This window comes from Rattus norvegicus, chromosome 5, assembly GCF_021556685.1.
Source record: "Rattus norvegicus strain SHRSP/BbbUtx chromosome 5, alternate assembly SHRSP_T2T, whole genome shotgun sequence".
Taxonomy (NCBI): Eukaryota; Metazoa; Chordata; class Mammalia; order Rodentia; family Muridae; genus Rattus; species Rattus norvegicus.
The window spans coordinates 164,841,308-164,912,602 of record NC_141538.1 but is presented as its reverse complement, the minus strand read 5'-3'; the positions used below and the strand labels follow the sequence as shown (position 1 = coordinate 164,912,602).

Sequence of the window (71,295 nt, the reverse complement as noted above, 5' to 3'; positions counted from 1 at the left end):
TCTTTACTGCCATGGATGAAGAAGGGTTTAAAGCCTGAGACCTTGTACCAACCTGGTGGCTTCATTTCCACTTTGTAAATGTGGCCACGAAGCTTCTGCGGGCTCTGCACTTGCTGGAGGCTGGTAGGGCATGTGGCATGAAGGGAAGGGAAGTGGCTGACCAGTGTTTTATGAGGGGCTTTGAAAATGGTCTTCCTTTCCAAATCAGAGAGGGAGTGACACAGATACAGACACAGACACACACGCACACACACACACACACACACACACACACACACACACACAGACACACAGACACACAGAGAAAGAGAGAGAGACAGAAAGGGAGAAAGAGACACACAGAGAGACAGAGCGAGACAGACACACACACAGTGACAGAGAGACAGACACACAGTCACAGAGAGACAGAGACACAGAGAGACAGACAGAGGGAGACAGACAGATACACAATGACAGAGAGACAGACAGACAGAGACAGGGAGAGACAGAGTGAGACAGACACACAGAGTGACAAGGAGACAGAGACAGTCACAGAGAGACAGAGAGACAGAGACAGGAAGGAAGAGACACACAGAGACACAGACAGACAGAGCAAGACAGACAAACAGTGACAGAGACAGACACACACAGAGAGAGACAGGGAGAGAGACAGAGACAGAGAAACAGAGACAGAAAGGGAGAAAGAGACACAGACAGAGAGAGATAGACAAAGTGAGACAGACACACACACAGAGTGACAGGGAGACAGAGACAGTCACAGAGAGACAGAGAGAGACAGAGATAGGAAAGGAGAGACAAGACACAGACAGACAGCAACAGACACACACACACACACACACACACACACACACACACACAGAGAGAGAGAGAGAGAGAGAGAGAGAGAGAGAGAGAGAGAGAGAGAGAGTTTAAATACCATCTATGAAGTCTTTCTCCAAAAACCTGTCCTGAGTATGGTGGTACATGCTTATGATCAAAAGCTCACTGTGAGTTCGAAGACAACCCAGGCTTCATAGTGAGCTCCTGTTGTAAAAAACAACACAACAAACCAAGCACCAGAGGTATGATAAATGCAGAACAGGCGAACTTGTGGCATATGCATCACCATCTACCATGCTGCAGCCTTGGCAGACATCCCTAATCAATCACAGAGCTCCTTCCTGTTGCGCTCAGATGCAGCCTCAGGGTTCTGGAGAGCCTGCATGCGCTTGGTTTTATAAGAGGAAACATTTGTTCACTCAGCTGCAGGAGCAAGTGGTCGTGGGGTCCCCCTCCCAGCTAGTGGAACCGGCAACAAGCTGGTCTCTGTACCTGTGGTGGCACTCGTTCTGTTTGCTTTACAGACTGGATGGGCCTCTAGCCTACAAATGGTGATCAGCGTAGCCTCAGAGGTGCTGCTCGAAGCCTGACCTTCGTGTGGCTGACACCCCACCATCTTGCAATTGAATAGAGTATCTGGGTGGATTTGTTCTGGCTGCCAGATGAGGGTCACATTGGGACACGCAAGAGCACTGTGTGCTTAATGAGCTGAGTTGGGAAGGATTACCTAAGGGAAGTCAACTCTTCATCTTGGTTCCAAGGTCCAGCAGGTCAGATATGCAAGCCCCACTCCCACCCCGGGGTAGGGGAGGTATGAGGTGGTGGTGGTCAGGGTCTGGGGACCCAGAGGATAATCAACAGGGGTCTGGCAGTGAGGAATAAGGACAGGGAGCCGGTGAGAAGCAGGAGAGAGGGACAGAATAGGACCACTAAGTATCAGAGATATAATCCCAGGAGGCCCTCATCCCTTTTCTGTAACGATCATGGAGCCTGGGGCTCCTGGGACTCTGGCGGATGTGGTTGAGTCACATCCATGTCTGCCTGTGCTTTGTTTTGCCGTAGGAGGACAGAGACACAGACCTGGGTTCACAGCCTTAGCCCTGCTCCCTTGCCTTGGTCTCTTTTATCTGCTAATTCAGCCTCCTGTTTTCTTACTGACTGGACTGCCTGCCTAGACTTCTGCCCTCCCCACCCCATCAGCTGGCCTGTGTGAAGTGCTCCCTGATGTAAACATGGCTGCCAGTGGGGATTCCTGGTCTCTCTGTGCTTTGGATCTGACTCCATATAGAAGAATGGGGATGTGTCCTTAGGGCTTCCCCACCTTAGGGGTAGGGGAGATCTCGCCTGGGTTGTGATTGGTGGAGCAGGGGACCCAGTGTCTACTGTGTGTGGATCACCTAGCCTTGGTTGATCCACACCAGACTCTGTGCACGAAAAGACCCAAAAGAGGTGATAACCAGATTCATTTTACCTCATGGGCCCTTCCTTCTAGGCTTTTCCATTGTGGCAAGGGTTGGGGCAGGATGGGGAAGGTGTGAGATCAGCCTTCTGCCTTTTTGGAAGAGCAGGCCTGCCCTTGGGGCCCAGGAGTCTTGATGAAGAGCAGGAAGGAGTCTAGTAGCCTCTGCCCCCTTCCTCTAAGGGAGCCTGGAGGAGGCCCAGAGAGTCTTCGACTCTGCTCTCTACCAACAGGAAGGGGTAACCTTGGCTCAAAGCTCTCTGTAGAGGGGCAGTAAACACAGTTAGGCAAGAAAGGTTACCTCCCATGCTGTCAGAGTTGATTGAGGAAGCACTGTGTGTGTCAGGCACGGAGCTGAAGAAAGTTGGCTTTGTCTGAGGTACCAGGCACTAACTTTTTCTTTTTTCCTCTGTTCTTTCCTTCTTCTCACTCTTCCTCCTCCTCCCCCTCTTCCCATTCTGTCTTCTTCCGGGACCCTATGTACCTCAGGCCTTTTATACTCATTTTGAAACCAAGAGCAACCTTGAGCTTGGAATCCCCCTGCCTCCTGAGTGGTGCCGGGGATTGAACTCGGGGCCATGAGCCGCACTGGCAACTTCCTGTCACCTCTGAGTCAAGGTCTCACAATGTAGCTCGGGCCCATCTTCAACCCTCAATCCTCCTGCCTCCACCTCCCCGGTGCTAGGGGCTTTCTGTGAATAGGTGCTCCGTGTAAGAATCAGTGGGTGCAGTCAGTCCCCAGTTCTTTAGAGAAACCCTTGGGGCCAACTGCATTTCAGGTGTTGGTTTTTTTTTTTTTCCTTCAGATTTTAGAACCTTGATGTTTTCTGTATTTATGACTTCCCCCCAGCAGATTCCTATTTCTGTAGCAAAATACACGAGACAAGGCTGACAGCCGTGGTAAATACAAGAGCTTTGAAGGTCAGTTTAGCGATGAGTTTGTTGCCAAGTGAGTTTTTAGATGATGTTTCATTTGTTTGTTTTCAAAGCTTTGGGGACATTGAAACTATGATAAAGGGACAAGAGGCTGCCCACTCTGAGGTACAAGGGACTGCTCACTTCAGGGGCATGAGGTGTTGGGGTAGAAGTCTCCCCTCGAGTCCCGACAAAACACAACAGGCCAACATGCTTCCACGTGGAAAGGTTTAATGAGAGAAGAAGAGTAGAAGAGGAGAGGAATAGAGCCGGCCATGAGCACGTGGAGGAAGCGGGGAGGGGAATGGGGAGAGAAGGGACAAAGAGGAAGAGGGCAAGAGCAAGAGGCAAGAGAGCAAGAGAAGAGAGAATGAGGAGGGGGCAAGCAGCCCCTCTTATAGTGAGTCGGGCATACCTGGCTGTTGCCAGGTAATTGTGGGGCGGAGCATGCCTGGCTGTAGGCAGGTAACTGTGGGGGTAGAGCTTAGACAGAATGCCAACACGAGGGACTGCCACTTTCAGGCAGGCATCTGGCCATGCACTTTCACCGTATTAATACATGTGGTTCTTGTTGTAAGATCAGTTTTGATCTTATTTCAACTTTCTAGAGGAAAAAACACAGACGCGGAGAGGTTCAATAACCTCGCCCAAGGGCGCGCAGCCAGGAAGTTACACAGCTTGAATAGAAGGGACTTCAGTGCAAAGCCTGTCACTGTTAAAGTTTACAGCTTAGTGAACGCGTGGGAGAGAGGTGAGGCAAGAAGATCCTTAAGTCAAGGCGGAGTGGAACGGAACTGCAGCGTCGAGGTCTCCAAAGCCCAGAGGAATGGTTTATCCCAGCTTAGGGAGTTGAAGGAAACACCAGGGGAGGTGACGTCTACACAGACACTGTAGGGCAAGTGGGCACCAGCTGGGCACCAGTTAGGCAGGGAGAAGTTTTAAGAAAAGGAACCGCAGCAGCAGTAGCAGTAGCAGTAGCAGCAGCAGCAGCAGCAGCAGCAGCAGCAGCAGCAGCAGCAGCAGCAGCAGCAGCGCACAGGCTGGAGGGGAGGAAGAGTCTGTGCAGAACAGCGAGTAGGGGTGTGTGTGTCAAAGAACTAAGCAAAGGCCAGCTTTGGAGATCCTGGCCCGTCCGATTGGCTCAGGCCACGTCCTCCAATGCAGCACAGTGGTCAGTCCTCCTGTCCGCTGGGATAGTTTTCTACCTTGCTCAGGATTCTGGGGTGTTCATACCGGTCAAGCGCCCTCTTCAAGGATTGGTAGACCTGTCTCAGAAGCACTGGAGAGAACTCAATTCAGAGGGATTGGTGAAACTTGGGGTAACAGCAGGTCATCTGCCGCGGGCAGGACTTAGTGAGGAGTTGGGACTCATGGCCTCCTCCTTCTCTGTTCTGGTGTGGGTGCTCCATCCAACACCAGGTACAGACCCTGAGTGCCAGAACCTTCCAGCTGCCTTTCTCCTGGAGACAAGGCCGGAGCCTGACAGATGAAGTCTTTATTATCACGGTTTTTTATTTGCGGCGTGTGCGTGCGTGCGAGTGCGCATGCGCGCCGTTGCATCTGGGGGCCCAGGCAGCTGCCGAAATCCCCACAAATGTTGCTCATGAATATTCCACGGCAGCGCTGGCCACGCTTTGCAGTCATTGATTATTTATACGTGAAATAACGGAAGCTTCATAAATAACCAAGGAGCCTGCGTGCCAGCTGTGTTGATGCTTCCCCTGCCGCCTGGCGCAGGTGAGGGATGGGCTCTGCAGGAACCCACACTCACAGGGCGGCCTTGACATTCACGGTCCATCCTCCCTGAGGATTCCACTCCGCACAGGATTATGTGTGCTTGGCTCTGGAATGCAAGCACCTGCCCACGCGGATGCCAGCCAGGGATGGGTCCACATACCTGGCTGTGCGGCCCGGGTTGTCTGTACTGGAAACTGGAAGGTGGGCAGAAACACCGTGGGTTTCTCAGGTTGAGAGAACAGCAAGCCTATTTAAGTCAGCTCCAACGTCCCCTGGAAGCTTCACAGGAGGAGTGCACACACCCCTCTGATTCAGGAGCCATAACTTCCTCTTCATGTAACGCCTTTACATGCACAGTGGGTCTTCAAGGGACAGAACCTAGGGTCACCCTCGTCCCTGGTCTTGCGTTGTGAAAACTTTTGAAAGTTTTTAAGTGATGTTTGGGGGTGAGGGGGTGAAGGGGTGGAGGAAGCAGATGTACCCATGTACAGTGGAGGCCGGGATTGAAGGCAGAGACTCAGTGGCCTCTCCTCTCCATTTAGCAAACTACAACGACTTAACTCCAAGAGCCACTTCTGCTTTCTGGCTTCTAATCTCCATCACCTCCAAAATTTAGCAACTACCATTATTTCACTCATTCATCCACTCATCCATCCATCCACCCATCCATCCATTCATTGACACAGGGTGTCTCTCTATCAACCAGTCTGGCCTTGAACTTACCACATAGCCCAAGCTCAACCTCTCCATCCTCCTGCCTCATCCTCCCAAGTGCCGGGAACACAGGTGTGCTCTACCACACCTGGCTCCATTCACCTTTTAAAGATTTATTTCATTTATTTATTATATATAAGTACACTGTAGCTGTCTTCAGATACACCAGAAGAGGGCATTGGATCTCTTTACAGATGGTTGTGAGCCACCATGTGGTTGCTGGGAATCGAACTCATGACCTCTGGAAGAGCAGTCGGGTGCTCTTAACCGCTGAGCCATCTCTCCGGCCCTCCATTCACCTTTTAAAGTGAGCCAAGTGAACATGTTTCTTGCAGACTCTCAGCGAGGTTGGTTAACTGTCCCACGGCTGCAGAGCTAGTCCCTAGGAAAGTCTGGGTCTGTCCTGTTGCTCCTCGGCCATTGCTTCCGGTGGGGGGACTGAATATCTGCTGCCATACCAGCCTGGGCCCAGTGGGAGCATCTGCTAAAACAGTGCGTTATCTCCTCCTCAGCATTGAAAGGAGAAGCTAAAATAAAACATGGGACTCAATCTGCATTGACTGGTGTGTGTGTGTGTGTGTGTGTGTGTGTGTGTGTGTGTGTGTGTGTGTGTGTGATGTCATCCCTGGGGAGCTAGTCACTGAGTGAAGGGTGCAATCACAGACAAACTTATTATCGCAAAATAAAAAAGTTAATTAAAAAATTTTCCCAAAGCACCCCTAAGTGATTCCATTGATTTTGCTAAATTTTTTGCCTTATCTCAAAAAATTCAATGTTGGGGCTGGAGAGCTGGCTCAGTGGGTAAGACTGACTGCTCTTCCGGAGGACACAGGTTCGGTTCTGAGCATGCGCACTGCAGCTCACCGCCATCTGTAATTCCATTTCAAGGGGGACACCATGCTATCTTCTGTACTCTGTGGGCAACTGCACACACAAGGTGCATAGACATCCATGCAGGCAAAACACTCAAACACACGAAGTGAAAATTTAAACAACGACAGAAAGAAAAGCGAAATACGTTTGCAGGGTAAAGGTCTTATGAGGCTTCCAGTATGGAGACCCAAAGACCAGGTTCCTGTGCCTTTATGGGGGAGTTCCTGCCTCTTAGCTGGTTGGAGTTGGAAGGCTGAGGGCATCCCCCCAACAGAACGTCCTTGCTGCCTGTCTCTGTGCAGCCCACACAGCTGATGCGAGGTAGAGGTTGTCGCTCCCTCAGAGCGTGGGCTCTGGCTCAGTCCGAAGATCTTACAAAAAAGAAAGGCAAGTCTTGGCTGAACTAATGAGGTCAGACCACGCAGGGCTTCCTTCCCCCACAGTGGGCACTGGCTCTGCTTATCCAGCTCCCCTGGGATCTCCCCTAGGGAAGACAAGTCAGACCCCCTGTCTGCTTCCAGACCAAGGCTGGAATTATTTAATGTCAGATCAGTAAAGGCATCAGCAGCTTGCAGCCTAACTGCTAAAAGGAATGATTCATGACCCCACACCAGGCACCGAGCCTCTCCTCCCCTGCCCAACCCGCCCTGTGAGGGAAAGGAGATAAATTACTGTCATTGCTTTTTATGGTACACATAATCAGGTGGCAACATGGAACCTCGACTCATCTCAAAGTCATTTACAATGAATTATTCATTTGGCTGAAAACAGTCCTCCACTGGAGGGGGAAATAGCCTCTCTCCTTCTGGGCTACCCTGTCCATGGCTGGAGAGGTAACCAGGGTACCCCTGGGATGTGCTGTTCCTAGAGGGAGGGAGAGAATGGGGGCGGGAAGGGGGGAGGGGCGGATCCCAGCTTCAGGACTCCTTCATCGGCTTCTGAAAGTTTTCCAGGTCCTGATCTATCAGCCTCACCCCTCATCCATCCATCTCAGAGGGTTGCACAGTTCTGGTTCATCCCACCTGGCTCCCTCCTCCTCCTTAAAAATAATCTAAATCTACTTTTAATTTTTATTTTTACGTACAGGAGTGTTTTTGCCTCTATGAATGTCAACCATGTGCATGCAGTGCCTACAACAGCCAGCAGAGGGTATCAGATTCCCTTGGAAATGGGGTTGCAGACCCCTGTGAGCAGCCAAGTGGGGCTGGGGATTGGATCTGGGTCCTCTGGAGGAGTACCCAGTGCTCTTAACTTCTGAGTCATCTCTCCAAGCTCCTCTCTTTAGTTTTTATTGCACATATGTGTGCGCGTGCACACATGAATGTGTATGTATGTGTGGGTGAGTGTCACAGTGCACACACGAGGGCAGAGGATAGCTCGCAGGAGTCCGTTCGTTCCTTCTATCACGTGGGTCTAGAACCTAGGTGGTCAGGTCGGATAAAAAGAACGTTTACCTTCTGAGGCATCTCATCAGCCCTCTGTTTTCATTCCATAACATTTATTAAGTGCCTGTAATATGTGCTGTACCCAGTCAGGGTTATGGGCAGAAACAAATACCCCCGTGATTCTTCTCTCCCGTTCCCTCCCCTCTTTCCCCTTTCCTCTCGTCCCTTCCCCCTTTCCTTTTTCATTCCCTTCCTTTCCTTCCCATTTATTTCCCTTCCTCCTTCCTCTCCCTTCCCTGCTGTGGCTGGAACCCCGGATTCCCTGAATGATCATCACTGTCTCCATGGAAGCCCTCCCCACCCCCCGCCCCGCCCAGCCCCGTAGCTTATTCTCACTGGAGTGACTCACCCCAGGCCCACATCACTCTCCATCTGGAAAGCCTCCCCCATTTCTGTGCATTGCTGTCACACCCATCACGTTGGCAGGGGCCAACGCTGCTTCGTCAAACCCAACTTCAGGTAGGTAGGGAAAGGCCACCACCAACCATGTGCCACGAAGGAGGGCAGCGGGAAGTGTGAACACCCCCTGACAATGGCTCACACCCTGGAAGGGAGCCCATGGGACCTAGACTTCACTCTATGACCTCGAAGTGCAGGAGTCCACAGACCACGGGAATTCAGGGGCTCCTTTGAGACGGAGGTCTTCTGGAGTGCTCGGGGGTGGGGTGGGGGGGTGTCACCAGAATCTGACCTCAGGGGAATCTCAGCCTCAGCCTTTTGATAGCAAACAGGTGAGTCCACGTCTCTGTGTCTTCCCCTTCACTTGCGGTGATTGGAGGCAGTACAGTGACACCCAGTCATGGGTAGCTGTGACGGATGTATGAGGTTATGTCTGTAAGAGCCGTCAGGAGGTGAGGCCCAGCGCGGATTGCTATGAATTCATTGACAGCTTTTATATAACAGGTGAGGTGTTTTTCACAGGGACACACAGTCCCCGAGATGCACCCCACCCTCTGAGCCCTCCTTTCTGGCTTACAGATATGCCTCCCAAATCCTGCCCCTGCCCTAGAAACAGAGAGACCCTGATGGAACTTTCTAAGGTAGGGATGGGGCTGTCTCCTGGTTGGCCACCTGGGGAGAAGGGGAGCCCCTAACCCGTCTTCCTCTGAGCAGGACATGCTTGGACTCGAGGTTTTCTTTGTCCAGCTCCTGCTTCCTGAGTGGCAGCTTGGGCAGGCAGTGTGCTGGGGCTGAGGCTGGGGCTGAGGCTGGGGCTGGGGCTGGGGCTGGGGCTGGGGCTGGGGCTGGGGCTGGGGCTGGGGCTGGGGCTGGGGCTGAGGCTGGGGCTGTGACCAAAGTCCAGCTGTGGCTCAGGGTCCTCCAATCTGCTGCCTTTCACCCTCAGGGAGTGATTATGGTATCCCTACAGTGACTGGGAGAGACAGACAACCCATGGAGAGCCTGGAGAGTTCTGTGAGTCCCCAAGTAGACTCCCCTGGGATATCTGACATCAAAAGGCCACCAGTGCTGAAACATACCCTCACCTGCATGGTGGGTACACCTCCCACACTTCCCCTCACTTCCCCCACATCCTAAGATTCTCGTTCCTTCCCCGAATTCCTCTCCCTACCCTACTCTGGCTGCAGTCTCCTAATGTGAAACTGGAATCCCTTGAGACCTATAAGAAAAGCTACCTGTCCCCTCATCTACCTCATGAGTCTGGGCTCTATTCAGAGCTCCCCAACCATGCCACTGTTCCCTTTGACCCCCAAAGCCCGTGACCTTTCAACCCATGGGGAACCAATCCTTGCCCTCGAAGCACTTGCTGCCAGCTGACTGGGAAGTAAGTCACTTCTATGGTGGACACAGGGGCTGGCCAGATGTCCCCGGGTTCCTTGATCACATCTGTGTCCTTAACGCTCTGATTCTTGTTCCTTGGATCTAATGGCCAGCTGGCTGCATAGGACACTCCCTCTGGAGAAGGACTGTTTAGGTCTTCTGAGTTCCGGAGCCTGTTTGTCCAGAACACGGCCCAGGGGCAGCTCCTCAGCCAATGACTGTGTGTTGGAAGATGAAGGCCTCCTCGCCTGGACTTGGGGATGCCTTCACATGTAATTTATGTTCCAGACCTCCAGCCCCAACCCCAAAGGCTGAGCTCTACTAGAATCTTCTCAGCTTAACTTTGACCCTATTTGTCAAGCTGCCCCTCATCAGTGGCTTTGAGGGGCAGTCCCCTAGGTTGGCAGGTCAGAAATCATTCCCCTCAGGTTCTTAGGAGCCTCCCCCGAGAGACCCGCTCACCCACTTCCTCCTTTGCCAAGTCTTGGTCTGGCCCTGAAGTTCCTACTCCACGTGACTCAGTGTGAACATGGTGGGTCTGTCCCCCATACTCGAATGGCTTTGAATGTAGTCTACAGGGACCAGGTGACTTAGACAAGGCCAGGACTTTTTGGTACCAACGAGACAGGCTCTCACTATGTACATCAAGGTGGTCAAGAACTCACAGAGATCCGTCTGCCTCTGTCTTCTGAGTGCTGGGATTAATCTGTGTCCCCAATTGACACACTGCTGCATGTGATGGCCGGAGCCCTGGCAGCTACCCTGAGGTATTGAACTAGCACATTGGGGACGGCTGACTAGGTCAAAGGTGACGTGGGCAAGACTTAGAATTCACCAGCCAGGGACTGCTCTGCCCCAGACTCTGTTATACAGAATGATAACTCCTCTATTTGGTAAGGGCCGTTTTGAGTCAAGGCTATCATTATACGCAACTCAAAATATCGTGATGGATATGATTTTATTAACGGTGCCAAGTTCTGGGCAAGGCAGATCCCATCCAGGTCTCTCTGATGGCTCCTGTTGGTTTTTTACCTTATACTAGACTGGGAATAAATCACACACTATCACATAGTCATATCATATGGGTCGAATAGCACATTTTATTTGAAAAAGGGAACACTATCAAGTCAGGGTCGATAAGCAGAACAAATTGAAGATAGAGTGCCAGGCCCAGCAGGGAGGGCTCCAAGTCCACAACCCAAGAACACAGCTCACGTGATTTTTCTAGTACCCAACATGTCTTCCAAAACCATCACTTTTCTCCTCAGAGACTTGTTTCCAACTTGTTTCCTTCTTTGCCGCGGCTACCAGGAAGCTCATCGTTGGCTTTGAGTCACTTCTCAGAGTTTATACCCGGCAGTGTGCTGTAGGTTAGGTGTGGGGTTTCCTGTCTGCTCCAGGGCTCAGGCCATTGGAGGAGGCAGGATGCAGGAAGTTGATTGCGCTTATGGGCGCTTACTCTATCCCGCCCACAGGCCGATGTCAGGCTGTGAGAAGCTGTGGGGTACTGCTCCAGGAGCGGGGAAGCGTGAGACATAGCTGGAGCTGTTTCAGGGGTCCCTGGGCCCGTAAGGAGGCTGGAGCTGTCTGGTTCTCAGGCGCTTGGGCATCCAGGCGCTGCTGGGATGCCGCGAAAGAGCTAAGAACAGAGCGGGGGACCTCGGGGCTGGATCTAGCCTGGGGCAGAGGGGGGAGAGAGGGGAGCACTCTGGCTAGTCCTATTGGGGAGAGTCTTTGACTGGATGGTGGTGGTGGTGTTGGTGGTGGTGGTGGTGGTGGTGGTGGTGGTGGTGGTGGTAGTGGTGGTGGTGGTGGTGGTGGTGGTGGTGTGCTTAGTAGCGGGTCCTGCTGGGAGTACAGGGAGCCCTCCTTTGGGAGATTAGATGGTGGCTCCTTAGGCCAAGGCCTTCTCTGTGGCTCCTACAGGGGTTCGATGAAAAGAGGCAGTCCATGGTTTCAAGGAATTTATTGTCATGGTGGAAGGTGGATGAGTAAAACTGTACCCCACTTCTCAGGGTGGGCCTGAGATTAAATACCTTTTTGTCTAGGAAGGAAAGTTCTTTGGCTAAGCCTCCAGGTCTGTAGGTATTCTACATGTGAAGGGGCTTGGAGGGTTGCAGGATAATAACAGGTCTGGTTTCCTGGGAGTCAGGTGAAACGCCTATGCTTGCTCCCTCAGGGTCACCAGGGTTTCATACCTCCTCAGCCGGGAGCCAGGGCGTCTTTCACTGTCCCACAGTGTGCCTCACTCTTGGCTGCTCTTCTCTTATTTCCCCTCGGCTCCAAGCTCCTTGTATTTTGGGTTTTTGTTGTTGCTTTTGTTCCTTAAGCTTTTGGGGCTCCCTATACTCTGTAAGTTCTTTTTTTTCCCCCCTCCCTGTAAGTTCTTTCATGAGAACCAGGCTGTGGCTCCCTTGCTCCGTGGGCCTCCTGAAGTTGCAGTTAGAATTACCCTGAGGGCGGTAGCTGTACAGTGGTTTTATAGAGCCACCCCAGGCATCCGCAGGCCAAGGGAGAGCTGAGAAACGGCTCCTCTTCCTCTGCAGCTCCTCTTGGGTGCCCGTGAGGTCCATTTTAGCTGTGTCCGACACCCTTTGACCTTCCTTCTGCCCCTTCTGGAGACTAAGCAATGGTTCCACCCTTAGTTCCCAAAAGCCCAGCCTTGCTGAGGAAGTGTGCAAAATCCTTTGAAATTCCCAATAAATAAGAACTTTGACGGCTTGTCTCCAAGGAGACCAAAGGCTTGGTTGGTCGTCATGACGACTCATGGGCAGGTTCTCTCTGCCTGAACTCCTCAGCATGGCTGAGAAAAGAGGGCCAAGAGATGGAAAGACAGAAGCACAGGCAGGCCACTGGGAGGGAGCTGGGAGCCGGCAGGTTTCTCTAAGCGGGTCAAGAGCAAGGGCCAGCATCGAGGGGGAGGCAGGGGAGAACTCTGTTTTCTGGAACTTTCTATGCCAGCAAGCTGCTACTCTTTGCTGCAGATTATTCTGAGAGTCTCTTGAGCTTTGATCTCCTGTGCTGGACCCTGCGGGTCAAGAGGGGACCTGAGAGGGCCTCGTCCTTGGCAAAGCTGCCAGGAGATCTCCATGACAACACCCAGACCTCACGTGTGGGATCCTGAGTCCTTGGCTAGGACCTCAGGGAGTTGCCTGGGTAACGGGGTTCCTTTACCCCACTTCCCCACCAACCAAAGCTCCTCGGCCCTGCCCCCTCTTCATGATGGGCCTCTGAATGGATGGATGGGTCACCATGGAGACCCGGCTCCCCTCCAGTTACCCGCTTTCTGAAGCACTTGTACTGAAAGGCAAGAAGCACAAGGGGTCTGCAGGATGAGGGGACAGTGTTTGAGACCCTCTCTCTGGCCAAGCAAGAACATCACGGTTCTTCCAAATGTGTCTTTGGGGGTCTTGTGGGGCCCTAGGGAGGGTCTGGCTTGGGTCCCAACTCCTCCTCCCTACCAGGCTGGTACTGAGTTCAAATCCCAAGGCAGATGTTTCTGCGTTAGATCCTGGGCTGAGGATCAAGCTGGCCGGGTTATGAGTTCAGGAGTCTGATCCTGAGACTTCAACCCCTTACCCTGTCGAACTGTAGAAGCCACAGGGACTGCCAGCAGCATCAGCTGATTTAGCACCTAGAAGGCACAGGTACCCAAGGAGCATCCATTTTCCAAGAAGAGACAGTTGCATGATTAGTTGTTGTTCTATCCTGCTAATGAAAATACATAGAAAACAAAATGGCCAATTAGCAAAGCCATTCATCCCTCTGGACTGGCTGTCTCTTTCTGGCATGAGAAGCCACCCTCTGGGGCGGGCTGGCCTGGCCTCCTCTGGGCTCCCTCCCTCCTCCCTCCTGCCCACTGGCAGGCTACTCAGGCTCCAGTTCCTGGAGTGTCTTGTCTGGAAAGCAGGTAACCCCTGACTCCTGCTTGCCCCACTCCCCATTGGTCTTTCCATCTCCTCCTCTCCAATAAAAGACTCTTTTCTTTTTCTTTTTTGAAAATTTAGACAGGGTCTCTCATAGCCTAGGTTGGCTTCAAACTCATTACATAACTACAGATGACATTGAACTTCTGATCCTAATGTCTTCATCTCCTAAGGTCTGGGCTTACAGGCATGCATCACCGTACCCCATCTATGCAATGCTGAGGACTGAATCCAGGACTTCGTGTATACTGGATGAGTGCTCTACCCACTGGGTGCTATAGCCCCAGCCCTCTTTTTTAGATTTATTTATTATATATACAGTGTTCTGCCTGTGTGTATGCCTGATCCTATTATGTGGTTGCTGGGAATTGAACTCAGGACCTCTGGAAGAGCAGTCAGTGCTCTTAACCACTGAGCCCTCTCTCCAGCCCCTCCAGCCCTCTTTTTAATCTTACTTTTTAAAGATTGTTGCTCATTCTGTGATCCAACCTGACCTGTAACTCACTATGTAGCTCTGGCTGGCTTTGAACTCATGACGCTTCTGCCTTAGCCTTAGAACTAGGCTACAGGTGAGTGGGACCACATCTGGCTAAAACCATCATTTTATTTTCTTTTTAAAATACTTATTTTTTAGCCAGGTGTGGTGGGACTGACCTTTCAGCTCAGCACTCAGGAGGCCCATCTCTGTGAGTTCAAGGCCAGCCTGGTATACATAGTAACTCTGAGGACAGCCAGGGCTGTGTAAAGAAACTTTGTTTCAAAAACATTTTTAAATTAAATTTCTGTGTTAACTTTATGTGAATGTGTCTGTGTGGAGGTGTGCACTTGACCATGGGGTTCAGAAGAGGACTTCAGAACCTCTGGAACTGCCCAATGTGGTGGCTGGGAAACAAACTCAGGACCTCTGGAAGAACAGCAAATGCTCTTAACCGCTAAGCCATCTCTCCAGCCCTGAACTAGTCTTCTCTGATCTAGTCTTCCTCACTGTGCCAAATGCTTCTTCTAAGAGGAATACCCTGTAGTGTCAAGGCCACAGTGAATGTCCCTGCAACCCCCAGGGCACCAGTCTCCAAAGGATCTAGGAAAGCAATCAGAATCTACTCACCCTCAGAGCCTGATAGGTGGAGCCGGGCTCCCGGGCTGACCCCACAGCTGCCTTAGGGCCAAAGCCTGGCATCATTCCCAGAGCTACTCTGCACTGGGCCTCTTCTGTGGCAGGCAAGTATCTCCTACTGAGCACGGAGAGGAAAGACCACTTCCTTCTACACCCAAGGCCCCTGAGTTAAAGGGAGTCCAACCAAGGTAGTCCTGGAAGCCTCTAAAAGAGATCTGCTGCTGTCCTGGGGGATCTTAATGGCTGCGGACCATGTCATTTCATTAGATTCCTGTAGCACAAGGAAGCTACTACAGTCCAGGGTATGTGTGTGGGGTGGGGTGGGGGATGATCTCCAGTGGCAAAAGAAAAACAAACAGAGCCCTGTTGGTGGCACAGATCTGTAATCTCAGCCCTGGGGCTGAGGGAGGAGAATGGGAGACTTCAAGGCAGGCCTCAAATCCAAGCAAAAAGTGGTTGGTTACACTGTAACAGCCATGCCACTATTGCCAAAGTGGGCTACCTGTGTTAAAAAAACAAACCATAATCTTTAAAATTCAGATCTATGGTAGAGCGCTTGCCTAGCAAACACAAGGCCCTGGGTTTGGTCCTCAGCTCCGAAAAACAAACAAACAAAACAAACAAACAAACAAAATTTCAAATCTACTGATCAAAGTTACTTCCCCATCCCACTCCACTCAGACTCACCTGACACACCTCCCTCTCCCTCACTTTCCTTTATTTGAAAAACAAAAACAAAAACAAAAACAAACCTCCAGTTGGAGAGATAGCTCAGTGGTTAAGAGCATTGACTGCTTCCAGAGGTCCTGAGTTCAATTTCCAGCAACCACATGGTGGCTCACGACCATCCGTAATAGGATCCGATGCTCTCTTCTGGTGTGTCTGAAGACAACTATAGTGTATTCATATAAATAAAATAAGTAGTTCTTTAAAACAACAACAAAATCCAGCTAATACTGCCCATATGCACATGGGCATGGGGGCCTCCATGTGATCATTTAGCAAAACAACAGGAGTAGGTTCTCCTCTAGGGGCTGTGACCTCCCAGGTCATGGGCTTTTGACCAGGTTGACAGCACCAGGAACAGATTCCTGCTTGCAGAACAGGCAGGCCTGGGATCCAGGTGAAGAAGTCGCTGGTTACACAGTTGCAGCCCTACCACTGTTGCACCAGTTGGGCCGGTCTTGCGGGGCAGGTTGGTATTGTAGCATTCAGGGGCCAGTTCTGGGTGAGCAAACCATTTACTCCCCAACTGGCCTGCCAGCTGGCAGGGAGGAAGATTCCTGGTTAGTTGCGGGTTTATATTTTTAGCTATGTGTACATGTGTCTGTAAGCTTATGTGCAGTGTGTATACTATGCCCATAGAGTCCAGAAGAGGATGTTGGATCCCCTGGAGGTGGAGTTACTGGTGGTTGTGAGCCACCTGATGTGGGTGCTGGGAACAGAACCCATGTCATCTCCAAAAGCGTCCGAGCCATCTCTCCGGCACCTGAGATCAATTTATTTATGCCCTGCAACCAAAATGTCTGTTGTCTTCAACAATAGGGTCTTGCTGTCTAGTTCTGGTAGTCAGTCGAGAACACTGGCAACAGCTTGTGCTGTTGCTGCTATTTCGGGGTCTCTCTGACAAATACTTGCGGGAAACTACATGCCTGACACTGAGAGTATCACTTAGTAACTGATGTCTTCTGGGAACAGCATCAGGAAGACACAGTCTCCAACCTGGTTGGAAACCACTGGGGCAGGGAGCATCCAGGGAGGCAGAGCCATGGATACACAGGTTCCCAAGGCATAGAGAGCCAGAAGGTAGCCTATGGTCACCCAGCCCCGGATGAGCCTGATGCCATCTGATTTTGGAAGCTAAGTAGTGTCAGGCCTCTTTAGATGTGGATGGGGGAATCAGTTAGAGAATGCCTGTCTCCTCCCAGGGTTAGCATGTAAAGGAAGGCTGTCACCCACATGCATATGCATGCGTGTGTGTGTGTGTGTGTGTGTGTGTGTGTGTCTGTGTGTCTGTGTGTCTGTGTGAGAGTATGCACACATGTGCTTGTGTGGAGGCAGAAGAGGGCACTTGGTGACCTATATAACTCTCCCCGTAGTCCTCTGAGGCAGGATCTCTCCTTTAACTTGAAATTCACGTTGTCTAGATGGGAAAGCAGCAAGCCCCAGTGTTTTTCCTGTTTCTGCCCCACTTGGAGGGAGGGTTATAGGTGTGTGTGTGTGTGTGTGTGTGTGTGTGTGTGTGTGTGTGTGTGTGTGTATGTATGTATGTATGTATGGCACATGTGTTGTTACACAAGGGCCAGATTCAAATTCCTGTCTTCACCGTTGAGCAGCAAATGCTCCTAGTTGCAAAACTATCTCTCTTGCCCCATGCCCACTTTAAGAATGAGCAAACTAAGGCTCAGAGGGTCACTGGCATCCCCTCTGGAGACAGCAAGCCAGAGAAGTTAGGAGTTAAGAATGCAGGGTCGCTGGGCACTCTTCTTGTCCCTTCCTCCACTCTGTCCTCTTTTTGCTTTTTCCCTTCATGCATGCACACAAGTGTGTTAGTGCATTTGCATGGGCGCACACATGTGGAGGGCAGAGCCGGACACCATGAATCTGCCTTCACTGTTTTCCGCCTTATGGCCTTGAGACAGAGCCTTTTCTGAAGCCTATGCCTGCCACTTTCTCTAAGCTGGGAGGTCAGGGAGCTCCTGCGACCTTCATGACTCCACTCCGTGGTGTTGGGGTTACCCAGCCATACTTGGATTTTTATGTGGGGTGTTGGGGACTTGAACTCATGTCCTCTTGCAAGTACTCTTACCTTTTTTTTTTTTTTTTTTGGTTCTTTTTTTTCGGAGCTGGGGACCGAACCCAGGGCCTTGCGCTTCCTAGGCAAGCGCTCTACCACTGAGCTAAATCCCCAACCCCGTACTCTTACCTTTTGAGCCATTTCCCCAGCTCTTCCTTTTGAGACAGGGTCTAATTTAGCCCAGGTTGGCCTTAAACCTTAGTAGTCTTCCTGCCTTTATCTGGATACTGTAATTACCGATAGGAGCCACCAAGCCTGTCTACTACTTCTTCCTCTTCTTTTTGTCTCACACTTAGCAGTAACTACTTAGCTACAGGATGCTGGGCGAATACACAAGAAAGGCTCAGACGGGCACTTCTTACAGCGCCGGAGTTCCACAGCAGTAGCTGTCTGCTTGCTGTCGCACTTCACCTATGTATTGATCAATTTACCCATTGTGCTCTGATTGCCAATACTGAGTACATAGGTAACTGGGGACACAGGCTTTGCAGCAAAGGGCTTGTGAGCTAGCAAAGCAGGACATGTGGTCAAATGGGAAAAGGTGTTAAAAGGGGTGGGTATGGAGTCTGTGATGTGAGACAGGGGAATGTCCAAGGAGGGGATGCTGCTCTCCCTACAGGAAGGTCAAGAAGTGGGGGGAGGGGACCTGTGGGTGCTCTGAGTGGCAAGATCTACCCGAATGGCCTCAGCTTTCCTGTTCTTCCTGACCAGGTGATGCCCGGGGCAGCAGAGTGGCTGGGCAGGTCTGATGGTTGTTGATGGGGCTGACCCACACTTGAGGGCAGTGTAGCTGCTCTGGCTTCGATGAGTGGGCTGCAAGCATCAGCTGTCTTCTAACATCTTCATTTAAGATTGGTGGGGAGAGGCAGGGGTCCCCCAAGCCTGGCCTCTTTATTTCTTCTGCATCCACCCAGGCTTAGAAATGATTTGGTCCGTTGCCATGATCAGGCTCAATTACCCAGAAGCACAGAGCTTGGTGTGTATGAACCCCGCACCAGAGCACATGCTGTGGGGCATGATTTGGCTGTTGGACAGGATATCAGGCTTGTCAGGAAATTGCAAACAGATGGGTAGGGAGTTTGTACCTGTGCGGTGCAGTGGGAAGGACTGAATAGCATAGGTATCCAGTAGTGCACGTACACACCACACACACAGACTCACTCCACACACACCACACACACAGACACACACAGATACACACACACAGACTCACATCACATACACACACACCACACACCATATATAGACATGCAGAGACATGCAGATACATGCAGATACACACCCACCACACATTCATATACATCCACACATCACATATACACACAGAGAGACACATACAGATACACACAGACACACACCACACATTCACACACATATCATGCATATATACATGCCATACACAGACACTACACACACATACACACCACTCCATACACATACCACATATACTTATAGAACACACACACCATACACACATCACATATCACACATACACACATTAAACACATACATATATCACACACACCATACACACACCACACACACATTTACAAACACACACACACACATACACACATATTTTATACAGACACATGTCATACAGACCACACGTACACAGGTACCACACACACACAAGTCACACCCCCACAGCCCCACACCACACACACATACACACACAGACACACACACACAAATACACACATATCTCATACACATGCACAAACACACATAGAAACACAAACATGCACACATGCACACCATACCTCATACACACATGCACACTCACACAAACACACACATCTCAACACATCTCAAAGACACACACAAACACACACACCCTCTGCTCCCAAAGCTGGAACTTCACATTCACTCCTCAGTTTGCAGTTTGCTGGCAGCCCCATTCCCTGTACACAAACATCCACCAAGCTCTCCAACTTCTAAGCCACGGGTTACATACAGAGAACCTGGAAACGAACAGAGCTCAGTTCCTGTTACCATCCCGGACCTCACCCCAGAAAAACCCAGTGCAGCTAGGGAGAGAGAGGACCTAGTCCATAAAGTTCATGCCACAAAAGCACGAAGACCTACATTCTGATAGCATGCGTGTGGAAATCCAGGCACGGTGGTTCATACGTGAAGTCCCTATGCTGGGGAGATAGAGGCAGTTGGATGACTGGCCAGTCAGTCTAGCTTAATCCGTGAACCCCAGGTTCAGTGAGAGGCCTTTTCTCAAAAATAAGAGAGTAATTGAGGAAAGTACCTGATGTGGGCTTCAACATGCACCTGCACCCAATATGTGCACCTGCACATGTCTGTGCACTCACATGTCTGTGCACACCCATGTAAAAACCCTGAAGCGAGGTGCTTTACACAGTACTGGGACACAGCAAGCCCCAGTTAACTTTATTAGGATTAGCTTTGAGAAACAGGGAGGCCAGGAGGGCTTCCTGGAGAAGGCAGTGCCTCAGCTGGGCACTAAGAACTGAAGAGGGAACAGGCTTATCCTCCCAGGGGCTGGATGACCGAGGGGCTTTCAGTCTGGGCTGAGACTGGAGAAGCTGCTCTAAGGTATCCATGGTACCTGGCTGTCTTGGCTGCTGCTCCCTGGTGTGGGCGTCATAGAAATCTGAGAACCTGCAGGAGGTAAGGAGGGGCGGAATGGGAAACCCCAACATTGCAGTGTAAAGTGTGTTTTAGTAGCTAAAAGGGCCTCCCTGGGCATCAGCCTGAGGGGACAAGTCAGGAGAGAGGGTATAGCCACTACCCAGCACCTGCTTTGGTCAGTGAGTGAGTTGGACCCATGTGTCCATTACAAGCAAGTGAGGCTACTCTACTAGTGCTCCTTATTTGAGGTGTCTGTCCCTCGGTGACAGACAGCAGTCCTGCAGCTGCTGGCTGCTTAGCAATCTGAACTGGCTCTGACAGGGTTTCTCCATGTCGCCTTGGTTGTCCAGGAACTTGCTCTGTAGACCAGGCTGGCCTCGAACTCATAGAGATCCACCTGTCTCTGCCTCCCAAGTGCCCAGATTAAAGGCATGCACCACCACCATCCGGTGATTTCTTCTATGTTTATGAAAACATTTCTTTAAGCTCAGCACACAGGAAGTGCTTGGCAAGGGATACTGCCTGCTGAGACATGGGTCTTTGGAGGCTTGCCTTTGGGGCAGTGATGTGGCTCCCTGAAGGAAGTGCTTGATGTGGAAGCCTGGAGCTCTGACCTCAATCTCTGAATCCTACGTAAAGGTGGAGGAAGAGGACTGACTCCTCGGAGTTGTCCTCTGACCTCCACATGTACTCTGTGGCATGCATGCCCTCCCCCCCCGCCCCAACACACACTAAAAGAAAAAATTAAAGAAGTCTGCTCCGGGAGGTGATAATCTCAGTATTCAGGAGGCAGAGGCAGGAGGAACTTTGTGAGTTCGAGGCCTGCCTGGTCTATAGAGAGAGTTTCAGGATAGCCAGGACTGCACAGAGAAACCCTGTCTCAAAACGAAAGAGAGGGGGAGGGAGGGAGGGGAAATGTGGGGGAGGGGGGAGAGGGGAGAGGGGAGAGGGGAGAGGGAAGAGAGGGGAGAGGAGAAGAGAAGAGAAGAGAAGAGAAGAGAAGAGAAGAGAAGAGAAGAGAAAAGAGAGACTGACTGTCAGACTGTCTTTGGCTCTCTCAATTTCTCTAATCCTAACGATTTATGACCCTGTCTTTCTTTACCTCAGGAGGTGGCCATGAGGGAGCCTCCAGGCTTTCTCATCTGGGAGACTGTATGGGACACTCAGTGCCTCCTGTGTGCTGTAGCAGCCCCTTCTCCATGATACCACCCTCACATGGTACCCTGTCCTGTTCTCTGTGACCATTAAAGCTATTGTGAGAAACGTGGCCCAGGGGGCAGAAACCATGTGCCATTACCCGAGTGCATCCAGCTCTCAGAGGGACAGTCGGCTCCCACATGCCTTGGTCTTCCTGTGATTTGTATGCAGTGCAGAAATCACGACTGTCAGCCAGCACGTGGGCTGTGCATCAGGACGGAGAGAGGAATCTAGGCTTCTGCAGACCCAGTGGGACCTGCTTTTCCGATATGTGCAGGGGTGGATAGACGGGAGGGAGGAACAAGGAGAGGAAGTCACGGAAGACAAATGGGGAGAACACACGTTAGTTAACCCGTCAGCCTTCCACCTCAGGCTTAACCCAGACATTGTATGGTGGCCTTGAGGGGACAACACTCTGCCCAATGCAGCAACTTTAAAGCGGCACATTAGAACTCGAATAGGAGGCATCTTCATTTTCCACAGTGAGACAGGTGAGGGCCCCACACCGGCTTTTTACTGTTTCAGCTTCGAATGTACTCAGCCCACTGGCTCTGGTTTTGCCCACAGTGTCTGGAAGATGTTCAGGAGGCTGGCATTTAGGTAACCAGACAACCTGGGAAATGGGAGGAGGGAGTGAAAACGGAGCAGAGAGGTGGTCAAGGGAAGGAGGGGAGGAAGAAGAGGGTGCAGGTGGGCGGGTGTGAGGGCCACTCCCCAGTCCTGAAGCCCGTTAGGCCAGGACTGATTCCCAAGGTCCTTGGCAGCTGCTTGGAGCCATGGCTCCCCTGGGGGCAGTGCTGGCCCCAACCAACTGTCACCTCCGGGATTACATTTCCGAAACTAGTTTTTGAGAGAGACAAGCTGGGCCCAAGAGGGCTGTATCTCTGTGTCCTTGTCCTTGGGAGGCGGAGAAAGGAGAAGAGGAGGAGGCGGGGCAGCCAGGAGGGAACGCCAGGCTTGCAAAAGCAATTAGTGAGCAAAGGGAAATTGCTTTGTGTTGGGTTTCCCTAGGGGCTCAGGCAGGAAAGGACTCTGGTGTAGTCCTAGTGGCTCCTGGTTTGGCTTTATCAGATGGTAACTCCACCCAAGCCTCTTCAGAACCGCCACACAAGCAGATGAGTGGGGGGCCCCTTAACAACGTTTAGAGATGTAACCCAAGAGGCACCGAAATAGCATAGGTGGCTAACACTAAGTCAGTTAATTTGTATTCTCCCCTGAGGAGCCTGTACCCACAATTGGGTGCGTCTTACCTTCCTGTACTCTGCTATTTGAGGCACATACCCTCTCCCAGGTGTGCCTTTCTTTCTGAACGCCTTTCTTTCTCATAACCTTCATGCTCAAGCCTATATGAAAATCGCCTTTAATAAAATTTCCAGCTGGGCTGGAGAGATGGCTCAGCGGTTAAGGGCACTGACTGCTCTTCCAGAGGACCTGAGTTCCATTCCCAGCAACCACGTGGTGGCTCACAACCATCTGTGGTGGGATCTGGTGCCCTCTTCTGGGTCTGAAGACAGCTACAGTGTACTCGTATAAATAAAATAAAATAAATAAATCTTTAAAATAACACCTCCAGCTCTGCTTCACTACACCAACCAGCCCAGGACCTCTTTTCAAGCATGGAAGTCGGGGACCTCCGGCTGGTCCGAGTCAAGGTCTGTGAAAGTCTAGGTGACCTCTTGAGGCTAGTGAGGGTGGCCATGAGGAGCCGTGTCTCTGATCAACTCTGGCACTCTCCCCAGGACACTCTGTGGCACGGATGGAGAGTGGTTAGGGACAGGTGTTGTCAGCCAAAAGAATGGGAGTGGGGAGGGACAGACAGCCAGAGAACGAACCATAATAGGTACCATTGAAATGATCTTGCTCTGGTCATAGGAATGGATTCTAAGGAACTCGCTGTGAACTGATTTTCTGAGCGTGTTCTCCCAACAGCAAGCAGAAGCACAAGCCTATCAGATCACTTCCTTCCTGGCTGAGAGCGGCCCTGGGGCAACCTGGTCTTCAGGTCCCAGTCTTCAGAGCCCACTCTCGGGGAGCCACATAGAGGAGTGGAGGGAGGACCCCTTGGCACATCTTAGTTTCCCGAATCCTTTCTTGGACTCCTCTTCTCTTCTACAGACGGCCTTCTGTGAGCAGGACACCTATTTCAGGTCCTGCTAGAACATGGCAAATGAAAGAAGCCTGAGGAGAAACCAAGTCATTCATTTCGATGGGGCAGGGGTCAGCATGGCTCCTACATGTAGCTTGATGGTAGGTGGGGCAGAGGCAAGAGAAAGACTTCTAGAAAGCTCACACGACCTCACCTGGGATTCTACCCCTGACTCTGCCAGATGGCCTTCCAAAGTGCAGGTCCGTGGTGTGCAGCCTGTGTTGCAGTTGGTGTTGAGAAGCAAGATCCCTAAGAGGCTGCAGGAGGGTCCACAGGTTTGACTTGGCTTCCTGCTTCTCCCTGATGATGTTCCTCTCCCTTTGGAGAGTGAGTCTTTTCTAAACACCTTCCTGGCACTAGGTGTCTTAGGGTTTCGTTGCCGTGAAGAGTCACCATGACCAAGGCCACTCGTATAAAGGCAAACATTTAGTTGGGGCTGGCTTAAAGTTTCAGAGGTTCAGTCCATTGTCATCATGGCAGTGTGTAGGCAGATATGGGGATAGAAGAGCCCAGAGTTCTATATCTTGATCCATAGGCAGCAGAAGCAGACTGTCTTCTATAGGAAGCCAGGAGGAGGCTCTGTTTCCCACTGGCCAGACTTGAGCATATATACATGAGACCTCAACCTCTAACAAGGCTACACTTCCTCCAATAAGGTCATACCTCCTAATAGTGCCTCTTCCTATGGGCCAAGCATATTTAAACTACCCCACTCGGACTATCACACTAAGTGACCTAAACAGCCACAATGATTGTCCCTGGCATAGGCACCTGACCCTAAAGGACCAGTCAAAATATGTCCCTGGGACTCTTCTGCCCCAGGGCTCGGCTGCTTGGGGAGGCAGGATACCCAAGTTGACCTCACTTTCCCTACACTGTGGCCTGGTGGGTGTTGGGCCATAGGGAAGCCCCTATGACATCACTCCAGCGGTGGGAAAGCACAGTCTGAGGCTCAGGACAGATGGAGCTGGCTTGGGGGTCCTGGGGCCTGCAAGGAGGAGCTCTGCCTGATCCGTGGGGAGAGTCAAGCCCAGGGGTTGGGGGAAGAGAGCTCTGGCTGGGTCCTTCCGGGAAAGTCCTTGGCTTGATGGCAACATCAGGCTTGGGCTTGGCTTGGTGGCAGTTGCGGCTAGGAATGCAGAGAGGCCTTCTATGGGAGATTAGGAAGCGTCTCTGTAGGCAAAGGCCATCTCCATAGCTTCCCACAGCAGAACCGATGAAAAGAGGCTGTCCATGGTTTTAAGGTGTTTATTGTCATGGCGGAAAGTGGATGAGTAAAACCGTACCCCACTTCTCAGGGTGGGTCTGTGATTAAATACCTTTTGCAGGGAGGCGTGTCTGGGAAGGAAAGCTTATTGGCTAAGCCCTCCAGACCTCTAGGTACCTCATTAAAATGGAGATCTGTCTTGAGCCTACATGACCACAGGTCACACACTTCCTTTGCATGTGGAGGGGCTTGGGGCATTGCCCTTATGTGACTGGTGGACACAAATCTATGGGCGAGTGCAGCTAGTGACCGGGGCCTGGTACCCAGGAACAGACAAAGCTCCTATGGTCCCTTCAGGATCTCTGGGGCTTTTAGTCTTAGTTAAACCAGGGACCAGGCTACATTTCATGGTCCCACAAACTTATTTTATTAATTTTTGTTGTCTTTTATATATTTTTCTTTCTTTCTAGGCTGCCTTCTCTGTGTTGTCTCTCTATCTCTGTCTATCTGTCTCTTCTCTCCCCCCACCCCCGTGTGTGTGTGTGTGTGTGCATGTGCATGCGTGTGCCTATGTGTGTGTGCATGTGCCTGTGTGTGCCTATGTGTGTGTGCATGTGCCTGTGTGTGTATATGTGTGTGTACCTCTGTGTGTATGTGTGTGCATGTGTGTGTGTGCATGTGTGTGTGTGTACACCTTCTATGTGGGTGTGTGTGCCATACATGTACATGGAACTCAGAGCAAGACCCAGTGAGCCATCTCAGTTTTTTCCTTTTATGTTTTTTTTCATATGTGTGTATTACATGCTCATTATACCTGAGCCCAAGTGTATCTGTGTGTGTGATGAGGCCCAAGTTTGATGTGGGGAAATCTTCACTTTGTTCTTTAAGGCAGGGTTTCTAGACAGGCAGCTCACTCCAAGCATCTCCTGTCTTCACTTCCCAAGGCTGGAATTACAGGTGGGCCATCAAATACACAGTCATGTGGCATTTATATGGGTTCTGGGGTCTGAAGTACAGACCCCTTGCTTATGGGGCCAGTGTTTTAACTGCTGAACCCTCTCCCCATCCCCTGTTGTTGCCCTCTGTGGCTAGTGTGTCTTGTCTGGCCTCAAATATGCTTTGTAGATCAGGATGGCCCCAAACTTGCTTTGTAGTCCAGGCTGACCCCAAACTTGCTTTGTAGTCCAGGCAAGTCTCAAATTTACATGACCCTCCTTCTTTTACCTGGTGGCTACTAGACTACAGACACACATCCCATGAGAGCCCTGCTGGGGAGAGTGATTTTGGAGTCACTATGGTTTCCCATTTGAGAGCCCCTCAGACGGAGGGTACAAGGTCCTGATGGATAGCCCCAGTGCCTGGCACTCACTGTTCTGGGGTGGGTCCAGGTTGAGGCCATGTGGCTGTATTGGGTGACCCCAGCAGGACAGCTTCCATCCCAGTGTGCTGGTGGCTTAGGATCCCAGGGTCTTTTCAGTAAGCTCCATAATTGGCTTCTGCACTCATTTAGGTGGCCCCACCTGCTTGGCATGTAAAAAGGTTAGGTTGGCATGAAGCAGCTTGGGTAAATCCCTCTTTTCTGTTACCCTCACTTGCCTCAGACTTCACAGATCTGGGCCTGGTTGAAACACTGGCTTCCTAAACTTCTCTCCTCAGTTTAAGCATGGGCTCTGTTCATCTTACCTCTTAAACGCCATGGTAGGAAGCTCCAGGGGCCATTGCAACCCTCCTTCCCTCTGGGCCAGCACTGTGAATAGCTGTGAAATGTAAGCCGCCTAGCTGACAATTAAGGTTGTTCTAGCGGCTGCATTCAGAAAAGAAAAGGGAAAAACGCCCAAACCAGGTAAAATTAATTTCAACAATATATTTAATCTGATGGATGGGAGATGCTAAGGTTTCAGCGTGTGAAAAATGAAGTGAAAAACGATCAATGCAGTAGTTTTGCTTTCAGGTTTTTATCCTGTTTTTACCATCAAAGCATATCTCAACCTGGACCAGGCACATCTCAAGGGCTCCCATGTGTGGGGTGGGAGGCACTGGGCAGCACCAGGCATCACATGGCAGAGAAAGCTGACCAGAGCCTGCAAAAATCCAGGGAGTTCGTAATTTTCATTTCATCCTGATGCTTCATTCAACTAGAATTATACTAGCTGGGTTCTACTTTGGGCCTGAAATGTGATCTTCAGAAGGAGCCCAGGAATCCTTGGAGGAATCTGAAGGCAAAGGGGCAGATTCCAGGAGTCCCTCCTCTCTGATAGGCAGAGGGAGCCATGGGGACTGGGTATTGATTTTCTTTTGTTTGTTTTGGTGGAGTAATTATAGAATCTCGGTAAAGTTACAAAGACGGCGAAGACGTCACCCATCACCTAACCTCCTTTCATAGAAGTGCCTCATGTAAGCAGAAGACATTTGATCAATCCAAGACATGGGCACTGGTACTCAAGTATTAACGAAACATACACGTTATACAGAGTTCATTGGTTTCCCATCCATGTCTCCCCCGGGTGTGTGTGTGTGTGTGTGTGTGTGTGTGTGTGTGTGTGTGTGTGTAAATGTATGTGAGCATGCATGAGGAAGCCAGAGGTCAAGGCTACGTGTCTTCCTCAGTCATTTTTTCTTCATGTATGTATGTATGTATGTATGTATGTATGTATGTATAAATGATCTATGTATCTATGTATCTATGTATCTGTGTATCTATGTAGCTATCTATGTATCTATGTAGCTATCTATGTATGTATCTATGTATCTGTGTATCTATGTAGCTATCTAGGTATGTAGCTATCTATGTATGTATCTATGTATCTGTGTATCTATGTAGCTATCTATGTATCTATGTAGCTATCTATGTATCTATTCTATCTATGTATCTATTCTATGTATCTGTGTATCTATCTATGTATCTGTGTATCTATGTATCTATCTCTTTCTTCTTCCTCCCTCCCTCCCTCCCTCCCTCCCTCCCTCCCTCCCTCCCTCCCTCCCTCCCTTCCTTCCTTCCTTCCTTGCTGAGACAGAGTCTTACTATGTAACTCTGTCTGTCCTGGAATTCACAGAGATCTACTTGCCTCTGTCTTCCAAGTGCTAGGGTTAAAGACACGCACCACCAATCCCAGTTTCACTTTCCATTTTTGAGACAGGGTCTTCCACTGAACCTAGAGACCATTGGTGAACTAGGCTGGCTAGCCAGTGAGCTCCAGGGTCCCTCTATTTCCATCCTTCTGCCAGCACTGAGGTTACACACATTTGCAGCCACACTTAGCCTTTATGTGGATGCTGGGATCTAAACTCGTGTCTTCATGCTGGCACAACAGGTACCTTTCCGACAGAGTCCCTTGTGTCCACCTTCTGTTTAGGGATTCAATCCAGGATGCCACATTGCATTTGGGGCTTTGATTTCTAGAATGAGTTTATCTTTTAGTCACCTATCTATTTATAAAGCAGTTTGATGAGGTATGATGGAATTCAGTATATGAGATATACCCCTTTGTAAGTGTGACCCGTGACACCACCACACAGATGGTGTGTCCATTGATCCACACAACAAGGAGCCAAACTTGGTGAGAGTTCACCTAATCCAAACACTGTCTCCATCACTTTACAGGATGGATATGCTGATCCCTTTTAATGGCCCTGGCAGGTGGAATGACCCCTGCCACGTCTTACCTCCCTGAGATAGAAGTGTGTCCCAGCACCCTCTGCTGTCTCATTTGGCAGAGATCTCAAGTGGGGGGAGTGTGTTTACCCATCTGTTATGTACAGAAAGGCTGGCTCCCTAGAACCCATGTGTTGAAACTCTGATGTTCGATGTATCTGGAGACAGCCTTTAAGGGGGGGGGGGTAATTACAGTTGAATGAGGTCATTATTGTACCCTGCTTGTTAAGTCAGCTTTGGGTGACTGTAATGGATCCTGGGGATAATTAGCTAAGTTTTAGTGTTCTGGCTTATAGCTCGGGAGACGTCTGCCCATGGTGGATTGGCTCTGTGTCTGGTGTTAGGGCTTGGGGGAGGTAAATCTCCATGGTGTATATAGGGTATAAAGAGATGTAAAAATCATTTACATCCTGACCGAAGAGCAAAGACACGTGGAAGAAGTCAAGGCTCCACCATCTCCTTCAAGGATTGTCATGGTTTGAATGTGAAATAGCCCCATGCACAGGTGCCTATGTTTGAACACCACTTCACAGGTGCCGTTTTGAAAGGTTGTAAAACCATTAGGAGCAAGTGAGGTGTGGTGACCTTTAATCCCAGCATTCTGGAGGCAGAGGTATGTGGATCTCTGTGAGTTCAAGATCAGCCTGGTCTATATATCAAGTTCCAGGACAGCCAGAACTGCATGGTGAGACCATGTCTTAAAAACAAACAAATCAAGCCCCAACAACCATTTCCAAGCCCGCAAATAATAAAAAATAAACAAAACAAAACAAAACCAACCAGTCACCACTATCACCAAAACTTTTATCTTAGAAGGTGAGACTCTGTGGAACTGGTGGGCCACGGAGGGAGGGCTTTGAGGTATGATAGTGTGGCCCACTTTCTGGCCTGTTTCCTGTCTGCCAAGGGAGTCCCAGCTGTAGGCTTCTGTCATTGCTGGTGCCACATGCCACCATGCTTTCTCCTCCGTAAGGACCATATCCCCTCCAACAGTGAGCCAAAATAAGCCCTTCCTCCTTCAAGTTGCAGGAAGGGTTAAAATATCCAATACAAGTGTATGAGCTAAAGATCTCCCACCATTCCTCACTTCTTAAGATTTATTTATTTTTGTGTCATTGATGTTTTGCCTACATATATGTCTGTGTGAGGGTGTCAGATCCTCTGGAACTGGAATTACAGTTGCGAGCTGCCATGTGGGTGCTGGGAATTGAACTCAGGACCTCTGGAAGAGTAGTCAGTGCTCTTAACTTCGGAGCTCCAGCCCTCACTCCCTACTCCTTAAGGAAGGTTCACCACATTCCTCCAGTAGCGCCACTCTGAGGTCCGAGCCTTTATTGCATGGACCTTTGGAGAACAGTAAATGGCTGGCCCTCATCCAGTGAACTGGCATGCTTAGAAGAAGAGGAAGAGCTACTAGGACATAGGCACACAGAGAAGAGGCTGTCAGAGGACACAGAAAAATAAAAGGTGCTCTTTCTCAGCTATGGAGAGAGACCTTACCAGAAACCAGTTCTGCATGCACCTTGGGCCATAAAGCTGTGGGAAAACACGTCTCAGGGTGGAGAGATGGATCATCAGTTAAGAACAGTTGCCACTTTTTCAGAGGATTCAAGTTCAGTTCCCATGTCAGTGGCTCACAACCGCCTGTAACTCCAGCTCCAAGGGATCTGACACCCTGTTCTGGCCTCCATGGGCACCCACACACACTGCACAGACTCACACAGACAGACATACACAGAGCAATTCACACAGCATGCAGTTGATACTAGGTTTGCCTGGCAAGTGGGAAGGCAGCAGGTGTGATGTCTGTCGGGTTTGTATGTGTTCCGTGTGCCTGTCCTCTGCTCTTGTGGTTGTCTAAGAAACAGACATGTCATGGAAGTCACTGGCCTTGGAGAATGAAGACACACATGGGAACTGGCCTAAATGTGACTTGTCCCCTGGAGCCAAGACAGGCTTACCCTGGCCAACGCTGGCCAGGTATAATAGAAGCTCAGCTGACCTGTGGACACACAGAAAAGAGGTGACTGCAAGATGATTCACGGGGGTTGTGGGAGCAATTGTTAGGAAGCAGGAATTGACTGAGAAGCAGGAGCTGAGACACTTTGCCACCCCACATTAACTTATGGGTGAGCTTGGGTACAGAGAGCTGACCTGCCCAAACCAACAGCAGGTGCTACAGCTGAGAGGCGAACCCAGGAGGTGTGACTCACAACAGAGTTAGTATAACCATGGTTCTTCTGGTGGTTTGAGTGAGAATGTCTCTGGTGGGCTCTGATGTTTGTGTACTTGGTCCTTGGTGAGTGGTGCCGGTTGGTCGGGGAAATTTAGGAGTCGTGGTCTTGCTGGGGTAAATATACGTCACTGGGGGAAGGCTGTGAGGTTTCAAAGCCGGTTATCATTCCTGGTGCACTCTCTCCACTTTGTCCTTGTCGTTCAAGATGTGAGCTTTTGCTACAGCTGCCGTGCCTTCCACCTGCTCCCTGCAGGATACCATCATGGATTCTAACCCTATGAATCGTAAACCCGAATAAACTTTCTTCTGCAAGTTGAGTGGGCTGTGGTGTTTTGTCTCAGCAACAGAAAAGTAACCAATACAGTTTTCTATCGTCCTCTGATCCAGCAGTGTAATGGATCCTCCTGCTGACCTGTTCACTTATCAGACATTTAGAACACAAACACCTTCCCCTGTCAGGTTCACAGCGCGCATATCCTGATCTTTCTTAGGAGTCATTGGTCACTGACACGTATGAGTCTGTTTCTGACGCTCTTGCTAGATTTTATTTTCCGTGTGTGTGTGTGTGTGTGTGTGTGTGTGTGTGTGTGTGTGTGTATTCCAAAAATAAATATATATGATTTGTTTTATTTTTATTTTTTTTGTTTTGTTTTTGTTTTTTTCTTTTTTCTTTTTTTCGGAGCTGGGGACCGAACCCAGGGCCTTGCGCCTCCTAGGCAAGGGCTCTACCACTGAGCTAAATCCCCAACCCCGATTTGTTTTATTTTTAATTGTGTGTGTATTCCATATATATATACATATAATATATTTGATTTGTTTTGTTTTATTTTTAAGTGTCTGTGTATTGCATATATAAAATATATATTATTTGTTTTTGTTTTTGTTTTTTTTCTTTTTCTTTTTTTCGGAGCTGGGGACTGAACCCAGGGCCTTGCGTTTGCTAGGCAAGCTCTCTACCACTGAGCTAAATCCCCAACCCCTATTTGTTTTATTTTTAATTTTGTGTGTATTCCATAGATACACATATAATACATATATGATTTGTTTTATTTTTAATTGTGTATATGTGTGTATTCCATATATACATATTTGATTTGTTTTATTTTTAAGTGTCTGTGTATTACATATATATAAAATATATTATTTGTTTTATTTTTAATTTTGTGTGTATTCCATACACATATAATATATATATGATTTGTTTTATTTTTAATTGTGTATATGTGTGTATTCCATATACATTTACATATATGATTTGTTTTATTTTTAATTGTGTATATGTGTATATTCCATATATATACATATATGATTTGTTTTATTTTTAATTGTGTATATGTGTGTATTCCATATGTATACATATATGATTTGTTTTATTTTTAATTGTGTGTGTTTTTTCACATGCATGCGTGGGGGTCAGAGGACAATCTGAGGGAGTTGTTTCTTCTCTTCCACTGTGTAAGCTCCCAGGATCGAACTCAGGTCATCTGGGTTGGCAGCAAGCACCCTTTACCCCTGCTGGCTCTGTCTTCAGATCTCTGGAGTATCCCCCAGGCAGCGGAACTTCTGGGTAATGACGTCACACTGTCAACGAGCCGTGTGCCTGTGGTTCAGTCGCTTCCCCTCTTTGTAACTATCTTTTCCATTACAGCTTTAAAATGAAGGTTTCTTTTGATTTTGCTACAGGGCTACTCAGAGAAGCCCTGTGTCCAACAAACAAGTAAATAAACAAATGAACAACAACAACAAAGACAACAAAAGTGGAGCAGATTGGAGAGCAGTGGAGATTGGCTAATGTTACTAAAGGATAAAACAGAAAGGCTGAGGCTGAGGAGGCCAGCCTTGGTCCAGGATGTCTGATGACGAAACAGGAGCCAGCAAAGGAAGCAGAATCAGGAGCATGGGGCGGGTCTGGGTAGAGGAACCAGTCACTGGGGAAAGAAGAAAGGCCAGGGAAAGGGATGGAGTGAGGAAGCAGCCTGAAGCGTGGGGCAGCAGTCCCCTGTGAGGGGGTGGGAACCTGCCCCAGGTGGCTTATGAGGTTTATTGTGATTGGTGGCCAGGGCTGGGTGATGGGCAGCTAGGCCAGGTACCTCACTTGAGAAGGAACTGGCTTCCTCTGTTTATAACAGAAACTTCTCGGTCATCACAGAGTGCAGGAAGGAGAGAATTGACTGGAGTCTCGGGAGCCCCATCAATGGTGTGCACAGTCCAGCTGGACCAGGTGCTGGACCAGGTGCTGGACCAGGTGCTGGACCAGGTGCTGGACCAGGTGCTGGACCAGCATGTCTGTGAATGATTCCGTTGCCTCCTCATGGACTCTTTGGGGTCAGCTGTGCTACTTTTGTTCCCATTTTATAATGGGAAAGTACAGTCCAAAAGAGTTAGTTTCTTGACCCACACCACACAGATAGTGTCACAGCTCAGGCCTAACCAACTCCCTTGTACTTCCCTTGCCTGCTAGGGTAGTGGGAACTCACTGCCTTAGGTGTAAACTTCCTAAGCTCCCGCCCTCAGACATCCTGGATCAGTCTCCTGTATTTTGTTAGAAAACAGGCTCCTAACCATTCCAGCTCCGAAGGGTGCTGGTAACCACCTTCCTCAGGCCATCATCTTCAGCTGCTGTCATCAGGTGCTGAGCTGGCACAGCTGGGGAGGGCAGGTGTTTCACCCCACCCCTGGGATGGCAGAAGGACAGATAATCTGAGAGCAGATTGACAGCCGGTTATTAGAACTCTGGCTTCAGTTATTAGAAGTTTCCGCAGACCAGAGCTCTTGGTTATTTTCTCTGTAGGAAGCATGGGCTGGAAAGAACCTCCTGACCAATGGAAGCCCCAAAGCTTCCATGATGTCATGTGGTGTGGGGGTGATGATGTCATGTGGTGTGGGGGGTGATGGTGTCATGTGGTGTGGGTGGGTGATGATGTGTGATCTGAGGATTAGGGGTTTGAGGAAAGAGGTGGAAAAGTTACATTTTCTAAACCATGACTACATGGCAGGTGCCTTCTACTCATCCTGTTGTGTAATTCCTAAGCCAGGCTCATGCAATGGGAAGTTCCTCTTGTTACCTGTCTCTGTATCTTGGAGACCCAGCTTGGAAAGAGGCCAGAGTTCTCATCCTCCGGATGTCTATCACGGCTGCCCAAGCTGGGAGACACTTTTTCTACCATTGGGGCAGAACACATGGCTAGACTACATTTCCCAGCCTCCCTTGCAATCAGAGCTGGGTCACATGACTGAATTCTCCCAATAGAGAGTGGTTGGAAGGGATGACTCCCCACACACACACCTTGACTTCCTGTTTTCTGCTGGCCAGATGAGCAATGCCCACAAGCCCCCCAGGCCTGGACGTTCACTGTGTGAAAGACCTGGGTTGAAGGAAAGCCCGCTCAGTCATTTAAAAGTGTGGGGTTTGGACACGTGACTTCCTCTTTGCGCTCAGTTTCTTCTTAGTATCAGTGCCTTGCAAGAACACAGTTCCTACCTCAAAGGTCTTAATCTTCTGGAGCCAAATATGAATGGTCATAGCGAGGAGCAGAGTCAGGTAACCTTGACTACTGCCTTCCAGGGTGGCAACAGTTGCGTGAAATTTTTATAGTAACCATGTGAAGAAACTAATAAATCCAGATGCTAAAAAATACATCCGTAAAAATATGTAACTCGAGGTATTTAAAAAATAAAATACAACAGGGGCTGGCAAGATGGCTCAGTGCTTAACAGCACTGGCTACCCTTCCAGAGGGCTCGGGTTCAATTTCCAGCATCCACTTGGTGACTCACAACGATTTTGTAATTCCAGTCCAGGGGGTTTGATGTTCCCTTCTGGTCTCCAGAGGCACTAGGCACTCAAGTGGTGCACAGATAGACACATGAGCAAGCAAACAGACAGCAACAACAAACCAAACAACAATAAAACAACACACACTTAGAACGAAAACAACCATGTCTGATAGGTGGATAAGAACGGAGTTGGAATTCACCAGTTAACCTCCCGGGGTTTTATATCATGGGCCACAAGGATGGATGCTAGGCGGATGATGAATGGCTACGAAGAAAGCTAAGTTGGGCTGGTGAGAGGGTTAAGCAGATTATGGCACTTGCTGCCAAGCCTCACGACTTGAGTTCCTCCCGGGACGCATGTGGTAGAGGAGGAGAAGCAGCTTGTCTTAGTCAAGGATTCTATTCCTGCTGCTTACTGGCTTGCTTCCCCTGGCCAGCTCAGCTTGCTTTCTTTTAGAACCCAGGGCCACCAGCCCAGGAATGGCACCATCCACCATGGGCTGGGTCCTCCCACCCTTGATTACTAATTGAGAAAATGCCTTACAGCTGGGCATGGAGTCCTTTCCTCAAGGGAGGCTCCTTTCTCTGTGATAACTCCACCTTGTCTCAAGTTGACCCACAAAACCAGCCAGTACACAGCTCTTACATGTGGTTCTCTGATCAACACACACACACACACACACACACACACACACACACACACGAGAGAGAGAGAGAGAGAGAGACAGAGAGACAGAGAGACAGAGAGACAGAGAGACAGAGACAGAGAGACAGGGAGAGAGAGAGAGAGCACAAATAAGTATAAAAGCAGGCTAAAGTTGGACAGGACAATTGGACCGTGTCTAACATGGGGAGTCCTACTCCCTCACAGTCACAGTTCTAAAGAGTTAATCAACCTTAGAGACTCTTGACCATAGGTATGGCCTCCCCCTTCCCTTCTCCCTCCAAAACTTAAATTTCACTTAGTTCTTTAGAGAATCAAGAGTTTGAGACAGCCCCAAGGGCTCGGTTGAGCCTCTGAGCTTCCCTGTGTTTCCAGCTTAGGCTTCTATAGCCACCGAGGCAAAGCTGAAGGCCCCTCCATCTAATTCTGCTCTCCTTTTGAAGAGGCCCCAGCTTCTGAGCTTTGATGGAAGAAAGGACTGGAAGAGGTTAGGGAGAAACCAATTGAGATGAGTGTTTGTTGGTTTGTTTGGGGCCCCTGACCCACTGGTTTTCTGTAACCAGAAGCCTGTCCCTTGTGGTAGAGGAAATACGGAGAATCTTATCACATGGCATCAACACATGGGTAAAAACAGAGCTGAGGTAAACTGAGATTAAGAGGTTATGGGTTGGGGATTTAGCTCAGTGGTAGAGCACTTGCCTAGCAAGCGCAAGGCCCTGGGTTCAGTCCCCAGCTCCGGGGGAAAAAAAAAAAAAAAGAAAAGAGGTTATGGGAGCAGATGCACTGGCTGACATGGACAAGCATTTGACAGGTGTGGACGAATCATTGTAAATACTACACAGTCATAGAGCTATGGCCAGAGGGTCCCTAGCATCTCGGAGAAGGATCAGGACAGGCTGGGGTGGTATTGGCACCCATGGAGGTACAGTGTAAAACCCACAGGGCCTCCTGGACTTCGTGCGGTAAGAGACCCTCAGCTCTTGTGACTCCAGGCCAGAGGAGGCAGAGAAGCAGACCTGGAATTTAATCAGAAGGCTTGCGGTCTAACCTCCAGCAAGCTTGCTGCTTATCATGGGTCAGAGCCGTGGGTGAGAGAGGGATGCCGATCGTTGGCACATGCGTGGGGACGTCTCGGTGCGCACACGTGACAGTCTCCAATCCCTCCACCCTCATCAGCCCTCCGACTTCACAGACTTGGCCCATTCCTGGCTAGAGGTGCTTGGCGGTGCCTCAGGCTTGCCAAACAGAAGGAGTCTGCCGTAAGACGGACCCCTGCCTTGAGTGAGGTCAGTATAGGATTGTGTTTGCAACTAAGGGAAGTAAAGGATGATGCTGGAGGATGCGGTCCCCACGAGCATGAGGATCACTGCCATCTTCATCAGGGTTGCCATGACAACGCTCAAGAGACCCTCAAATCAAGTCCGTGGACGCTCCTTAACAGGACAGATTGGGAGACTGAGGAGATCATCGCCCGGGGTTCTAGCCATTCTTCCCAGCAATATGTAATTTTCCCCAAATGGTTTATAGCCTTGAGATCTTGGAGGTGCTAGCATATAGACTGTGGAAGGCTCATCCACGCTTGGTTGGGACTTCTCGTGATGCCGCTGCTCTGGGGTCACCCATGCTCCTGTAAGTAGCCCTTGTTCATGACCTTAAGTGACCCCAACAAACTCACTTAGGTTCTCCAAGTTGAACTTTGCAGCAATTGCTACTTTGATCTTTCCTTAGCGCCCAGCCTGTGGGGAGCAGAGGCTTGTTCAACATCTCCACAGGGAAGGGTCACAAAACAGATGGTGTGCCAAGGAGGCTGCTGTGACTGGCAGAGATCTGAAGAGTGCGCATGGGGCCAGATCACAAAGGTCCTAAGGTCGGAGGCAGTGCAGTGTGAAGTTGGAGAAGGAGAATTCCACCGTAAGCCCAGGATACCGAACTCCATATCTTGGCAAGGATGCCAGGGAGGGTGCTCACCCGCTGTTAAAATGACACTTGGAAACTTGGAAAAAGCCAGGCAGGGCTCGCTCGGGCGAACAAGAAATGCCAGAACCGGGGTTGGGGATTTAGCTCAGTGGTAGAGTGCTTGCCTAGGAAGCGCAAGGCCCTGGGTTCGGTCCCCAGCTCTGAAAAAAAAAAGAACCAAAAAAAAAAAAAAAAAAAAGAAATGACAGAACCTCCAATTGCTAATGGACTCCAGGGACAGCAGGGGATGGTGCATTTCTCATGGGCTGGTGAGAGGCTCGACAGCGTGGTTCAGAAGTTCCTCGGTGGCTGACCTCTAGAAGTCAAGGCCGGCAAGAAGAGATTCTGTGACTGAACTGGCTTCCCCAGTAGCGACAGGGAAGAGGGGAGCCTGAGATAATGCCACCCCTGGGTGGAACTTGAAATCAGGAGCAAGGTGGGGAAGATTACTGTTCTGAATGAGGTCAAGCGTCAGATGGGGAGTCTGCAGAAGGCTCTGCAAACGCTTACCTAGTTCGTAGGGCAAGATAGGGGAGCAGCTGACAAGGATACTGTGCAATTTACACAGCCAGAGGAATTCAATGGATAATCAGAGTCTGAAGACAGACATTGCCTCAAGAAAAGGACATGGTTCTCTCCTGAGGTAGAGCGCAGAGCCAGACTCTTCAAAAGGGAAGCCACTCACCCCCAAAGTCACTGAAACACTTTATCTTTGGCACTGACACCCCAGGTATTCATTTCTAAAGAGACCCACTGCCACTTACTGGGGTCACTGTATCCCCATTAAAGGACAAATAGCCAGAGACTGTTAACCAGAGACTGTTGGGTGCAGGGTCCAAGATAGATGGTGCTGACACACAAGGATCTGGGTGTTATCATGGCTTCCAGTTGGAGGAGCGGCAGATGGGAGCCTGAGGAGAAAAACAGCACTGCTCAAGCTTTGAGCCTCTGCATCTCCATAGAGTTCCATAGCCCACTCTATTCCCTGGCTCAGAGTAGAATTCTGGTGTCAGCCAGGCCCAGCTCAAAACAAAACACCAAGCCAATTGGTTTATGGCTATTTCCTCTGAATTGAAACATTCCCTTCAGAAGGGAGCGGGAGGCTCGGTTGAGATAAACAAAAAGACAATTTGTATGGGAAATCGGAAACTGGAAGGATTCTCACCCCTTCCCCCCTCCCCTTGCTCCAGCTTCATGGACAAGTAGGCTGGGGTGCGGGAGGAGACTGCTGGGTGGATCTGAGAGGTTTTCTCAGATGTGGGGCTACCTGCAGGGAGGACTCTGGGAGCCTTTTCAAGTTGTCTCCCATCCTGGAGTGGGCTTTCCAGTGGTGCTGCTGCTTCCAAGTCATCCCTGTTTCTGTCGCTGGCCTCTGAGCCATACCCCTGTCAGTAACCCCAGTAAACTATTGGCTCACCAAGTTGGATTGTGGTCTGCTCATTGCTTTGGTCTGCTGTGGGTTCCCTTTCTGGAGTAAATAAATAGATGTTAAGTACCCTCAGGAAAAAAGTCATCAGGTAACACCAACCAGTGTCACCTCTGGTGGCGGCGGAAATGAGCACCTCCATTAAGGCTCCGAGGTGTGTGGGTGGCAGACCTCGAGTTACCAGTTCTCTGGTTTGGGTCCTACAGAGCTCCCCAGGTGTGTTCTAGAACATGTGAGTAGTAGATGTCCGTAGATGCAGGGCTCGGGCAGTTATCACAGCGGCAGTGCACGCGGCATCTGCGCCAGGGCCCTCCGCACAGGAACGCACACATCTGCCTCCTGATCTAGCAAACACTCCACTTTTCCAGTCTCTGTTACGAGTGATCCAGAGCAGTTCACGAGGGACCAACAAACTGGGGCGGAAGAAGACACCATGTTAGTATGTTTACGTGCACAGATCTGTCATATGTGCATCCTGACTCTGCCATCCTGTGTCACAGAGGGATGTGAGGCTGATTCTCAGCTGCAGCATCTGGCAATGTGTGACGGATTAGTTATTTGTTGTGGCGACAAAATGCCTGACAGAAGCAAGGAAGGAAGGAGGAGGGAGGGGAGGAGAGGGGGAAGGACGGAGAGGGAGGGAGGGAGGGGGAGAGAGGGAGGGGGAAGAGAGGGAAGGGAGGGATAGAGGGAGGAGGGAGGGGAGAGGGAGGGAGGGAGGGGAGAGGGAGGGGAAGGATGGAGAGGGAGAGAGGGAGGGAGGGAAGGGAGGGATAGAGGGAGGGAGGAGAGAGGGAGAGGGAAAAGGGAAGGAGGGGAGAGGGAGGGGAAAGGGAGGCAGGGGGAAGGGAGTCAGGGGAAAGGAGGGAGGGAAGGAAGGGAGGAAGAGAGGGAGACAGGGAAGAGAGGGAGGGAGGGAAGAAGGGAGGGAGGGAAGAAAAGAGGGGAAGAAAAGGGAGGAGAAAGGGGGAGGGAGGGAGAAGGAAAAAGGGAAGGAAGGGAGGAAGAGAGGGAGTCACGGAAAGAGAAAGAAAAGGAAGGAGGGAAGGAGGGAGGGAAGGAAGGAGGGAGGGAGGGAGGGAGGGGAAGGTTAGTTATTTTTGGCTCACAGTTGGGAGTGGACACAGAGGAAGGGCAGCAGCAGGAGCCTAAGGCGGCTGGCTACACTGTGTCTGAAGTTCACCTTCTCCAATGGCTTTTTTTTTTTTAAAGATTTATTATATTTATTCTATATAAGTACACTGTAGCTTGTCTTCAGATACACCAGAAGAGGGCATCGAATCTCTTTACAGATGGTTGTGAGCCACCATGTGGTTGCTGGGAATTGAACTCATGACCTCTGGAAGAGCAGTCGGGTGCTCTTAACCACTGAGCCATCTCTCCAGCCCCTCCAATGGCTTTTTACTTAGAACCCAAGCCCACAGGATGAGTCCACAGCACGGTGCTGCCAATCTCTGGTGTAGGTCTTCCTGCCTCACTCAGACTTCTCTGGAAACACTCCCCACACAGACATACGGAGAGGCGTGTCTCCTGAGTGGCTCCAAATCCACTCCACCTCACACCTCTCCCACATCAGAAGGAAACCCCCATCAGACAGGCCTCAGGGGCTCCCATGGTCAAGATGCCACACACTTGACAATGGCTTCTCCATTCGTGCCATCTTACCAGGTGACATGGAGGGCTGGCCTCTTCGAGATGGCCCCAGGCAGAGAGGGTTCTACAGCAGCTCCAGACCGAGGACAAGCAGTGAGCAGCTAGGGTCACGTGACTCAGCAGATCTAGGGGACAGATGGATCTGTGGTGGGAAAAGACACTATGAATTTATGGCAAGCACCAAGAGGAGAGTGGCAACACAGATCCCCAGGGTTCTGGAACAGGGCCCTGCCATCTGGAGTGCAAAATTATGCAGTGTTTGAAAAATAGCTTTCACACGGGGCCCGGGAGCTGTGGAGCCAGGTTCAGCCAGCTAGAGAGAGCTTCGGGATGACACTTGGTGAGCACGGGGGGTCGAGGACACGTCCACACACAAATGAATGGTTGTTACCTGGTGCGGAATATTGTTCTTAGCATCTCGGGTGCATGTTAAGGCCTCCTCTGGTTGCCAGGCAGGGATGTTTTCACCAGGATACAGAGCGAATCTCTCATTCAACTGTAACCTATCCTTGCCACCTGGCTGTGCTGCTTTGTACCAAAAGGCCAGAAGGCCAGGAAAGAGTCACCATAGCACGAGTCATTGACTTAGTCAACTGGAGGAAAAAGTAGGATGGGTACCATGGACTGTGGGCAGGGAGACTATGTGGGGTGTCTTTTGTCATTCTTTAGGCCCTCAACTCCCTGTGTTTATATTTTAGTTTAGTTTAGTTCATGTGTATGGGTGTTGTGACTGTATGTATGTATGAATGTATATAGTATGTATGTGTGCTACATGTGTCTGGTGCCTGATGCATTTAGAGAGGGTGTCACCAGGAACTGGAATTATGGGTGGTTATGAGCCATTATGTGGGTGCTGGGCACCCAAACTCAGGCCCTCTGCAAGAGCAACAAGTGCTCCTCACCACTGAGCTGTCTCTCTAACGGCCTCCACTTTTTTCTTTCTGAGACAGCATCTTACTGCTTCAAACTAGCTACAAACTTGCTTCAAACTAGAAACCCCCCTGTTTCAGCATCCCAAGCGCCGGGGCCACAGACACGTACAACCTGTCCCTGTCCTCTCCTTTGCCCATCTCTCACTATAAATAACTCAGTAACCGAGAACTGAGAAGGGCATGGTGACCGGGAGTCCCCGTGTGTTAACAGTGAGCATGGCTCACCTAGAAGCTGCGTTCTAAGTACAAGGGACCATTGGACGGAGTCAGGGGAGTCAATGAAATTAACCTTGAGATAAGAAGCCATTACAGGAAGTTGTATTTCAACCTTCCGGGGCCCCGATTTTTTCTCCTCCTCCTCTTCCTCTTCTTCCTCCTCCTCCTTCTCCTCCTCCTCCTTCTCCTCCTCCTCCTTCTCCTCCTCCTTCTTCTCCTCCTCCTCTTCCTCCTCCTCCTCCTCCTTCTCCTCCTCCTCCTTCTTCTCCTCCTCCTCTTCCTCCTACTCCTCCTCTTCCTCCTCCTCTTCCTCCTCCTCTTCCTCCTCCTTCTCTTCCTCCTCCTTCTCTTCCTCCTCCTCCTCCTCTTCTCCTCCTCCTTCTCCTCCTCCTCCTTCTCCTCCTCCTCCTTCTTCTCCTCCTCCTCTTCCTCCTACTCCTCCTCTTCCTCCTCCTCTTCCTCCTCCTCTTCCTCCTCCTTCTCTTCCTCCTCCTTCTCTTCCTCCTCCTCCTCCTCTTCTCCTCCTCCTTCTCCTCCTCCTCCTTCTCCTCCTCCTCCTTCTTCTCCTCCTCCTCTTCCTCCTACTCCTTCTCTTCCTCCTCCTTCTCCTCCTCCTCCTCTTTGTACTCCTCTTCCTCCTCCTCTTCCTCTTCCTCCTCTTCCTCCTCCTCTCCTCCTCCTCTTCCTCCTCCTTCTCTTCCTCCTCCTCCTCTTCCTCCTCCTCCTCTTCTCCTCCTCTTCATCCTCCTCCTCCTTCTCCTCCTCCTCCTCCCCCCTGCCCCCTCTCCTCCTTTTCCCCACAGTGTAAAGGTTTCAATCCATTCTGGTGGGAAGATGACTAGTGGAGCAGAGCTGTGGACATCGTGGTGACCAAGAAGCAGAGAAAGAGAGTGTCTATGCTGAACAGGTAGCTCCGTGGGTAAGGGACCTTGACACCAAGCCTGACAATGTGAGTCCGATCAAGGACCCATATGATGGAAGCCTCCCATAGCTTCTCCCTCTGTGAAGCAGGCTGTTTCCCTCAGGGTCACATCCTGTGTTACTTGATGCCGTGATGAAATAATTGGATGAAAAGAACAAAGGGAAACCGAGGCTCAGAACTGTCCGTCAAGGGTTTCCTGTTACCCAGACAGGAGTAGAATCAGGTGTCTATTCAAGTCTGTTGTGATCAAAAGGTGGTGCTGGAGTAACTCAGGAGTCCTGGTGGTCTGAGGGTCCCATGAAGGAGGAGACCACTCGGTCCATTTTACCGGTAGGTCATCCTTTAAAAATATTTTATTTTGCCCGCACGTGTGTCTACTCATCATGTGTGTGCCTTGTGCTTAAGGGTGTTAGATGCTCTGGAACTGGAGTTAGAACTGGGAATCAAATGTAGGTCCTCTGGAGGGGTGAGCAGTGTTCTGAGCCCCTGAGCCATCCCTCCAGCCGTAGGATGCTGTTCTCTGAGAAGGTGCTGTCCCTGCAGAGGGCTCACGGGGCTGAAAGGAAAGGCCATGGAGACCTCCAGGTGAGGTCCCCATCCCATGTGTCCCTCTGCCTCCAGCTCTGTGCGTGCCTGTCTCCCTCAATCTCATTGGAGCATCCCCGTCTGTTGGGTACAATAAGTAGCTTCAGGCGTGTCTGTCTTCAGTGTCCCTGACCCTGCCTTAGTATCAAGAGCTTGAAGGGACCCCGGTGTGATGGTATATTCCAGTTGATACCCATATCATCCCAGTCTGGGGTTTCAGAGCCAATAATTTTTGACTGTGTGTGATCTCAGGCAGATGGCTCAAGCTTTAAGTCTTCTCTTCCTCCTCCTCTTCCTCCTCCTTTTCCTTCCCCCTCCCTTTCCCCCGTTTCTTTTCCCCCTGGAACTCACATCGGCTGGCCTTGAACTCATAGAGATCTTTACCTTTACCTCCGGAGTGCTGGCATTAAAGGCCTGCACCACCACTGCCCAGCGAGCTAAGTCCCCTTACCTGCATAGAACAGAGGACACGCAAGAGGTCCCACCCCTTCCTGATTCTCACTCTCTCCTCTCACTCTCTCCTGTGATGTCCCCAGACTAAGAGAGTCTTCATTTACTTCATTTAGAAATGCCAGACTCCAGTCTAGATCAAATATCTTCTGGGTTACTTCGGAGAGCGTCTGAGGCTTTTCTGTCATACCCTGTTCCTCCCCTCTGGCGACTGGGGGAAGCCAGCCACCTTCTCCTCAGTCTCTCCCCCTTTTCTCCCCTCCGCCTCTGCCCTCTCCTGTTCTCCTAGGATCTCAGGGGTTTCAGCCATCACCGTGTCCCTGCAACTCAATTGCTTCCTGATCTCCACACACAGTTTGTTGTTGCTACTTTTGATTAAATTTTGAATCTCTCTTCTAGTTTATTTCTCCCGGGTATCCTGGCTGGCACGGGGCAAGGGGAATATGGAGGTGACTGAACTTTGGGGGGGGGCAGGATAGGAAGTCCTGATGGACTTTGGGAAGTCAGATGATGGGAGCGGTGGGGGAATGATGGCCGTTTGTGATTTGGGAGAAGTGGCACCTGGTACTGTAGATATCCGATATCCATGTGCTGGCGAGGGGCTCCAAGTCATTGCCGTCTCCTGTCCTTTCCTTTGCCAGCTCCTGCCCGCTCCCCATCTCTCCAGTCTTATTGGTTGACAGCATTGCCTGCATGCCCCACACCACTGGCACTGTTGCCTCACAAGGCTCAGCCTAACAGCTCTGCTTGTCCATTATTTCTGTCACTGGTGTTCCCAGCAATCACCCATCAGTACTGTCCTGGTGGCTCCCAAACTGGGCCTGGGGAGGTTGTGGGCAGCTTCAACCTTTTCTACTTGTCCTTCTCATCAGCCTTGCAGGAAGGGAAGTGCCCAGCATGCTGTAAAGATGAGAGGCTGGTCCCGGGTGAGCATCCTGAAACGCAAGGTCCCATTGATCTGAGTAGTCCCGTGACCACACATTGCATTAGACTGTCTGTCCCTTTGGTCTGCCGTAATCTAGGCTTCCCATCCTTCTTGTAATTGGCATTTTGAAGATGCCATATCTGATGTCTTGTAAAATGCCAGCGACCCGAATGGTCCTGATTGTTTCCTCCTGATTCGGTTCAGTTCAAACGCTTTCGGCTGTGAATACTAAATAGGGATGTCATGTCCTTATTACAGCATTATCCAACGGGGCATGTAATGTCCCGTTTGTCTATTTTTGGTGACCTACATTGGATCAGTGGTGAAGGTGATGGAGGCCAGATTGCTCCTTCGGGGACGTCATCGCTTCCCATTTGCAACAGACTCATAATCTTGGTGATATGGAGAGGCCTATGAATATCATACGGTACCCACTGACTGCTCACCTGCTTGGGAGCTGGAAGACTTGTTCGTCTCTTAAAGGGCCAGTGCTCCTACTGGCTTATGGTTAACATGCAGACTATGCAGGGGTCCAGGTGGGTTGCTTCATGAGCATGACAGCTAAGAATTATCCTTGCTCATTTGTCTGAGACCCTTACGATCAAGATTTCTTTTGTTGTTTTTGACTGTAGGGACTGGCTTTTCTGCCCAGAGAGCTAGCCTTCCAACAGCTGGAGAATTGTGGATTCTGAGGGCACCCCAGTGTCAGCTGCTAGTCCTCTAGGTCAGCTAGCTGGCAGTGGTGTGTGTGTGTGTGTGTGTATGTGTGTGTGTGGTGTGTCTGTGTGCATATGTGTGTGTCCGTGTGCATGTGTGTATTGTGTGTGTATGTGTGTGTGTATGTGTGTGTGCATGTGTGTGTGTCTGTGTGCATGTGTATGTTGTGTGTGTGCATGTGTGTGTATGTGTGTGTGCATGTGTATGTTGTGTGTGCGTGTGCATGTGTGTGCATATGTGTGTCTGTGTGTGCATGTGTGTGTGCATGTGTGTGTGCATGTGTGTGTGCATGTGTGTGTCTGTGCATGTGTGTGTTGTGCGTGTATGTGTGTGTGTGCATGCGTGTGTGTGTGTGTATGTGCTGTGTGTACACCTACTGGGTAGGAGGATGTATAGGAACTTGAGACTCAGAAGTAGCACATCTGGTGTGTGCTTGGGAACTGCAGGTTGCTGGGCTCTGGCCTTGGTTTCCATGGCAATGGGCAACCTCCTCCTGCAGTCTGCTTCTCTCTAGACCAGCTGATGGTGATAGGGTTGGGGATTCTGGACCAGAGGCAGGAGGTGGGGAGTAGGCTCCAGCAGACCAACACTGAATAGCTTGGGGCAGAGGAGCCCTGACTGACTGGTGGATGTCTTAGAGAAAACAAGCTTTGGCAACAGTTCTCATTGTGCCACAGGGACCCCAGAGGACCCCCTTTTACTGCAGTATGGATTTGAACACTACTAGCACAGCTTATAGCTACATCCAGATGGCAATGGGTCCCATCATCTCTGCTGGGAATCAACGGAGGCACTGAACCCTTGACCTGTTTCACATTTGGTCTTGACCTTTCATGTACTTGTGTACATCATGTCTTGCTCTACACGTCAGGGGCTGGATGTCACTATTTATCCCAGCGCATAGGAACAGGAACCGAGGCTCATATTGAGGGCGTGCGAGGGTCATGTGGCTGGCAAAGGGTGAAGCTGTAATAGACACTCGGGGAAAACGATGGAACAGTGGCCATGAGGAGCAATGGCTGCAGGCCACACGGCATGTGGGCAAAGAGAAGACTCACACATGGCCAGGGCCAGCCTTTCCAGCACCAGGACATGCCACCAGAGGTACAAACACAGAGCTTCCCTGTTCTTCATTCATCAGTGCGATCAAGGGAATTTATGCCACGCCACGTTCCCAGAGACGGGTGTTTCTATCTGAAAGGTAAGGAAGTGACACACGGGACACCCAGGAAGACTTTCTCCCTCCCTTCTTCCTGCTACCTGGAATGTAGTTGTGACAGGTGGAGCATTGTCAGCCATAATGAATGAAGAAGCCTTCGTGGTGGAGCAGAAACACAAAGACCTAGAGTCCCAGCACCTTGATGGTAGCCCAGTAGCATCTACATCGGGATTTTTGTGCATGACAGAAACCCTAGTGTGTTTGGGTCACAGGGTTCTGATAACTACAGAGATGGTTATTTGTATGCAGTCCATCAAGTGGATAATAGATCAAGAAGACACAATCTTCTAAAGATTTCAAGACTGTGTACATGTATCCATCCATCCATCCATCCATCCATCCATCCATCCATCCCATCCATCCATCCATCCATCCATCCATCCATCCATCCATCTATCAGTCTGTCCATGCATTCATCTATCCATCCACCCATCTACTCAACAACCCACCTGTCTGTCCATTCATCTGTCCATCCGTCCACCTGTCCATCCACACATCTGTCCATCCACCTGTCCATTCATCCAACTGTCCATCTGTCTGCCTATGCATGAATCATCCATCCATCCATCTACTCAACAACCCACCTGTCTGTCCGTCCATCCATCCATCCATCCATCCGTCCATCCATCTGTCCATCCATCTGTCCACCTATTCATCCACACATCTGTCCATCCACCTGTCCATTCATCCATCTGTCCATCTGTCTGTCCATGCATGCATGCATGAATCCATCCATCCATCTACTCAACAACCCACCCATCTGTCTGTCCGTCCATCCATCCATCCATCCATCCATCCATCTTTCAGTCTGTCTATTCATCTGTCCATTTATCCATCCATCCATCTATCCATCCATCCACTCAACAACCCACCCACCCATCCATCCATCTACCTACCCTTCTCCCTATCCACACACTCATCTATCCATATGTCTATCTACCCTCCCACCCATTCATCTACTCAACTACACACCTACCCTAAACATCCATCCATCCATCCATCCATCACTCATCTATCCATTTACCTACCCATCTACTTACCCACCCATCTGTCCATCTTCCCCAAACCACCAAAACTATCCATTCACCCCAAACCATCTATTCACTGAGCCAACATGTACTGAAGGCTCCATGTTCTTAATGCCCTGTCAGGTTCTGGGACAAAGAAATAAAAGACGGAATCTTCTTCCAAATACCCCTGGGTGAGCGGGTGGTCATGTCATAAGTCCATCTGAGAAATCGGAGGCCTGAGGAATCTGAGAAGGATAGCCATCCAAGCTTGGGGGCAAGAGAACCATGGAAAATGACCAACTTGAGGGGACTTTTTGGCCGTAGGGTGGGTATATAGAGGGGATGGTATAGGAGATGGAGAAGTGTGCTTGAGAGACTAGAAGCCAGAGCTGGGATGTGTGACTTACTGTTGGATGGCTGCAGCCACAGGGGTATAAGAGAGCCCAGGAGGCCACAAAGGTGGGTAGGACTGGACTATGGGGCTGATCGCTCTGAGGTACCCATGACAGTTTCCTGCTACAGTATCTCCAGTTTTGGAACTCAGGAAGGCAGGGAAAGAAAACTAATTGTTATTGTGGCGAAGCCTTTCAGAGCCATCTTAGATCTCTAGCTCTGTCCTGTCTCTAGTCCTGGATCACCCTTGCCGATCTGGCCACAGGAGGGAATCAGCGTCGTGTGCTGGCTCCCTGGTAATCACAATCCTTTCAGTTCAGTTCTCTGCTTCCTCTGGCTCCAACCATGGCCTTGTGACACAGTCCGCCACTCCCTGGCCATTGCTCCTTCCCTCTAGTACAGCAGCGAGACCTTCTTTCAGACCTTAGGGGTGTGCCAGGGGTTTCTGGCAGCTTCTTTGTGACCAGCTGAACCATCCTCCATACTGCCCACCATACTGCAGAGTTTACTTCCCCTGTGCCTTCCTGCACCACAGGGCAGGCCTCTCTGCTGCAATTGACAGCCATTTCCACTTTAATTTTTTTTTTTAAAAACATTCGTTTATTTATTGTGTATGGGTATGCACACCATGGCATGCGTGTGGAGGTCAGAGGACAATTTCTTGGAGTTAATTTTCTCCTTCTACCATTCAGGCTCAGGGACCAAACTCAGATCATAAAGGGGCAAGTGCCTTTCCACACTGAGCCATCTCACAGGGTCCTAATTTGTTTCTCTTTTCCCAGTATCCCTGAACCGCTGGCTGGGGATTCAACACCAGCATGGTGAGGGAGCCTCACAGACTCTCCCCACCAGAAGGACTTGGTTGTCACAGTGATGAGCCTTTGTTCCCAGCTTCCCAAGGACATACAGCCCAATGCCCTAGGCCCCCACAAGTTCTGTTTCCGTGCCTGCCACCCACACAAAGGCCTTGGATGCAGCTGGGCATGTACTCTCGTGGCGGAAACATCAGCAGAGGCAGAGCCCAGGACCCAGCCTACTGCTCAGGGCCTTTTGTATTATTTTGCTGTGGCTTCTGGAGACCCCAGAACACATATCATTCTGAAAGTTATTTTTTTTTAATGTTACTAGTTTTTTTTTTGTTTTTTTTTTTTGTTTTTTTTTTTTTTTTTCAGAGCTGGGGACCGAACCCAGGGCCTTGTGCTTCCTAGGCAAGCGCTCTACCACTGAGCTAAATCCCCAACCCATGTTACTAGTTTTTTATTTTTTGTTTTTTTTTTTTGGTTCTTTTTTTTCCGGAGCTGGGGACCGAACCCAGGGCCTTGCGCTTCCTAGGCAAGCGCTCTACCACTGAGCTAAATCCCCAACCCCTAATGTTACTAGTTTAAAGTACATTTTATTTCGAGACAAGAGTCTCACTAACTTGCTCAAGTTGTCCTGAAACTCAATTTTCACCCAAACAGGCCTTGAACTTCTAACCTCTTTTTCCATGAGATCTCAGTTTTGTGACATCAGGTCTCCCAGCTCACAGGAGGCTTTGCCAATGTAAATTAGCAAAAACCCTGTGGTGGAGGAGTCTGCTCACCTGGTGGCAGGAAGGGGTGAGGGGAGAGAGGGAACGTTGAAGGGAGAGAAAGGCACGGGAGAGAAGACATCCCTTTCAAAGGCATGTCCGCAGTGACCCAATGAAGTCAGCTCACTCAAGATCCGGTGGCGCTACCAGCTATGGACGGAGCCTTTAATACCTGAGCGCTTCGAGGGGGGCAATTTATAACTAATCATGACAAATGTGCTAGAAGAAGGGTTCCACCTCCACTCCCACCCCCACCCCCACCCCCACCCTCACCCCGTGCTGGTCTTCGGGCTGGGATATTTTCACTCATACTAACAGTATCATAACAGCAACACGAGTAGCTCTCACCACCACTAGCTCATGGCAAGCACATGAGCTGAGAAAAACTAATGATTTTATTTGAAAATAGCTTTATTGAATTCCCTTCACATCCTATAAAGTCAGCCGGCTCGAGCGCATGCGCGCATGCGCCAGTGTCTTTTACTGGACTGGGCGTCACGCAGCTATCGCCAGCATGGGCTTCCGGATGTTTTCTTCCCCCAATAGGAGTCATTCCCATTCTGCACAACATGGTGTCGTCCCAGCCCCAGGCAACTGTTAATGTATTTACTGTCTCCTTGGATTTTCCTGTTCCGGGTATTTCATATATATGGAAATCATGCAGTGTATGGGGTTGTGGGACTAGTTTCTTTCATGAGTGGTAAGCTTTACAACTCCACGGTCTTGTTATTAAATAACTACCAGTAAAACCTCGTGTTCTCAACTGCTTTAGGAGGGAATAATAGTTGACAGACATAGCGGTACACTCCAGTAACCCCAGTCCTTGGAGGCAGAGGCAGGAGGATCCTAAGTTTGAAGCCAGCTTGAACTACATAGTAGACCCTGTTGCAAAAAGGTCTAGCGGCAGCAACAAATAAAAAATAGATAATAAATAAACAAATAAATAAATGGGCGGGAAAGATGATGAGTCAGTGGCTAAGAGCGCTTGTTGCATTTGCAGAGGACCTAGGTTCCGTTCCCAGTACCCACATGACAATCCACAACCAGCTCTAACTCCAGTTCCAGGAAATCTTCTGCCCCTTCTGGCCTTCTTGGGTACTGCACACACGTAGCATATACACATGCAGGCAAGCACTTACACATGGAAAATAATCTTACAAAAGAAAGAAATGATAGCTAATGTTTGGAAGACACTGTGTTTGTAGTGATGGGGGGGTGAGGGGCTGAATAAGAAGCAGACACCCCTTGAGATCTGGGTTCTGCTTCTATCTTTCCCTTGTTGGGGACCTGTGAGATGGTTCAGTGGGTAAAAGTAATTGTCACTGTCTTCTCTGGCTGATCTTGTGTCAGGCCATGGCTTCTACAAGGATGCTGTTTGTGTAAGTCATATGGTGGAAATGGAAAGAAAGAGAACTTGTCAACTCTTCCTTCAGGTGGGAGCACCACGATTTGGGAGCACCAGGAGTTGGGAGCACCAGGATTTGGGAGCATCAAGGCGTGGGAGCACTGGGATGTGGGAACACCAGAAGATGGGGGCACTAGGAGGTGGGAGCATTAGGAGGTGGGAGCACTAGGGGTGGGAGCAGTAGGAGGTGGGAGCACTAGGAGGTGGGAGCACCAGGAGGTGGGAGCACCAGGAGGTGGGAGCATCATAAGATAGGGGCATCATGATGTGGGAGCACCAGGACATGGGAACACCAGAAGATGGGAGCACCAGGAGGTGGGAGCACCAGGAGGTGGGAGCACTAGGAGGTGGGAGCACCAGGAGGTGGGAGCACTAGGAGGTGGGAGCATCAGGAGGTGGGAGCACCAGGAGGTGGGAACACCAGAAGATGGGGGCACCAGGAGGTGGGAGCACTAGGAGCTAGGAGCACTAGGAGGTGGGAACATCAGCAGTTGGGAGGACCAGGAGGCAAGAACACCAAGAGGTAGGACCATCAGGAGAGAGGAGCACCAGGAGTGGCTCAGGACAAAGGCTGGCTTCACAGAGGCAATGGCCCTTCTGCTGCCATCTGCCCCCCTTCTCTGGTCTCTTTGACTAACTCCTGGAGCACCGACAGGAGTACTGGTCAGAAGCATCAATGGGATCCTAGGAAGACTCCTGTTTACCAGCTTGTTCCTCACTGGTGGCAAGGCAGACAACACAGCCAGCTTTTGTCTTCCTACCCACACACCGGAGCGATCAGGGCTGTCTAAAACTACGTGCAATGAAGCAGGAGACACGCATGCATTCGACAAACCGTCTGTGTCCCTCGGGAGAATGACACCTTTTTTTTTTTTTCCGGAGCTGGGGACCGAACCCAGGGCCTTGAGCTTGCTAGGCAAGTGCTCTACCACTGAGCTAAATCCCCAACCACGCGAATGACACCTTTTTTTGTTTTGAGACAGGACTCGTGTAGCTCAGGCCGGACTCAGATTCAATTTGCAGCTAAGGATAACCTTGGTCATCTTTTTTTTTTAATTAAAAAAAGAATTCTGTGTGTATGTGTGCCTGGTGTGGGCATTGGAGGCGTGCATGTACCAAGGGGCACGTGTGATCGGAGGGCGATTCTGTGGAGTCAGGACTCTCCTGTCACATTTGTGTGTGCTGCAGGGTTCAAACTCGGATCCTCAGGTATTCATTGAGTCATCCTGCCAGCCTGACCTTGAACTCACCTCCTGCCTCCAATATCTGAGTTCTGGGTTTACACGTACTTATACAACCTTCACATGTATGTACCACACCGTTCACATGTGTGTAACACACCATTCACCGTTTATGTGGTATTAGGGACCAAAGCCTAGGACAGGTGCCATGCTTAGGCAAACATTCTACTGCTTTGACTGAGGTGAATAAGGGTGTGTTTGTTTGTTTGTTTGTTTGTTTATTTATTTACATCTCAGATGCTGCTCTCCCTCCCCTGGTCCCTCCCCCCACTGAATAAGAGTGCCAAAGCTGGGACAGAAGCAGCTTTCTCAAGATGTGGAGCCCCGGCCCCTCCCTCGTCTGTGTTCCCTGATGTTGTACAGGTGGAGTTGAGGACAGGTCACCAGTGGGGGTTGGCAGAGCAGGACTGACTGCTTGTTTATTCTCCCGCTTCCTGCTCGGAACAGTGTGGTCTCCTGGCTGGACCATCTATCTTGGTGGAAACCTTTTCTGAGATTTATCGTCCTGTTCCTGCTGGCTGCGGACTGTGGGAAGGTAAAAAATGTCCTTTTTGAGGCAATAAAATATAAAATGGAACCCAATTTCTCTCCAGGGTAAGAATCATTATGTTTGACAATGGCTGTAAAGTGTGTAACGGTGAGGGGTGGGTCCGATGCCGCAGCCAGGGCGGAGGAGGGGAGGGGACGCCTGCAGGATGGCAAGGCAAACTCACCAAATTGTTTGGAAAATATCCAGGGGTCAAGGATGCCACCCATCTGGTATCAGGTGCCCTCTGGGGCCGGGTCCCATGAGGGTCCCACAGAGACCCACTTGTTAAGCATCCACGCTGGGCAGGGACACACAGGGTCATCTTTTTTTGCTGCTTCTGCCGTGCTGGGGAGAGAAGGAACGTGCTCAATTAAATGCAATGAAATTAAATCGAAACGTTAAGAGATTCAGATTTGTCTAGGAGACACGGAGAAACCAGCCACATTTTAAGAGTTTGAGGGAATCCGTGTTTGTGGTTTTTTTTGAGATATGTCTTATAAAGCACATATCTTATAGGTACAATTGATTTTTTTTCCCACCCACACACATCCACATAACCATCACCCATCTTAAACACAGAACACTGTAGCAGTCTTTACGGCTCCTGTGCCCTTCCCGTTAAATGCCGCCACGGATTCATTTTCTCTCTGCCCTGAACTTGTATCATACCATAAATACACTTTTGATTTTTTTCTCCTCTTTTTCTTTGCAGCGTGTGGGTGGTCAGAGGGTAACTTCCGTGCAGTTCTGGGATTTGAGTCCAGGTGGTGGCCAGTTACAGAGGCTAGCCCCTTCTTTGCAAGCTGAGCTTTCTCTCTGGCCCTGGTCCCCAATTTCCCCTCCCTTCCCTGATTATTATCGTGGGGATTCACTCATGCTGTTCTGTGTGGAAACTCATTCTCTTTCATCCAAGATTGTTATTCCTTGTCGAGAGTTCATAGTGAGCTTGTTCTTGCTGCTGGAGACAGGCAGCCTGGTTTGGGGCTTTCGATAGGAAAGTCGCTCTGAATGTTCTCGCGAGGACACACTTTCAAACGGGGGACTGACATGATTATATTGGCTTCTCTTTGACTTTTGCCCCCTTTGATTTTCTTTTTTAAGAGCTCGTCTTGGATCCATAGAGGAGTTGAGAGGCAGCGACAGAGGCTTCCTGTATCCTCTCTGCCCCTCAAATGCATGGAGAACCTGCTTCATCCTCAAACCTTTCATGCGGGACATGTGTCACCATAGATGACCCCAGGGGTCTCTCTCAGTGGTGAGCATAACGTGAGTGGCAGGCACCTATGTGCATATGGTGCACATACATACATACACACACACACACAAGGAATTTATACACACATATATATAAATCTTAACAATAAAATGTTGTTCTCTGTGAGTATGTGTTTATGTGTGCCTGTATGCGTGTGTGTGTGTGTGTGTGTGTGTGTGTATGTGTGTGTGTGTGTGAGCACGCATGCCTGCAGGCACACACGTATATGTCATGTGGAAGACAGAGGTTGATGTCAGGTGTCTTTTTTAAATTGCTAACTACATTTTTTTATATTTATTTGTTTTATGTAAGTATGCTGTAGCTGTCTTCGGACACACCAGAAGAGGGCATCAGATCCCATTACAGATGGTTGTGAGCCACCATGTGGTTGCTGGGATTTGAACTCAGGACCTCTGGAAGAGCAGTCAGTGCTCTTAACCGCTGAGCCGTCTCTCCAGCCCTACATTTTTATTTTAAATGTAGTCTCTCACTGACCTGCAGCTCACTGACTTGACTGGACAGGCTGACCAGAGCACTCCAGTTCCACCTGTCTCTGTCTCCCCAGTGCTGGGATTACAGCAGCTCACCATGCAGCTAGCTTTTATGTAGGTGGTGGGGGTGAACTCAGGGCTTCATGCTCATGCAATAGAAACCAGGGGTGGGGCACCTACCCAGCCCCAGGGAGAGTTTATCCATTCTTAGTGCTGAATTCTATTTGGTCGTCTATATGTCCCACGATTTGCCTCTCCTTCATCTACAGGATGTCTGGGCTGCTCCTAAGTTCTGACAATAATGAGCAAAGCTTGCTGTATATACCTGTGGGTAGGTTTTGTGTAGTCACACATTTTCAGTTTATCTTGTGATTCCTGAGGAGTGTGATGCTCTGTCTGCATTCAGAGACAGTTTAGTTTGGAAGGGAATTGCCAAACTGGTTCCCAGGGTGGCTGGCTGCACCTCTTTGCTGTCCCAGGGTGTCCCTTTTCAGAGAGCAGAGCTTCTGTTTCTCAGCAATGGTGGTGATGAGATCCAGGATTCAGCTGTTCTAACAGTTCTGTGGTGGGTTCTTAGTTTTCTTATTTCTGCTTCGTCTTCCTAACTTTTTAGTTTGGAAGCTTTCAAAACACTGAAAAAACTAAAATCGAAATGCAACTGTACAGTATGGGCAGTTTATGCAAACACAGACTCCCCAGAACCCATGATTTTAAAAAAAGGCTCTAGGGGTCAGGAGATGGCTCAGTAGGGGAAAGTGCTTGCCATCGATCCTGACAACCTGAGTTTGATTCCCAGGACCTACCTAATGGAAGGAAAAAAGACAGCTCCTGAAAGTTGTCCTCTCACCTTCACAGGCACATGTGCTCCTCACATTAAATAAATAATGCAATAAAAAAGGGGGGAGGGATGGAGAGATGGCCCAGCAGTGGCTAAGAGCACTTGTGACTCAGCCATGAGAAATGGAGTCCAGATGCCAGCATCCACATCAGGCAGCTCACGAATGTCCACAACTCCAGCCCCAAGGGTCATGGTGATTTCTTCTAACCTCTGGGAGCACTTGCACATGCATACGCATGCACACACGTGCACACACGCATGCATACACACTCATGCTAAAAAAGCAAAAACAGAACGAAAAACAATGCACACTTCTGTGTTAGAGAGACCAGAACAGGAGGCTCTCTGGGGCTGTCTGGCCGGCTAGCTTAGCCTAACTGAGCTCTAGGTTCAGTGAGAAGACCTTGCCTAAAAAACAAACAAAAAAGCCCTGCGTGTGTTTGGGGGGTGGGGCAGTGTTGTTCTGGAGAGTGCTGGAGAGACGGCTTCATAGTAAAGAACACTTAGTGTTCCTGCAGAGGACCTGGGTTCAGTTCCCAGCACCCACATGGTGGCTCACAACCGTCTGTAACGCCGCTTCCAGGGAATATGACACTCTCTCTTGACCTCCGTGGCCACCACCAGTCACACATGTGGTACACGTACATACATACAGGCAAAACACTCATACACACACAATAAAATAAACAAATCTTTAAAAATTTGAGACAAAAGAATCAAACCAAAACCAGTGGATGGTGTCTGCGGAAGGAACATGCACTTATACACACAAATGTATGGATCCAACTGTAGCACATTTTGGTGACATCAGTGACCTTGCTTCCCTTTTCCCACTTCAACCCTCAGTCTGGCCAAGGAAGGGCTTGCTTTGACCATCAGGACAGCAACACCACACTTGAGGCACACAGCGTCTATGACCTCAGTGTCCTTCTCCTACGCCTTTCTTGCACCCCTAAGGATGATCATGAAGTCCAGCTGTGCAAGCCACGGTCACTTGAGACCACCCAGGTTTTAGTCACTTAGTACTGGGGACGTGCCTATGAGACAGCCCTACTCTGGTGGACGGGGCACAGCCATCGTGAGACTGTTTATCATCTTCTCGTCTTTACCTAGGAGTCCTGCTTGACCAGATCTGCCTTACTGTTCTTCCCCGTGGAAACACTTAAAAGTACCAACATCCTGGTATTTCTGCTGTAAAGACATCAGCATCTGTCCTCTAAGGACACACTCTGGTATAACCATAATCCGATGATCACAATTCGAGACACAAAATTCAGTAGCCATGATATCATCTAATATGGATCCCATATTCAGATTTCTACCAAGCACCCAAAACATCTTTTACAGTTGTTCTGTGTGTTGGTCCAGAACCCAGCTCTGAGTACTATCACTCCAGCACATTGCCTCTTCCCACAAGTCCATGGGGAGGCAGAGCAGAGTGTAGAGTGGCTTGCTGCCTGGGTTCCTGCCCTTGCATCATCGCCTCATCTTGGTCCTGTCTTCTAGAGGATGCCGTTTCTTTTTCTTTTGCCTTGGGTACCAAGCCTGTGAAAGAGGTGAGCTATTACCATCTATGTTGTGGTATTGCCGTGAGAATGCAGTGGCTTACTGCACATAGGCGCCCATATGGTAGGTGGCTATGGAGAAGTTAGTGACTTTTGTTGGAAAGACAAACATTGTTCTGTGTCTGTTGATCAAAGAGTATGTGTGAATGTGTACGTGTGTATCATCCATGTCCATGTGTGTATACAGACATGGGAGTATGGAAGCCAGCCACCCTCTTATCTCCATCCCGCAGATTGCTAATGTTATAGACAAGAGAGCATGCCTGTAATGTGTAATAAACATACCTGGCTTTGTATGTGGGTACTGGGGATTTGAGCTCAGTTCCTTATGCTTATATAGCAAGAACTCTTTCCCATCTTTCCAGCTCCCGAAATGCTTTTGTTATAGATCCCGGTATACATTCTGTCACAGCCTTAATGTGACACAAATCCAGTCACACGGGAAGAGGGACCCTCAGCTGAAGAATTGTCTCAATCAGATTGGCCTGTGGACATTTCCTTAATTTCTAATTGATGTAAGACAGCCTAGCCCACTATGGGTGGTGCTATCCCTAGGCAGGTGGGCAAAGGCTAAATAAAAATGCTAGCAGTGCGTCAGCAATGCTACAAGGTGGTAAGCAGCACTCCTCCATGGCCTCTGCTTCAGTTCCTGCCTCCAGGTTCCTGTCTTGAGTTCCTGCCCTGACATTCTAACCAACTGTGATGACTCCTCCTACCCCCAAGTTGCTTTGGGTCATGGTGTTTATCTCCATAACAGAAAGCAATCTTAGACAATGTATTTCTCTTAGAGCTGGGGGATTCAGTGTCTTTTTGGGTTTGCCATGACAGAGGAGGACTTGATGTTTGGGTGCCAGGGAAGCACTAGGTATTGGGGATGGGAGATCTGGAATTTAGTCTTTACTTGATCTCTAAAATGTCCCGTGTTGACCTTGAGCCTCTTGTAGTCTGATGCCTGATTTTCCCTCCTTCCCTCCCTCCCTCCCTCTTCTTCTCATTGTTGACTGAAGCTCAACCCCCCTCCATTATTCTATTTTTTCCCTACTAATGTAGAAGTTATAATAATGCTATTTCTAATCTCCTATAATTAGAAAATCTGACATGCATATTTAGATTATAATTGTTACCTAAAATTTCTGCACCCTCCCCCTGTACAATTCCAGGACCTTGAATACACATTCTCCCCGCCCCTCCCCCCTCGACTTCTACCTCCAACACGCTTGCTCATACGTACACAGCCACGTGTGCCTGCCTTTGCCATTTTGGTCACCCCACCTTGACGTATACCAGTTGTTCCTCCTGAGGCCCGTTTTCCTGGAATGAGGTGCTTGGCTGCAAACTCCGGCCGCTTCCGCTTGTCCGCTCTTGTTCTTGGAAAGCCATTTCAGAAGCTTTTGAATGCTCAGATGACAGTTGTCTTCCATCGGCCTTTTGAAGGTGCCGTGCTCCCCGTCCTGCCTTCCAGAGTCTTGTAGTGAGAACCTCTCCATCTGTCGACTCGGCGGCGCCTCTCCGCAGCCTTTTATCTCCCGTCGCTTTAAAGATTTCCATCCCGTCTGAGATATGCTGTGGTTCAACCGAGGTGTGTTTAGATGGAGATCTCTTTACTTATCCTGTTTGGATTCATTGAGAGTTGGAGGGCTTTCGAGTGTTCTGGGAAACTCTCAACTCTTCTGTCCTTGAACTTGTCTCTGTTTTTTTTTTTTTTTGGTTCTTTTTTTTTGGAGCTGGGGACCGAACCCAGGGCCTTGCGCTTCCTCGGTAAGCGCTCTACCACTGAGCTAAATCCCCAGCCCGGTCTCTGTTGTTTTAACGCCCCCTTCTGCGAGGCACCCGTGTTTTATCTCCACTCTCTCTTCTGTATTATCTATTTCTTTCTCTCAGAAAAGTGTGGGTTTTAGCTCCTTTCTAGCTCACGAATTCTCTTTGCCGCTATATTTCACCTTCTGGCCAATCCTAACTAGTTAATACTATACTTTGAATGTCTGTTATAACATCGCTTACTCCCGGGTCCTTGGTTCTTTTTCAAATCACTGCTTCAACCAGTGAGACGGTTTCTTCCACCGTGTGGGTCCTGGGGGTCTAATTAGGGTTGTCAGTCTTGGCAGCAAGCACCTTTACCCACTGAGCCATATCACTGGCCCTTTTAAAATGTATTATTATTATTATGATGATGATTATTTGTGTGAGAGATGCACATGCAGATGTCAGAAGATAATTTTTGGGAGTCAGTTCTCTCCTATGGAGACGGCGGACGTAAGTTCACAGAATTGAACTTACGCCATCAGACTCACACAGCAAATTCTTTTGTTCATGCATCCACCTTGCTGACCCTGTCATACTCTTGATGTCCATGTTTACATATAAAACTATTGTGTATATGCTTTCTATCCCATACGGGCATTCAGTGTTTGCTGGATCAGGTCTGCGCCTGTTGTTCTGTTGACTCCTGCTCAAAGTTTGTGTTCTGTGTGCTTTTTTTCCCCCATAGCCCAGGTTATCCTCAAACCTAAAATCTTCCTGTCTCAGCTTCTTAAGTGCTAAAATTATAGATGTGTACCACCATGACAGGCCTCATGTTTTATAGCTTATTTCCTGCATGACTTATTTTTTAAATTATATTTTGAGACAGGGTCTTACATAGCTCAGGCTAGCCCAAACTCTCTATGTAACTGATGATGATCTTGAACTTCCGATCCTCCTGCCTCCATCTCCGGGGATTACAGGTATGTAATAACTCACTTACATGGTGCTGGTGCTGGGAATTGAACCTGGTGTGAAGTGGGTTCTTTGGAAAGTTGGTTGGATGGTGTTTTGCTGGGGCAAACATGTGAAGGAGCATTTAGCTGAAGCAGACACAGGAGAGAAGATGTTCTGCTAAAGCACGCACGTGACCAAAGTACATGTGATAAAGGATTCTTGGCTAATGACACACATGTATTGATCTACCTCACTGAGCAGTTGAGCCTCATTTGTTGGGAATCCCTAGAGAGAAACGCACCAAAAACTTCTGGTGGTGCACTGCAGTTTCTTCATGCTTACTCGGACTTGGGCTCATTGGCAGAGTGATGTCAGCAGAGACAGACGCACATGCTGAGGCAACACCCTTGGAAGACACGTGAAGTTTGGAGGGAGTATAAATAGAACCCGATAGACAGTAACAGAGGCTGAGCTTGGCTTGCTGGTACAGCTAACCGTGCAATGCTTGCGGGTCTCACATCTTTGCTGATCTTAATCTTTACTCGCTGAGAAAGGCACAGCCGAGAACATCTCCTGGCATTCCTGCTGACCCTGATCCCTCCTGCTGACTAGAGCAGAGCTGAGACTGAGGCCTGGCTGTCTCTGCTAGGCAGTTCCACTGCTGCCGATTTGTGTTTGCTGTTCTGACGCTACTGAGCTGGACTGCTGTCGTATCCCTGAAGCTTTTGTAAGTGGATCAAGCTGCTGCTACTGCTGAAACAGGCTGCTGACTTCCAGACAGCACAAATGGGAGTTGCTCCAAAGAACCTTTCTAAACAGGTCCACTCCCCACGCCCCTGTATCCTTTTTTCCCCTGCTACCTCTGGTGGGTGGTGGGTTACAAGGGAGGTTAAAGCGTTTAAGAACCATCATTAAGAACAGGAGTTGGAAAAATTTAAAGTTACACTCGTGCTTCATGCATGCCAGACAAGTAGGCTACAACTGAGCTACATTGGTAGCCCCTAAGTTTTTAAACATCAAAATGGTACGTACCGAGCTGGAGAGATGGCTCGGTGTTTAAGGGAATTCACTGTGCTTGCAGAGGACCTAAGCTAGGTTCCAGCATCCACACCAAATAGCCTGTAACTCTAGCTCCAGGGGATCTGGCACCTTTTTCTAGACTCCTAGGGCACCCTCAAACATGTGCACAGAAACAAGCACACATGTGAACATGGCTATACGTAAGAATAAATGTTAAAAATGGAGCAAGGTGACTGTGGACAGGATACTGTGTATTCTTTGGATACATATAAATTATGCCACGGCTGCTCACAGGGTGTCCACCCTGCGATGGAGGCTTCCCAGTTCTTTCTGAAGGGTAACAGCACATCACTGCTGTCTTTTTTTTTTTTGCAGGGACCCTCTTATGGTCCCAACTGGGAGGATGCATCTCGAGAGATCGCCTCTGTTTCTGCCAGGTACCTCTACCCATGTGGGACAATTTCCTGCTTACAGCTTTCCAGGACAAACATGAAAAATGAATTCTTGCTCCAAACCCACATAAGGGAGAGGGTATGGTTCCCACTCACATGAAGGGTGATGTATGTTCTCTCTCTGTTTTCTGCCCTTCCCACCAGACGCCAGAAAGGGTCTTCTCAGAGCATGACTGGAGGACTTTTATACAGGCTCAGCCCTTTGCTCCTGCTTCTCTTAAAAACCCACCAGTAGGGTGGGTTGACCAGTTGTCCCTAGCGAATACTGGCCTCAACAGCCAGCTCATTGCCTTTTCTGGACCTAGTTTTAGTTTCTTGCTCTATCAGACTTCTAAAGGTTTGCTCCATTTCTCTACAAGATGGCCACACATTAACATTTTTAAAGTAGTCCACCCATTAACTTTTTCCTTAGTAAGCTTAGCCACATTGCAAAACCTTCCTTGGTACCAATATGGTGTCATGACAAGTGTCTGCCTTGGAGAGCTCACCATGAGATAGGGATCCTTAGAAAGTGAACCAGTGAGCAGCATTTACAGATGGAATTTAAAAGTCGTACAGAGAGAGGATCGTGTCATTCCTTGAGCTCTGATGCCATGCCAGGAACTCTACTGTGTGGCTTGGCTGTTCTCATCAGTGTCATGACCAAGGGACTGTTGCAGCTCACGAGTGAGGAAACAGGAACACAGAGGCCAAGTGACTTGCCTTATGTCACACAGCACCTAGACTAAAGGACATTGGGAAAGCAGGCCATGGGTTTCAGGAGTGGGATCTTAACCTTTTCGGCGAGGGATAGTGTCCCAACCACCCCCCTCCCCCACCCACTCTTTACCTCCCCATTACCACCTGGCTCAGCAGTGACCTCTGAAGCCACCTCCCTCACAGCCTATTCTGAGCACTACTCATCACTGCCAGAAACAGCCCTGTGAGGGGGCAAGGCGAGGGCAACCTCATTAATATTCTCCGTCTGTCACCTTGGCAGGGAGCAGCAAGGCACCGGGAAGGAGCTGTGTGTGTGTCAGGAAGGGCTGTGGTATCATTCCTGTGGCCAGGTGTAAGCCTGGCACTGGGGCCGGGAGGGGTGGAAGGGTGGGAGGCGTGCTTCGAAGAGGACCAGAAGGATGGGAACAGTGGCTCAGAATGGCTGAATGACTTGAGTATCAGGTTGGGGGTTGGGCTGCCTGTGCAGGAAGCCATCTCCAAGCTGTGGTTAAGTCTTTTGGACCTACAGAGAGAGGTAAAGTTACTACAACCACACGGACCAGCACACACATATACACACAGGAGAGTGTGCTGGAACATACTTGTGCACACCCAACAGGAAACATGTCTTTGTGCTTAACGTACTTAGCTCAGAGCCTGGCTGTCCATCTCACGTAACTGATCATAGCTATACACAGCTAAACATTTTTAAGTGGCATGTTGTGTCTCAGTGGGGGGTTGTTCTGCAGTTTAACACTGAAAGCCACGGACTTGGAGCCGAGGGGAGATTTCACTTCTATCCTATCCCTTCTCACCCTCTGCAGAGGAAGCCACTGCAAGAAGTTCCGTGATTTCCCATTGCTTTGCTTCTCTGAGCCGTGTGCTCTCAGAGCAGGCCACTCCATGGCCCTGTGGGCATGCCCTGGGCACCACCTTAGCAGGTGGCTTTCCTCACAGTGTGTGCATGCATGTGCACACATTCACACACCTGGGGGAGCCTGTGGGTCCTTCCGTTTCTTCCTTCGCTCTGGTGTCTACGCATCTAGAAGAATTCCCATTCTTCCTTGAAGCCCTTCCCAGGGTCTGGTCCTCTGATCCTTTGAGAAGTAGAGTCAGGAGGAGGCTGGTGTCATGTGTGTGTGTGTGTGTGTGTGTGTGTGTGTGTGTGTGTGTGTACAAGTATATGGCTGTGTGTGAGTGTGTGCGTGTGAGTGTGTGAGTGTTTGTGTGAGAGAGTGTGTGTGAGTGTGTGAGTGTTTGTGTGAGAGAGTGTGTGTTTGTGTGAGTGTGTGTATGAATGAGTATGTGTCAGAGTTCGTGTTCGTGTATGACAGTGTGTGAGTGTGTGTGAGTGTCTGTGTGTGAGTGAGTGTGTGTATGAGTGTGAGTGTGTGTGTGAATGAGTGTGTATGAGAGTGTGTATGAATGAGTGTGTGTGTGAATGAGTGAGTGTGTGTGAGTGGCTGTGTGTGAGTGTCTATGAGAGTGTGTGAGTGTGTGAGTGAGTGAGTGTGCGTGAGAGTGTGTATGAATAAGAGAGAGTGTGTGTGTGTGTGAGGGTGTATATGAGTGTAGGTGGGTGAATGAGTGAGTGTGGGTATGAATGAGCGAGTGTGTGTGAGGGTGTGTATGAGTGTGTGTGTATGAGTGTGAGTGCGTGTGAGTGTAGGGCGAGTGTGCATGTGAGTGTGTGAGATGGACAGAACATAAAGACTGAAATGGCTAGGCCCAGGAGTGGCTGCACTTGGAGGAAACAGCTCCCACTCAACTCCCACAGCCTCTTCCAGCCCCCACCTCCCACCTGACAGCGCTCTGTCCCCATTTCTTACTTCTATCTTGAACCCCGAGCGGAGGTCTCAGCTTGCTCTGAAGGCTTGTCATGTCTGCGTTTAATGAAGTTTAATTATCTTCCAAGATTCGATGAATAATTATAAATCTCTTCAAGATGCAATCACATGGGCTCGTGCTTCATTAATGGTGGAAAATCAATTGTAATTCTTGTAATTCCTCTCTTCTGGAGGTCGGCCTGTTTGTACATGCACACCCCTTTGTACCTCTCTTTGTCTTCCGAGAAGTACACCTGGTATGGCTTTCTCCTTCCCGCTGATAAGCCTGGAGGGGGTGTGAGGTGGGAAGTGGGGAGAGGGGTGGGACAAAGCAGGGACAGCAAAGGAGGGGGGACGGCTGTGGGTCCAGTGCTGTTGAATGTGGGGATGGGGGGATAGAGACAGTAGGTGTCTCCCAGGTCAGGCCATGGGAAAGCAATGTTTTCTGACCCTTGTCTCTCCATATTTAAATTAAATGATTTATATGTATGCATATGTGTGTGCCTGCCTGAGTGTGGACAACTTAGAAGAATTCGTTCTCTCCTTCTATCACGTACGTACCAGAGATTGAACTCAGGTTACCTGGCTTATCTCACCAACCCTTTCTTCACCTTTAAGGGGTCATGGATCCCTCTGCAAATTCACCAAAGGCTAGCAACACTCCAGCAAGAAAAATATACCCTAAACCTCAGATGTTCCGGGGGGACCCCAAGCATCTGGCCTCCTAGGAGCCTAAATAACTCTGCAGAGACAAACTCTTTTTTTTTCCCCCCCGGAGCTGGGGACCGAACCCAGGGCCTTGCGCTTCCTAGGCAAGCGCTCTACCACTGAGCTAAATCCCCAACCCCCAGAGACAAACTCTTAAGTAACTCAGGACATTCCTCTATCTCTGAGAAATCACGGTGGTGCAGACCTGTATCCCTGGTTAGTTAGGAGGCTGAAGCGAGATCACAAGTGTATGATCTGCCTGTGCTAGAGTTCAGGTGCAACCTGGTGAGACCTTGTCTTAAAGTAAGAGAAGTAAAAGGAGGCAGGCAGAAGACTTAGTGGGTTGAGTGCCTGCGGTGCAAGCCCAAGTACCTGAGTTTGAATCCCCCAGCATCCACATAAGAACCTGGGTCTAGTAATATGTGTTAGTAACCCCAGTGTCTGGGGAATAGAGACAAGTGGACTCCAGGACTCACTAACGAGTCTAGCCAGAATGGCAAGTTCCAGATTTAGGAGAGATCCTGTCTAGAACATTAGGTTTAGAAGGGTCCAGGAAAGCATGCCAATATCAACCTGTGACCTCCACATCAGCTTGATGAGTGAGTGCACCTGCATACAATCACACACACACACACACACACACACACACACACACACACACACACACAAGCACACACGCATGCACGAACGCACAGGATAGGTAATCATTCCTCAGGTGCATAGAATTTTCATCGAGTGTTTCTGGCCTGGGTTTCAATGGTACAAAGCAAGTGGGCGCTGCCACACACTTGGATCCCAGCCATAAGCGCGACCGTGCCCTAGATAGGCAGGGTGCAGAGCTCCAGCATTCAATGCCAGAGCCCTCTGGCCCACACAGCCTCCTTTCAGCCAAGACGTGTGTCTCAACTCTTGAAAGTGGCCAAGTGCTCAAGTGTACACCACACAGGGGAATGGGGGAGCTCGGGGTGTGAGGACATGAGGAGGTTACCACACAATTAGCAGAGCTATGTTGAGAGCCAAGGGAAGGCAAACATCTGGACCCAGTGGAGGACAAGGGCCCTGTGACCCCCTCGACTGGCTCGGTTTCTCTCTGAGCTCTGAGCTCAGCGCTGTCTACCCAGTGCTGTCTAGTGGAACTTTCCGCTCACGTACGAGCTGTTGGCCCCGTGTGGATATTTATTTCAGTTTAAATCAAAATCAAAGACAATATAAACAATCCTTCCTATGCTGCTCTCTCAAGTGCTCAGCCGCCACACCGGCCAGCAGAATAGAGTCTAAACCTTTCCATCATTGAGGGAAATTCTATGGGACAAGGTAGGCCATGGGTCCCTGTGCCTTCTGGCACCAATCCAGGCTCACCAGCTGTTTCTAGACAGTGCTGAACATCTTGGAGCAGCCAGGGATCTTTCCCTGTGGCTGCTAGAATAAATTGTCCTGTCCTGTGTTCCTTTCTGCTGCTGTTGTAAATGCTATGCCAAAAAAGCAGCTTGGGGAGGAAAGGGTTTATTTCAGTTTACAACTCAGAGGTTATAGTACATGTCTTAGTCAGGGTTCCTGTTCCTGCACAAAACACCAAGACCAAGAAGCAAGTTGGGGAGGAAAGGGTTTATTCCACACTTCCCCATTGCTGTTCACCACCAAAGGAAGTCAGGACTGGAGCTCACACAGGGCAGGAAGCAGGAGCTGATGCAGAGGCCATGGAGGGATGTTACTTACTGGCTTGCTTCCTCTGGCTTGCTCAGCTTTCTTTCTTATAGAACCCAGGACCACCAGCCCAGGGATAGCACCACCCACCATGGGCTGGGCCCTCCCCGCTTGATCACTAGTTGAGAAAATGCCTTACAGCTGGGTCTCATGGAGGCATTTCCTCAAGGGAGGCTCCTTTCTCTGTGATAACTCCAGCTTGTGTCAGGTTGACACACAGAACCAGCCACTACACTACTCCATCATTGAGGGAAGTCAGGGCAAGAACCCAAGGCACAAAGCTGGAGGCAAAACCGTGGATGGTCAATGCCTCTGGCTTGCTCTCTGGCTCTTGGATGGCTCATGCTTAAGTAGCCTTCTTCTGTAGCCTAGGGCCATCTGCCTCGGGATGGTGACACCCACAGTGGCTGGACCTTCCCACATCAATTAACAATTTAGACAGTCCCCCACAGGATAGTCTGATAGGTTTTCCTCTCAGATGACTCTAGGTCACGTCAAGTCGGCAATTATGCTAACTATAACCAGGACAGGCCCCGGATGCAGGCTTAAGGTGATACAAATCTGCTTCTGGCTGTGGCATTCCGAATAGATCTCACTGGACTGGCATCGAGGTGTTGGCTGTTCTGGGCATTTTTTCTGCAGTCTAGGGCAGAATAGGAAATTCCTTGCTTTTTCCCAGCTTGTAAAGGTGCTTATGTTCCTTAGTTCCCGCTTTGTCTTCAAACTCAGCAAGGTGCCCCTGCCCCCATTTCTGTACCCAACAGTTAAGAAAGTCACTGGTCCACAACAACTCATATTATTAGATTGGGTGGTCTCCTATTTCAAGGCACTTCACTCATCCCTGTGCACCTGCAAAAAATGCTATTCCATACCTGGCACCCATCCACAGATCCTAGGAGTGAAGGCCTCATCTCTTCAGGGTCTCCTTCTACCCAGCACAGACCCACATTCAGGCTTCCAGATGTATATCCCAGAGCCAGAGAAAAGAGGGACTTCTTCAAGGTCACACAGGCCATGCTAAGTACTGCACTGCCCTTTCGGGTCACCTCCTTGAGATCATATGCCCAAGCCAGTGCTAGGCTCATGAGCTGCTAACAGCTGACAGCCACAGCCTTCTTCCCCTTCCCCCTCCTCCCACGGCCTTGTCCTTGGCTGCTTCTGAATTGCAGGCCCTCTCTCATACTGGTCTTCTGTCCAGTCTTCTGCCAATGGCTGACTGATGCATATACTCAAAGGATGCCCCTCTCTCTACACTGTAGGGGGCACAGGAGCCTCAAAAGGGACAGGTCTCAGGTAAGCTCGGGTCTAAGCTGCAGCTTCCTGATGAATCTGCTTCTGTCTCTCTAAACTCCAACAGGCCAAGTGTGGCACCAGCCTCCAGCCACTGAGCACCTGACTGTGGTCCTGCCTGGCAGGTCCTTAGCCTGCTGGCAGCTACCATGATTCCATGTGACACACTCAGAGGTAATTGGTTTACTGGGGCTGGTGGATGGAGTATTGCTGTATTCTGGCTCCCCTCTCAGGAGGAGACAGTCCCCTGTCCCAGCCTTCAGGGCTCACAGTCCCGTAGAAGGAGGTTGGGCAGAGGCTCCGAGAAGTGAAATATGTTCTCTGTGCTCAACCAGTGATGGGACCTGGTTCCATGCTGGGACCTGTAAGCCCAGGAAGTGGGTACAGTCAGGATTCCCTTTGTAGTTGGGTTGGGGAGAGGCAGGTCCTCAGATGCCTGGGAAGTCTCTTCCTAAAAAGGTTCATCAAGACCCTGTGTACCCCATTGAGAGCAAACATGGGATCAGGAGGGGCTGGGTTCCTCTCCAACACCCACTACTAATCAGGCTCACCCCTCAGAGCCTCTTTTACCTTTCTCATGGAGAGGCTGTGAGGGTGGCATATGCTGTCTCCAGGACTCTCATTTGATGATGGATCTTTTGAGTCTCTCCTCAGATGTGCTGGTGACTCTGATGTGTTGGTGATGTCTTCTGTAGCCAAGTGTTGCCGTGCACTGGACTTTGCTCTAATTGCTTGGGCTTCATTCTCTCATCCCACAGAACCGGGATCAGGTTCTGTTATTCCTAAACAGATGGGAATATGGGGGCCCAGAAAGGTGAATAACTTGCTCAAGGTCACACAGCCAAGGGAAGGCAGATCAAAGACCAGATTCATGTACAACACAGGTTTGTGACTGTCACTAGGCTGTGCCTCCTCCTATCGTCTGTCTCTTCTGTATTTCCTGATTTTCCCACACTGTGAGACCTCCCCAGCTGAAAAAAAAAAGTCTTTTCACAGTGCTGTTTGCCTTTGACAGACAGGTGTGGTCTTCCTATCTGTCAAGTCTCCCAGGTTGGCCTTTCAGAGTGGCTTATAGGTTGTCACTGTATCACAGGTCTTAGTGTCCACCATCAAAAACTAATTAGATCAGCAGGGCTAGTTATGAGCCCAGAACCATAGCTGCAAGAGAGTCTGAAAAATATAGATTCATGGCTTGGATTTCAGTTGTTCCCAAAAGGCCCAAGTGTTGAAGGCTTGGTCTTCAGCCTTGGTACCACTGGGAGGCAATGGAGGCTGCAGGAGCTTGGAACTACTGAGAGGAAGGTAGGTTTTTAGGGGAGGGTAAGGGGATAATGGTGGCCTCTTCCTCTCTTTTGCTTCCAGGCTGCCACCAGATGAGCAGCTTTCTCCCACCATAATATACTGTTTTGCAACAGAGCCAACCAACTGAGGACTAAACCTTCTGGAGCCAAAGGCCCAAAACAAAAACAAACAAACAACCAACAACAACAACAATAAAACAAACCTCTGTCCTCATCAATCAGTCTTTCTTGAGATGCTGTTGGGAGCTGGGGAAAGGGAGGAGGTGGGGTTTAGTTAGAGAATGGGTCGCTGGGGCTGGGCCCTGTAAAGAGCTTTCTTATCCTCTTCAGCCTCTCTCTCTCTCTCTCTCTCTCTCTCTCTCTCTCTCTCTCTCTCTCTCTCTCTGCTCCCTGGCCACCATGAGGGGAACAGCCTCCTCTACTACAGGCAGCCATCGCCATGTCTCTGTCACCTCAGGCCCGAAGCGACAGAGCCTAGAGACCACAGGCTAAACTGATGAATGTAACCTGGAATCCAGAGGGATATTTTTCCATCTCCCCAAAGAGAACTTGAACGTGTATGTTGCTCGGCCATTGGGGAAAGGAGTTACATATTTACTTGTGATATTGAACTTATTCGTTTAATTATGAGTACCTACGAGGAGGTGCTGATCTTGAAGTAAGGTGCAGTCGTGTAGAGATGTGGGTTTCCCCACACAGTGCGTTTCATGGAATTCTTTTACACAGCCCCATTTTGGGATCTCCACACTCAGGAGTGGGGCTGTAACAGAGCGTGACTCCTCTGTCTGTATCACTTCCAGAGATGAACTGGCATCAACCTGCACCCCTACCTTGTGTAGCCCCAGACCTCACTCTAAGATCTTTCCATCTGTAGGTCATGGGGTCAAAAGTGCCAGGAGAAGCCCCGTCTATCTATGTGCATAGCCTCATCCCAGCCTCAACTAAAGCTTATCCAAGAACCAAGACAGTCACCCTGGGCCGTGAACTCCCAACGCTTGCCTGTGCCCGGTTCGCTTGGAGAGAGAGAACAGTTTCCATCAGATTCTCGAAGCTTTTCCAAATGACACCCCAGGCTTTTGACTGACATAAATTGAGCAGCCTGTTATATCAGAAGTGAGCTTAGTCAAGGCCCGTGCAGGCGTGTGCCCTTGCGTGTGAGCGGGATGGAGGGGTGGGGCTGGCCCCTGTCCTCTCTGTTGTATCTTCCTATGCCACCTATGTCATTCGTCGCTCTTCTGCTCTTCCTGTCCAGCCTCACGGCATCCCATGACCAGCTGGGCAAACGCGTGTTCCACACAGCAGGCTGGCCCCACGGCTGGCTACCACGCCATGTTTCATTTCTTTCCTGCCTGTTAGCTGGGCCTCCCCAGGGCCTGCTCTCTACAGTTGTTTTATGGAAGGTGTCAGCTTCCCACTCCACTCTCTGGCCTGATGTAGTTATTAGGAACAGCTACAAGAAGAGACAAAATACCAGGCGAGACGGCGGTGGGTAGGGGTCCCCAGGCAGCTGCTCAGAACATACAATCCCTCGTTCCCTGTGTCACCGAAACCAATGCCACGCTTCTGCCATCACATCCTATTTAGGACGGCATAAGGATTGGACTGCGGACTCAGGAACAATTAAAACCGAGTTGCTGGCATGTGGCTCGTTTTGCAAGGTTAATCCCAAAGACAGCAAGACCTGGGCGGACTCATCAGAGCCCAGATGTTTCCTGCTCTGAAAAAGGTCTTCGTTTGACTCCCGATTCCTTTTCCAACCTAATGCCCCTATGGCACTGGTACAATGGCCCTGGCTCCTTACCGGCTTGCCACAAGGGCCTGGTGGAGGCAGAGTTGAGGCCTGACGATTGGATCAGCCTCCTGGTGATTCACTAGCTGGGTAGGACTGGTCTAAGGGCGAGTATGAGCCTGGTCTGTTAGTACTGAGTCCAAATGTCTGTATCCAGTGTTTCCCAAAAGCTGACTCTCTACCTGTTTCTGATTGGGGACTCAGGGCTTCACGCATACATACATGGATGTCCAAGGACCATGGAGACCCTGCCTTCAGACCCCAGCTCTTTTTTCTGTTTTTCTGGGTGATGATGACTAAGCTCCTCTGTCCCCTACCTTTCAGAACAAGAGTTTCAGGCTTGGCTCCAGATGGTACTGTTTCCAACTCCACCTCTGTCCCTGCCAGCTCTACAACTTAAAGCAAGCCTCAGTTCCCTTATCTGCAGAATGGGACACATCTGTGCCTACCTTTTCTGGTTGTTCTCATGGGGACAAAATGAAAAAAAATCACACGGAAAGCAGTTATTGAGGTGAAAGTAGTCACGGCCGTTACAGTATGATTAGGATTCTTCCTTCCCTACAAACCCACATCCTGGCCCCTCTGGAGTTCCTTTTCTACATTCTGTGCTGGGCAGTAAGGTTTGGGGAGTTGGCTCCAGTCCTGGGGTTTTTTCTACCCCATGTGCTAGCCAACCCCTCCCCCCAACTTCAGCATCAACACCACCTCGCCCAGGGTTTAGGCATAAGGGAAGTCCTGTCCCTCTCTCGTCTCCAATCCTACCCCTTGCTGTACTCAGTATGGCAGTACCCTGGGGGCTTGAAGGCACAAATCAACCCAAGCTCCACATCCCCGTCCCTCCACTCAGCACTCTTGGTGCCTCCCATTCATCTCAGAGTGAACGTGGATGGCTGAGGGCATGCACATGTCGTCTAGAGTTTCCTAGGATGGCTGCCGTGACAGCTCAGCCCAAACAATAGGAATCACAATTCTTTCTCAATTCTGGAAGCCAGCGGTTTGAATTCAGGACCACATTTGTGCCTCTGTGTGTGTGTGTGTGTGTGTGTGTGTGTGTGTGGTGAGTGTGTGTATGTGGTGTGTGTGTGGTGTGTGTGTAGTGAGTGTGTGTGTGGTGAGTGTGTGTGTGGTGTGTGAGTGTGTGTGCGTGTGTGTGGTGTGTGTGAGTGTGTGTGCGTGTGTGTGGTGTGTGTGTGGTGAGTGTGTGTATGTGGTGTGTGTGTGTGGTGTGTGTGTGTGGTGAGTGTGTGTATGTGGTGTGTGTGTGTGGTGTGTGTGTGGTGAGTGTGTGTGTGTGTGGTGAGTGTGTGTGTGTGGTGAGTGTGTGTATGTGGTGTGTGTGTGTGGTGTGTGTGTGTGGTGAGTGTGTGTGTGTGGTGAGTGTGTGTATGTGGTGTGTGTGTGGTGTGTGTGTGGTGAGTGTGTGTGTGTGGTGAGTGTGTGTGTGTGGT

General features: G+C 49.8%; 2 long non-coding RNA genes across 4 annotated transcripts; one reads left to right on the top strand and one right to left on the bottom strand.

Moving 5' to 3' along the window:
• Positions 1-19,939: 19,939 nt before the first annotated feature.
• On the bottom strand, positions 19,940-43,866 carry LOC102551951 (uncharacterized). 3 transcript variants are annotated; one of them, XR_015621465.1, is made up of 4 exons: positions 43,765-43,866; positions 40,111-40,240; positions 21,480-21,635; positions 19,940-20,212 (listed from the first exon to the last, which is right to left on the bottom strand). It is a non-coding gene; the product is annotated as an uncharacterized LOC102551951 (long non-coding RNA). The 3 variants fall into 3 exon arrangements; XR_015621467.1 differs by lacking the exons at positions 19,940-20,212; positions 21,480-21,635 and adding an exon at positions 32,396-32,551; XR_015621466.1 differs by lacking the exons at positions 19,940-20,212; positions 21,480-21,635 and adding an exon at positions 38,877-39,023.
• A 15,655-nt stretch (positions 43,867-59,521) lies between these two features.
• On the top strand, positions 59,522-68,276 carry LOC148006152 (uncharacterized). The gene is made up of 5 exons (XR_015621464.1): positions 59,522-59,785; positions 60,454-60,515; positions 66,825-66,931; positions 67,412-67,641; positions 68,120-68,276. It is a non-coding gene; the product is annotated as an uncharacterized LOC148006152 (long non-coding RNA).
• Positions 68,277-71,295: the final 3,019 nt, after the last annotated feature.